Source organism: Salvelinus namaycush, chromosome 25, assembly GCF_016432855.1.
Source record: "Salvelinus namaycush isolate Seneca chromosome 25, SaNama_1.0, whole genome shotgun sequence".
In the NCBI taxonomy this organism is placed as follows: Eukaryota; Metazoa; Chordata; class Actinopteri; order Salmoniformes; family Salmonidae; genus Salvelinus; species Salvelinus namaycush.
In genome coordinates, this window is record NC_052331.1 from 25,961,233 (window position 1) to 26,033,321 (window position 72,089).

Here is a 72,089-nt window from a genome sequence, read left to right on the forward strand (position 1 = left end):
AAGTTGTGGCAAAATGGCTTAAGGACAACAAAGTCAAGGTATTGGAGTGGCCATCACAAATCTCTGACCTTAATCCTATAGAAAATTTGTGGGCAGAACTGATCAAGTGTGTGCGAGCAAGGAGGCCTACAAACCTGACTCAGTTACACCAGTTCTGTCAGGAGGAATGGGCCAAAATTCACCCAACTTATTGTGGGAAGCTTGTGGAAGGCTACCTGAAATGTTTGACCCAAGTTAAACAATTTAAAGGCAATGCTACCAAATACTAATTGAGTGTATGTAAACTTCTGACCCACTGGGAATGTGATGAAATAAAAGCTGAAATAAATCACTCTCTACTATTATTCTGACATTTCACATTCTTAAAATAAAGTGGTGATCCTAAGGTGTATGTTGACTTCCAACTTCAACTGTTAGTATATTTAAAACGGAATACTTTTAGACTTTCAATCAAGTAGTATTTTACTGGGTGACTTTCACTTGAGTCATTTTCTGGTAAGGTATATTTACTTTTACTCAAGTGTGACAATTGGATACTTTTTACACCACTGGATGCTTGAGTTGTGTGGCAGCTACACTGCCACTGCAGCCAGGGAGGGGAACAAGGGCATTCCACAGGATACAGTGGTGCTGAACATTGCTACCAGGAGTTGGAGGCACAGCGTTCTATTAAGCGGGTTTGAGGGAACTGCGCTCCAATGCAGGTTGGGAGAATTCCCAATAGTTTAAATTAGTTTAGGTTGAAAGTGTTAAGAAAATGTCTACATTGTGAAAGAGGTCTGACCTCAATGGGTCTTCCTGGTTGATTTTTTTTATTTTTAAATAGTTCCATCACATAAAATGTTAATCCCAGGTATATTCACTGATTTATGTGAAGAGGTAAATCGTGTACAGATTGACCTCTCCTTATCCGAGCCTGAATGAAGTCAGGCACCAGCAGGCAGCACTGCAATTGAAAAAGACTGATTTTCTATGCGTCTATTATTAATGTGTCTGTTAGGTAGTCCATTCCCAAGGTAATCACATACCGGTAGATAGAGGACTCAGGTTCACTATACAATGTAGCTACAACGGATGGAACGTTCTCCTTTTGGGATTTGAGCTCGTCAACACAGCGCGCTCTACAGGTGATTGGTGCTAGCCGCCGGCCAATCAGGATGCGTCTTTTGTTGCAAAGTTGTTAACCCCCAACAAGACAGTTATCTTCTCCTATTCGTTAGCCAGCTAGTTTCGATAGCTAGCTAATCTTCTTTAAAATTACCCTTATAATTTCCTGATTTAAACAACGGATTAGTTCGGCGGAGGCTTTACGATACTAAAATCAGTTTAAAAAAATAGTATTTTCATAACTCCATTGAATTTGTTTGACGATACCGTTTGCTACGTTTCACTTATGCCGTCTGGCCATTTGGGGATTCAATCTCATGATCATCAGAAATGTTATCACCCATCCTGGAGTAAATGTAATGGTACGTTTTTCTGATATCTTTGACTTCATCAATTTACTGATCGAAACTGTCTCGTGAAAATCGGTTTGTTTGCAAGATGGTTAGCTAGACAGTTACAGTTATTACAATTCAATCGAATGGCAAGTTGGCTTGCTGATTGACGTGACATCGGTGGTTGGCTAACGTTACAGCCGCGAGACAGCTTCATTGTTAGCTAGCTAGTTAGCTGACGTCATTGTTTTTGTCTAGCTAAGTAAAACTGTTTTATTGTTTGGCTTGCGATAGTGTTGTAACTTGTCATTGGCTTTCAAAGGTTGTTCTGAGGTGCGAAATGCAAAACAAACTGTTTTTTATATTGTGTGGAAAAAGGGCCAGAGCCAGCTAACGTTACGGTCATTTCCAGAAAGGGTCATACTAAAATCTGATGTATAAACTGTGCAATACCGTTGTAAATTGGCTAATACGTTTTATAACCACTAACGTTAATTTGAATGTCACGTTATAGCTAACTAGTTTACGTTAATTATATTTGATAGCTAAACACTGCCAGCCAAACTACCAGTGATCTAAAAAGGAACTGCACACATTCAGATTTAGGGTGTGTTTGTAAATTCAATCTGCAGTGCCAGAATGCGCTCTAGGCGTTCGTAAATTCAGATTGTCCGTTCGTAAATTCAGAGCGTTCAGAGTGCACACACTGGAAGGTCAGACTGAGGAGTCGGGTTGATCCGAGCGTTCTGACCTCACAACAGCAGTCAAGCACCCAAGTTAGTTGGCTAGCTACTTCCAGACACAAATGAGAACATCTCACCCTAGCAGTGCTGGTTAGGCTGTTTTTATCAGTGGAGGTTGCTGAGGGGATGACAGCTCACAATCATGGCTGGAATGGAGTCAATGGAGTGGGATCAACCACATGGAAACCATGTCTTTGTGTTTGATACAATTCCATTGACTCTATTCCAGCCATTATGAGCTATCCTCCCCTCAGCAGCCTCCTGGTTTTTGTTACCCAGAGTGTTGGTGACTAATTGTGCTGCTGACAATTTAATAATGTGTTTTTGCCTATTTTTATTGTCACCTGCCGTATTTAACAGGTGTTGAGCATTCGTAAATTCCTTAGTTATTCTGAGCTCTGGCACACTCGTCTGAAATCGGAGTAGATAGCCAGAATAAATTTACGAACGCACCATTAGTACTTGAAATTCGACTGAAGGAATCTGTGATGACTAATGCCAAGTTGTTTGGAATGATGGTAATTAACATAATACACCTGTGGAGTGGCTTGATCAAACTACTCCTGGCCCCTGCATGTCAGAGACTAAACGCTATACTTGTCCTGGGCCTGTATTAAAGGATGTCGGAGAAGGAGTGATGATTTTAGGATCAGTTTAGCCTTTTAGATCATGATAATAAGATGACATGGACGGGGGGGCTGATTCTTGATCAGCACTCCTACTCTGATGCACAATTTGATTTAAGTTGCTCTTTGCAATTGGAATTGCTGTCCCAGTCCTGTCCTACCAACATGATGACCCCTATAATTACAAACACTCAAAGAAATGATAACTGCTATGTTTTTTTTATTCCCATTCAGATCCCAATAATGCTGTCTTTTGTAATGGATTACCCTGGGTGGAATCTACAACTCTTGGACCCTGGCTAGACCCGATGTCTGCCATTACTATAGGTAAGCCCAGATAATGTTTTTATAATATGGGCTTTAGCACCAGATGCCTCTGCTTGCCATTAAGGAGTTATAGGGTTAAGGCCCAGTGACAGACTAGCATACTTTCCAGCGGTAAGCTGTGATCATGACTCTCAGTTCCATTAAATTACACATGAGTCATTTGGATGAAGGCATCTTCTGTACAAGGGAGTTTTGTTAAGAGCGGCGACGCTCAGTCTGAACATTAACACGTATGCGGTACAGTTTTGGAAGCATAAGGACCTTATCTTTCACATCAGAGAAATACATTTCACAAAACAAAAGGTTAAATTTATACACACTGTTTAATAATATATATTTTTAAAATCTCCCCCTTCGATATTGTCTCATTGCTGCAGCTCCCCAATGGGCTCTGGAGGTGAAGGTCGAGTCATGCATCCCCTGAAACATGACCCGCCAAACTGCGCTTCTTAACAACACCGGCATCCGGCCCGCCACAAGTAGTTGCTAGAGCGCGATGAGCCAAGTAAAGCCCCACCTGGCCAAACCCTCCCCTAATCCAGACGACGCTGAGCCAATTGTGTTCCGCCCTATCGGACTCCCGATCACGGCTGGTCGTGATACAGCCCGGGTTCGAACCCATGTCTGTAGTGACACCTCTATCACTGTGATGCAGTGCCTTAGACCGCTGCGCCACTCGGGAGGCCCCGATACACACCTTTTTTTATAGGGTTAAGATTCCCACACAGCCATATTTCCATGTTACAGCACTTGTTTACGGAAACAGATGGAAGACAGTGGACTAGGGCTAATTAGCTGTCTGCGTCTTCGGAGACGCAGTTTGTAAACGGAAGATGGACGCCATAAACGTGTTGTCACTGAAAAATACTGTTGGCTGCAACTGAGTTAAAACGGTGTATGTATTTTGCATTTGTGAAGTTATTTTGATATATGAAAGAGGGATTTATGTTTCTAGAATGATACCGTTATTAAGAATTGATTCACGTTAGATGGGAGTATTGGCTGTTTTGGCTTCTAGAGCCAAACAGAACATGTAAGGTCCTTGGACTAAGGAGTAAGGTTAGGCTCCTTTAGTCCAATATTGGGCTTACATTAAAGAAACTGGAGATGGGTCCATAGGGCAGGAGCCTCTCTAGCTTTGAAAAGGCTTACTTATTCAAGGACCAGAACCCTTTGTTTTGAGATTCTTCATTTTCCCAAATATTAAAATTACTGTGACCCACACAGTTCTGTTGGAGAGGGTCACTGTTCTAGGTTTGATCACAAGAGGGTGACATTTTTGAACTTTGAAAATACTTTTGGAAGCTTTTCAGTTTTTACCTTACTGGTAATTTAGTCACTATTTAGTGAATGATTAGCTTATTTTACATTTATAATATAGTTATTTAAAAAAAACTTGTTCATGCTTCATCTCAAGGGTTTTATTTTATTATACATGTTTTATAGGAACTAGGTGTTATCACTGCATCAGCAAGATACAGCAAACCCCCTCTAAATGTACAAATCACACGTAAAGCAGGAGAAGAATGTGCATGATGATACAACATGTACACTCTTTTACCTCATTTGCACACACTGTATATAGATTTTTTATATTGTGTTATTGACTGTACGTTTGTTTATCCCATGTGTAACTTTGTTGTTTTTGTCGCACTGCTTTGCTTTATCTTGTCCAGGTCGCAGTTGTAAATGAGAACTTGTTCTTAACTAGCCTATCTGGTTAAATAAAGGTTAAAATAATATATGTTACTGTGACAATTCAGAATTATTTAGTCACTGATGATGAATTGGCAAATGTAGGCTATTTAGTTTGCAATCAATTAGGGACATGCAGCGAAATATTCTGTAGTGTCAATGCCCCTTTGTTATTGCAATCCCAAATGTAACCTGAATCTTAGAGTTAACTAGTTCTCCAAATTGTTTTATTTACTTGTTTACTTTTGGGGCGCTGGGAGGGTGGAGGGGGCGCTTCGCCCCACCCCCACCGTCGCGCACGCGCTCGGAACCGTGTGGGAATGGCTGTTCGATGATCGGTGGGTTGGGCTGCTCTGTGCGAACGGAGCGTTATAAAGAGTTTTTAATGTCCGCCATGTTGGCCATGGCGTACTCAACCACCGATAGACAGCGAAGCCTCTGAAAAAATAGACCGAAAGAGAGCGACCAAGATCCGGGCCTTCCCGGCTCCGTTCGACGCCCTAAATATAGCTTTCAACCAGTCGAACCGTAGATTCCTGAAAAACAACAGAGTCACCCATGAAAGCGCAACTCGAGACCGTTGTGATTTTTTGGAGATCGGATAGATTTATGTTGCATCTCGAATTATAAAAAATGAGTAAATTGTCGTTTCGGGCACGGGCGCTGGACGCGTCCAAGCCACTACCCGTCTTCCGATGTGAGGATTTACCAGACCTGCACGAATATGCATCTATTAACCGGGCAGTGCCGCAGATGCCGACGGGGATGGAAAAAGAAGAGGAATCGGTATGTTTTATAGTTCGAAAATCTGAGAATAAACACGTAAACTTATTTTTATATTTTGAGAGGTGTTACTCTTTTTTTTTCTGCGCAAGTTTGCACAAAATGGCCGCCAATTGTATTTTCTAAAAGACGACGAAAATGTGGTGTAGATACCATGCTAATAATACATTAATACACTTTACAGATCACTACGAGTTATTATTTTTATATATTATACTATATTCTGGTTTTAACTGGTTGTTTTAGCGTGAGATGATTTTCAAAGTACAAAGGAATCACGTGACTTCCGTCAATCCGACATTTTGTTGTCAGTCTTTGGGATGGGCCTTGTGTTGGCGTAATGGCAAAGGACCGGTGCAAGGGGGAGCTAAATATCGGAAATTATATATGCCCTCCAAGTGTGTCAGTAGTATGATGGAGATACTGGGGGGGGGGTGCCTTGCGTGGATAGTCTGTCTTTTCATAAGTGTGCGCTCCAGATAGCCTATGCATTGACTCACAGGTTGATCTGTTGAATTATTATAAATTAGCGCGCCAACGAATGCATGAGAGCAATGGCTGCACAGTTTTCCTTTCTTTCAATAAGCATATGGTTGGCTATATACAATTTGTATTTTGCTGGGCACCTCTAGGTTCATATTTGGCTTCACGCTCATGGATTCAAGTCCCAGCAAGTGTTGGCTAGGCACGTGGCCTTGTTATGATGTGGACGTTTGTACCTGTCAATATGACATGTAGCCTCTGTTTTTGGTTTTCCGCTGTCATGTCTCATGGGCCGGTCTGTGTTTACATTTCAGTGCACTAACTTGTATAGCCAGCTTTGTAGTTGATTAGTTTCAAAAATAATATTGTATCCATATTTTATACATGCCATGCTTCAGTTGAAACCTGTTTCTAGTGATTGCCTACCTACACTGTTTGATGCTCTTAGGTAAGATTCTCCCACTCCCTGCAGACTAGTTGTCTAAAATACAATTTTTATTTCACCCTTTGTGTACTTTACTGTATTTATACTTAGGATATCGCATTTCAACTGAAGTTTTTTTTTTTTTTAATCGCTGGGGGACTACTTTAATTGCACATTTCGACTTGAATGTGTTGATTTATTTATGGCGGGACCAGGCCAGCACATGTCTTCTTGACATTCCTCTGTGACACAATGTATCTTAATGCTCTGAGGCTCACAGCAGAAGTCCCAGCAGCGGGACTCTTCACAAAGAAGTCTCCACTCCATTCTTATGTTGCATAATAGAGGCACATAACAATAGGAGTGGTCTGTTTATTTATGCAGTATACTGTGCACAATCACCCTGTCAAAGGGGAGCTGTCGGGCAACAGACAGCTTCTCAAGTGACTGGCATGGGAAATGAGATAAGCATGGTATCCACCTTATGTCACAAAGTTGTTTTTAATGGATGTTTTGGGTGGGGGAATCGATGTTCTAGCTTGCGCTATGATTATGCCTTAGTCCAATTGATTGCTCATTAGACTAATTTTTCAACCTGGCTGGTCAACTTTTAATAACTGAACTGTGTCAGTCCACACAGCCAGTGTTTGTTGGGTGAACTCCCTGTCACCAGGTCAATGTCTGAGACATGATGCAGAGGGAATTGGAGGGATGTGTTTTGTCTGAGTGCCAGTTTTGCTTGAACACACAGATGTTGGCAGGCAACCAGTTTCTCACTGCTATGACCGCATTCACCTGGAATGTGTTGTGTGATGGGCTAGCCTACCTGACCCAAATCTCCGCTGTGGTGAAGCTGAAATCAGGTGTAAAATGGTTTCACCACGAATGCGTGACTACCTATGAACTGTTATCCTTTGAGAGAGTCAGACGGTTTTTGTCTCTCAAATAGCACCCTACTCCCTATGTAGTGCACTTCTTTTGACCAAGGCCCATAGGGCTCTGGTCAGAAGTACTGCACTATATAGGGAAATGGCTGTACTTTGGGATTCAGCCACATACCATCTCCCCCTCATAGATGTGTTGAGCCTTGGTGAGATTAGCACAGGGGCTGTATTTATCAAGAGTATCAGAGTAGAAAGGCTGATTTGGGATTAGTTTTTCCTTGTAGATCACAATGAATAAGATTACATGGACTGAAAGGGACCTGCTCCTAGATCAGCACTCCTACCCTGAGACGCGCATTATATATGTCCCCAGATGGTTTCAGGAAACAATTTATAGAAGTAGTTGTGTAGACCACTTCTTAGTCTCACAGTAGTGGAGTTACATAACCAGTTCTTCTCTCCAGACATGCTCTGTGTGTATCCCAAATGGCACCCTATACAGTGACCTACTTTTCACCAGGTCCCATAGGGCTCTGGTGAAGAGTAATGCACGGTGTGTTTTGTTTTTTGGTACTCATCCAGAGTTTAACAGTAGTAAAGAGGCGGATGGTTCAGTCAGTTTATCCTCTGCTAGCCCATTGCCAACGCTAGGGAAGTAGCCTATACAAAGGGAGTGTTTTGATTAAATTTATTCCCTGGTACTTTTTAGCCAGTAGATTTTAACTTCTTATGGCTGCAGCCCGACACCGGTACACTTATGACAACAGCCAGCTCAAAGTGCAGGGCGCGAAATTCAAAAGATATATATTTTTAAATATTTAACTTTCACACATTAACAAGTCCAATACAGCATATGAAAGGTACACATCTTGTGAATCCAGCCAACATGTCCGATTTTTAAAATGTTTTACAGGGAAGACACAATATGTAAATCTATTAGCTAACCACGTTAGCAAAAGACACCACTTTTTTTACTCCACCAGTTTTTTACTCCATCAGTAGCTATCACAAATTCGTCCAAATAAAGATATAAATAGCCACTAACCAAGAAACAACTTCATCAGATGACAGTCTGATAACATATTTATTGTATAGCATATGTTTTGTTAGAAAAATGTGCATATTTCAGGTATAAATCATAGTTTACATTGCAGCTACAATCAGAAATTGCACCGAAAGCAGACAGAATAATTACAGACACCAACGCCAAATAACTAAATACTCATCATAAAACATTTCTGAAAAATACATAGTGTACAGCAATTGAAAGACAGGCATCTTGTGATTCCAGACAATATTTCCGATTTAGCAAGTGTTTTACAGCGAAAACACAATAGAGCGTTATATTAGCTTACCACAATAGCCAAAAACACAAGCAATTTCCCAGTAGCAAAAGTTAGCGATCGTAACAAACAAGCAAAAGATATATAATTTTTGACTAACCTTGATTTTCTTCATCAGATGACAGTCCTATAACATCAGGTTATACATACACTTATGTTTTGTTCGAAAATTTGCATATTTAGAGCTGAAATCAGTGGTTACACATTGTGCTAACTTAGCTACTTTTTCCACAACGTCTAAACAGCAACGATATTTTTCTGACACGTTTTCTGACACATATTCTGACCAAATAGCTATTCATAAACATAAGTAAAAAATACATGTTGTATAGGAAATGATAGAGCCATTAGTTCTTAATGAAATCGCAGTGTTAGAATTCTAAAAAATAACTTCATTACGACATCCAGCTTCGGTATAGCTGAGTACCCCAAAGTTGGGCGCCCACGACTAATTCACATGCACGACAGATATATGAATTAGCATCACAAAATGTTTCTTACTTTTGGTGATCTTCCATCAGAATGTTGTAGAAGGTGTCCTTTGTCAAGAACAGTCGTTGTTTGGATTTAGAACGTTCATTTTCCCTCTCGATTTAGCACGCGCACTTGCCAAGTGGCACGAATCTCTCCATGTCAACAAACGGAAGAGAACGGAACACGACAAAACTCCCGAAAATTTTTCAATAATCTGATGAAACTATATTGAAAAAACATACTTTACGATGATATGGTCACATGTATCAAATAAAATCATAGCCGGAGATATTAGTCGTCCATAACGACAGCTAAACAGAAGGCAAATCCATGTCCCCTTTCGCGCGCTCCAGAAAACAGAAAATGGACGGTCACGTCATACAAAGAGCTTTTATTCCACCTCAGACCAAGATAAACATGAAATTTCTTCTCTCACCGCCTCTTGACATCCAGGGGAAGGTGTATGAAGTGCACGTAGACTCTTACGTATCATGCCCATGTATAGGCAGGAAGTAGAACAGAGCATCGATTTCAGACTTTCCACTTCCTGGTCAGGAAGTTTGTGCCAAATGAGTTCTGTTTGACTCACAGATATAATTCAAACGGTTTTAGAAACTAGAGAGTGTTTTCTACCCAATAGTAATAATAATATGCATATTGTACGAGCAAGAATTGAGTACGAGGCCGTTTGAAATGGGCACCTTTTATCTGGCTACTCAATACTCCCCCTGCAGCCCAAACAGGTTAAAGTAGTGCTCACAAGCCAAAAGTGGTCCCTAACGCAACCCCTCTGAGTCAGAGTTGTGGGGGTTGCCTTAATCGACATTCATGTCATCAGCTCCCAGGGAGCAGTTGTTGTTGGTGGTTAACTGCCTTGCTCAAGGGCAAAACGTCAGATTTTTGGGTTACTGGGCCAACACACTTAACCACTAGGCTACCTACTACGTCAAATATGTGCACCACGTCATTGCTCTGCTTTGGTGGGTGCATCTTGCTAGCTGTCACTCATATGGCCAGGGGCTGAAGCTCATTGGTTGAACTCCAATTGTTAGGAGATTGGCACACATGGGGGAACATGGTGCAGCACAGCTTCCAGAAAAATGGTTGCTTTCAAACTAGGGATTTTGTGTTGGAGGTAAAACAGTAATTCTGATCAAAGATTATGCATATATGAACTACACATTGACAAATCCAGCCCAAAACAGAAGGTAAAATAATGCTTAGTAATCACCGATGTTTCGGACGTGTCCTTACGTTTGGCAGCAATTGTACTTTTTTCCCCCAAGGCTGCAGTTCTAGGCCGATATAAAACATCTTATAGAGGAGAATAATCAGCTTGTGAATGCAGTGTTTTAGCTTGCTCATGCTATGCTCACTGAGGAAAAAACCTCCTGCAAGGTTATGCAAGAGACAAAGTAAACGGCTGTGTCTGAAATGGTATCCTATTCCCTATATAGTGCACTACTTTTGACCAGAGCTCTGGTCAAGGCTTTGAATGAGTGCAATGGGAACTGAAAATACTGAAGCGTCTAGAAGCTGCGTAGCCTATATCGGAGCTGGCCTTTGGAGCAGATTCCAGAGTGCTGAAAATGAAAAATGTAATTGGTTGTCAACAGTAATTTTCTCAGCAATCCTTGGAGTAGGCTAACAGTCTCTTGATTCCTATGCAAACCACATCTATTGTAATGTAGAACAAACTTGCAGGGAAGTGCACTATTCTCAGCCCTTGGGAAGAGTAAGGTTGCATCACGATTCTCCACACTTTTCCCAAAGTGTGCACTCCCAGTCATGGATTTAATGTAGTACCAATTGGCTGGAGGAAGATACCATGACGGAGTGTGCAATTGCAGTCTTTGGTAGAAGGGTGGAGAATTGGGACATAGCCAAAGATTTCTGTAGTGTAGTGGGGACTTAAGGCATCAATTTAGCCTCTCTCTGTGTGTGCTGTAGCCAAGGCAAACCTGCAGGTGACTATGTCCATGTAGGATTACTAATATTCTGGGTTGGGCAGCAGAGATGGTGTTTGTTGCTTTGTATGGGAAGGGTTCTGTTCCTCTTCACCTACGCTACCGCCAACCCTTTGCAACAAGAGAGGAGTAGGTTTGGGCGGAATCTAGATTTTCATATCGTCATTCTCTCATCCCGGGATTTATGGTATTACCGGCATAGCACACACGGGTCACAAAAATGCAGGAGTAGACAGCCAAATCATGCTCATAAAGTTATATAAGTATAGCTAGTAGCTACCGAATGTTATTTTCGGTGAGTGGACATTTACAAGGGAAATTGTGCAAATAAACAAAGTTGTGACGCATGCATTTCTGAAGGAAGAGCATCATGTGTACACTGAGCAGATGGGAGAAGAACAGAGAAGGGAAAAAACTTGAGGAAGCACAGGGAAAAAATGGCAACTGTACAGAACTCATCCAGAGCTCTTTAACTTATGGCAGAAAGTGATTTATAAGATATCTGATGGCAAACATTAAGTAGTGAATTGCACAGGTGTGTGCAATCACCTCACGTGCGCCGCACAACAGACACTTGCTGATAGATATAGAACACTACGGGCTCACCAGCTCGCTTTCTCCTGTTGTGCTAATTACAAACACATGACTGGCTCAACTGTTCTGGGGAACCACAGTAAGCTTCATAATGTGATGGGTGAAATGAATGCTAACATATTGCACAAGTTGACTGCAGGTATTTAACTTAAGTAGCTACAAATGTTCAAAGTTATTGAAAGACAAAGTTTTGATGGTATTGAAAAACCGTCCCGTGGCTTTTTCCAAATACCCCGGTATACTGCTGCCCAAGCCTAGAGAGAAGCTCACTTTATTTAGCATATACAACTAGGGCTGTGATTGTCATGGAATGTTGAGGGTTATTGGTAATATTGTGGTGATTTGGTTGTTTTAAGAGGAAATACTGTGGTGATTGGTCAAATTTGCAAGCCCTCGTAATAGTGGTGGTGAGGAGTAGGAGCTCTGCCGTACCGTACCCTTTGTGTCCAGAAGTAATTTAGCCATTCATTGTAGTCATGCTCTGTAGAGTTGCTGTTTTCTTGTGTCAATTAACCCGTGACATTCCTGGATTACTCATTATATTAATGAAGTCTGATTTTAACCTTTCTAGGACACACGTTCCGCTAGCGGAACCCCTCGACAACATTCCGCTGAAAAGGCAGCGCGGGAATATCATAAATATTTTTTTAAATATGTAACTTTCACACATTAACAAGTCCAATACAGCAAATGAAAGATTAACAAGATGTTTATCTACCCATCATGTCCGATTTAAAAGAAAGAAAACACAACATATGATTATGTTAGATCACCGCCAGTCCAAAAAACACACAGCCATTTTCCCAGCCAAAAACTTCAAGAAGTTATATTACAGGTCGAATAAACTTGTCAAACTAAGTATAGAATCAATCTTTAGGATGTTATCATAAATATTCAATAACATTCCAACCGGAGAATTCCTTTGTGTTTATAGAAGTAATGGCTCTCTGCCAGACCACTGACTCAAACAGCTCCCATCCGGCTCAACATCACAGTAGACGCTTCATTCAACGTTCTACAGACTGTTGACATCTAGTGGAAGCCGTAGGAAGTGCAAACAGATCCATATCCCACTGCGATTTCAATAGGCGATGAGTTAAATCGACCAGCCTCAGAATTCCCACTTCCTGTTTGGATTGTTTCTCAAGTTTTTGCCTGCCATATGAGTTCTGTTATACTCACAGACATCATTCAAACAGTTTTAGAAACTTCAGAGTGTTTTCTATCCAATACGAATAATAATATGCATATATTAGCATCTGGGACTGAGTAGGAGGCAGTTCACTCTGGGCACGCTATTCGTCCAAAGTGAAAATGCTGCCCCCTATCCCTAAAAAGTGAATCAACAAATACAACATTACATTTTAAAACGTTAAGGGTACAAGACTGTATATATATATATATATATATCTGGCTAAATTGGCAAAATCACTACATATCCCATCAGGCCAAGCGGGGAGAGGCTGCCTGTTGTCACAGTTCCAAGTCAAAAACATTCAGCTAACATCCATGATATCCTTTGCCGCCGTAGTCTTACGACATATCTCAAACCAGTCATTACTATTCAACAAAATTAATAAAACAAATTAAGTTTCTTTCCAGTGAATTTCTGAGTTACATGATTGTAGAACTAGCAAAGGAGTTTTGAAGGTGAGGGTTTAGTATTTATGAAGTTTGGCAACTAGAGCTAGCGTAGTTCAACTAGTTTAGCCAGGCATAACAAGCTTGGGCTTAGTGTGCACCCATGCATACTAGGCTAATTCAGGAGACTGGTTGTACTTTTTATGCCCTGCTATCAGGAGCTGGTAGCAAAGTTTGATTAAACAATTCAGAGACTGAAACAAATAAATCAGATGACTAGTAGTTGAGTGCGACTCGATATACAATCCCAAAATCAGCTACAACTGTCAGTAAAACAATGCTTAAAATGATGTTTGAGTAAACCCTGAATACAGAAAATGAATGAAGTCTCTTCTGGACATGGTAAACACTACCTCCTCACCACTCTACACTGAGTATACCAAACATTAGGAACACCTTCCTAATATTGAGTTGCACCCTGCCCCTTTTCCCCTCGGAACAGCTTAAATTGGTCAGGGCATGGAATCTACTAGCTGTTGAAAGCGTTCCACAGCGATGCTGGCCCATGTTGACTCCAATGCTTCCGACAGTTGTCATGTTAGCTGGATGTCCTTTGGGTGGTGGACCATTCTTGATACACACTGGAAACTGTTGAGTGTGAAAACCCAGCAGCGTTGCAGTTCTTGACACAAACCGGTGCGCCTGTCACCTACTTCCATACACTGTTCAAAGGCACTTAAATCTTTTGTCTTGCCCATTCACCCTCTGGTTGTGTCTATACTTGACACTTACATGAGACTTCCACTATCAGAATATGAATATTGCATTGAAAAGACTGGTCTAGATGCACAAAAGTCGCTTTGTGGTCTGATTGTGTTCAGATCTGGCTGACCACTTCAAAAGGTGGTCAGGGATGCATTGCGTCCAGACTGAGGAGAAATCCGCACACAATCAGCTACCGAAAGCATATACAGTGGGCGACGTCATCAGCACTCCTCCCACAAGTCTCCAGAAATTATGCTAACCCATTTGCAAGTGTTGCTTGCTAAGTACAGAGGTTAGCTACAGTAGTTAGCTACTGCCATCAGTTGTTATCATCCACCGTTTTGTAAAATGCATTTGAATCTGGACACACTTTGGACACAGACACGTTTAAATGTCGGTGTAGATGCATGACATGTTTGAAATTCCATGATCAGAATAGTGTATGTGTCGAACTGCTTTGCTTTATCTTGGCCCGGTCGCAGTTGCAAATGAGAACTTGTTCTCAACTAGCCTACCTGGTTAAATATTTTTTATTTTATTTTTAAGAATACTTAAGCTGCATGAACTCTAGTCTAGACACGGCTGCTGAATGGCACACATAGACAATCCATGTCTCGATTGTCTCGAGGCTTAAAAACTGGTCTCCCCTTCAACTACACTGATTCTTGAAGTGGAATTAATAAGGGATCAGACCTGGTCAGTCTCATGGAAAGAGCAGGTGTTCTTAATGTTTTGTGTACTTAGTGTATATGTTGGGAATTGTTGATCAATCGTGGAATCCTGGAGGGGACTAACTATGGCTTCATCCCAAATGGCACTCTATTCCTTATAGTGCACTACTTTTGACCAGAGGCTCTGGCGCTGGTTGAAAGTATGGAATGGTGTGCCATTTGGTACACACACACTAGGCCCCTCAACTCTTGACCTTAAAACAAGTCCCACCTGTTTTTTTCCATTGTTCCCCTCTAATCAGGGACTGATGTAGACCTTGGACAACAGGTGGGTGCCATTTAATTATCAGGTAGGACACAACCAGCAGACTCCTGACCTCGTAGGGGTAAGATTTGAATACCCCTGCACTAGGCTATAAATTGTAATCCAGTCAGTGGTTAGGCCTATTTCCCATGGGTATGAATGCCATTATTTTCAAATTGGCACCAACTAACTCGGTCATAGAATACCTGCACAATTAAATATTTTGTGGTATGTTGCAGACAGCAATTTGTTTATGTATTATTTTGTTTCCATAATGTCCTTTCAAAGCGGTGACCAAGTTTAAACGAATCATTGTACCTGTGTAGATGAAGGAGATTTGACTGCTGCTGACAATGAAACACTTTTCTGGACTCTAGTTGGAAGTGAATGACATGTGTCCCAGATGGCACCCTGTTCATTATATAGCACACTACTTTTGACTATGGCCCAAGTATTCCATATGTAGTGCAGTACTAGTGCACTAAATAGGGAATTGGGTGCCATTTGGGATGCAGACAGTGAGACCGCAGAGCAAACTGAAGCTTGCCTAGGGACCCCAGAGCAGAGCTGTGGCGAGCGGCACAGTGAAACCATAATCGCACACTCCGGAGAGATTATGTACAAATCTGGGACCACGCTGTGCTGCTGCTGTCTTGACAGGCTGCCAATGGCACAATGCCCAGGTCTGAGAGCCAGAGGCCCGTTAGTTTTACTACTGTCAGACGAGTACCCCCCCCCCCCCCCCCCCCCCCCCGGCACTTTTCCTCAGGATGACACAAATCCAATTTAGGTTATGGTAATTCATCTTAAAAGAACATGCAACTCGAGGATGCAGCAGCGTTTCAAGTTTTACTGGTCGTAAACACGGGGTACGCATATTATACATTGTCCAACAAAATGCTTACTTGCAGGTTCCTTCTCGACAATGCAACCAGAATTAATAAATGATAAGAATACGTACATAAAGTACATTTTATAATGAGTATAACACAGGAAGGCACAATTTATAGTCCAATTTTACACGTGTATTGGGGATGGGGTTTAATGTATGAACTGAGCGGTATAATAAGTAGGCTTGGGCGGTTTACCGGGGTATTTCGATAAAGCCGCCCGCAATGCTTTTTCAATACTGTTGAAACTATTTCTAAAGTTGTTTTAATACATTTTAATATTTGTAACTACTTTTTAAGTACCTGCAGTCAACTTGTGCAATAAGTTAGGAAATAAAGTTCTTTGCATCTTCATTTCACCTGTCACATTATGAATTTTACGGTAGTCCAGTCACGTGGTGTTTGTTTACAAGCACACAACGATGAGAGACCGGGGCCTTGTGAGTCATTCACTGTTGTGCAGCATGCGCCAGGTGATCTAATTATATTATGGAATACACAAATGTTTGCCAGCTAGATATCTTAACTATTAACTGTCTAAAATGTACTAAATGCTCAGAAGTCGTGCATTTGGTAAGCTAATTTAGTAGCTAAGTGGTAAGCTTCTTCCCAAATCAAGCTTTCGCTTGGTAACAGCAGAGAATCCTCTCCTGGATCAAGAGCCTTGCTGGTTAATATTTGTTTTGTGCATACAGCAAACTGTGAGTATCATTTTTTTGTTACTTGTATAGTTTAGGCCAGAAACTGTACAAAATGTTCCCAATGACCTAGTTAAAGAAAAGGAGGACCGCATTCTCGAAGCTCAGATGCAATAATTGAGCTCCTAGTGTGCGGCTCTACTTTTTTCTTTTTCAAGTGTTATACTCCACTAGCCAGCACCTCGCCTAAATAGGTGTTTATTTCACCTCCAGCCCAACGCACTAGTTAGCATTTAATTAGCATTCTCTATGGGATTTGTTAGCATTGCTAACCTTCGGATTACAGGGCATCAGTGGGGTTTGAAAACAGCGGCCCTTGTGTTCAGTGCCTGTATTACTGCATATTCCGGTATGGCACAAGGTCGGTATGACAATCTGGATACTGTCTAAGCCAATATTTTCCTTGACAAAAAAACAGAGACTGATTTTATTTAAAAAAATTGCAGCCTTTTAACTTCTTATGGCTGCAGGGGCAGTATTGAGTAGCTTGGATGAAAGGTGCACAGAGGTGCCCATAGTAAACTGCCTGCTCCTCAGTCCCAGTTGCGAATATATGCATATTATTATTTGTATTTTGATAGAAAACACTCTGAAGTTTCTAAAACTGTTTGAATGATGTCTGTGAGTATAACAGAACTCATATGGCAGGCAAAAACCAGAGAAAAAATCCAAACAGGAAGTGGGAATTCTGAGGTTGGTCGATTTTTAACCAAGACCCTATTGAATACACAGTGGGATATGGATGAGTTTGCACTTCCTACGGCTTCCACTAGATGTCAACAGTCTGTAGAACCTTGTCTGATGCCTCTACTGTGAAGTGGGGCCGAAGGAGACAGGAATTAGTCAGGTCTGCCATGACCTGACCATGCACGTTCACATGAGGGGGCTCTGTTCCATCGCACGTCTGAAGTCGATGTAATTCTCCGGTTGGAACGTTACTGAAGATTTATGTTAACTTCTTATGGCTGCAAGCCCGAGGCCGGCCACAATATGACAACAGCCACTTCAAGTGCAGGGCGCGAAATTCAAAATATATATTTTTGAAATATTTAACTTTCACACATTAACAAGTCCAATACAGCAAATGAAAGGTACACATCTTGTGAATCCAGCCAACATGTCCGATTTAAAAAAAAATGTTTTACAGCGAAAACAGCACGTATATTTATGTTGGCTCACCACCAAATACAAAAAAGGACAGACATTTTTCACAGCACAGTTAGCATGCACAAAGCCAACCTAACTAACCAAGAACCAACCAAACTAACCAACAAACAACTTCATCAGATGACAGTCTTATAACATGTTATTCAATAAATCTATGTTTTGTTCGAAAAATGTGCATATTTCAGGTATAAATCATAGTTTACATTGCAGCTACAATCAGAAATTGCACCGAAAGCTGCCAGAATAATTACAGACACCAACGTCAAATACCTAAATACTCATCATAAAACATTTCTGAAAAATACATAGTGTACAGCAAATGAAAGACAGGCATCTTGTGAATCCAGCCAATATTTCCGATTTCTTAAGTGTTTTACAGCGAAAACACAATATAGCGTTATAGCTTACCACAATAGCCAGAAACACAAGCCATTCCCCAGTAGCAAAAGTTAGCGATCGTAACAAACCAGCAAAAGATATATAATTTTTGACTAACCTTGATAAGCTTCATCAAATGACAGTCCTATAACATCAGGTTATACATACACTTATGTTTTGTTCGAAAATGTGCATATTTAGAGCTGAAATCAGTGGCTATACATTGCAACGTCTATTGAAAAATTTCTTAGGAGCTAGCTACCTTTTTTATGTTTGGATCCCGCAACGCGATTGGCAGCTGGGGCTGCTACGATCTGTCCAGTGATCCTGACGACAAGGCCGGGGTCTAAGGAGTTGTTTGGCGTAGCATCTAGCCTAGATGTTATCAAGTTAGCTGGGTTTTCTTGAGGACTTGAACACAGCCCGTGACATGGTTAGCCATTGTGGCTGGGACCACGGATTGTCCTGGGCTTGTAGCTGTCTAGATCCCTGCTGTGTTGTTTTTCAATCTTCCCTGTGACCTGCCCTGTCTGGAACTGCTTGGAGTAAAAGCGTTACCTATGTTGCTACCATGACAAAGACCAAAGCCAGTGGGAGTATCATTTGAGGACAGTGGTGTGCCTCTATCACAGGTGAAGGATCTTTTAAACAGAGTTCTACAATAAGCCATTTTCTTGTTGTAACAACTGCAAGTGTTTTGTCCAAATACTGGTGGAGTCAGCTAATAAAATGGACGACCTGACCCGATTTCAGGACCTGAACAGTTTGCACTTCTCTCAGGGTCAGCTCGATGAGTTTAAACAGCAGAACGGCAAGATGACAGCAATCTGTAAGTCATTGAGAGAGGACATCAGTTGTGTATGTAAATCCATGATAAACTGATTTCTCTGTCCTTGTTATCTTGAGGGACAATCAAGGTGGAACAACATGAATGTGGAATAAATTGCAGAATCTCCACCAAACCTGGATGGAGTCTAGGGACAAAGTGAGGGAAATGATCTGGAAGAAACTGAAGATGGACCAAAGGAAGATTGATGTGGAAAACCCACCACTGGCCCAGGTGACAGGACCAGGCCAATGGTGGTCAAGTTCCTGAGGTTCAAGGACAAGGTAGTTGTTCTGGGAAGAGCCAAGAACTTGAGAGGAATGTATATCTTCCTCAACGAGGACTATCCAGAAGCTTTGCGCTGAAAGAGGAAAGAACTTATCCCAGCCATGAAAGCTGCCAGAGCGCGTGAGGACATTGCTTACATCTGTAATGACAGTCTCATTGTCCACCCTTCCTCCAAAAAGCCTGGAACAGAGAACCAAGCCTATGGGTTCGTACCGTCAACCCCACAGCGCACACACCAACTGATTTAATGGACTGCTGAATGTATATTTTGTTCTTTGTTTGCTCTTTTCCATAGCTTTCTGATAAGCTACTCAGGAAAAGGCTGAAATTAGCCCATATTAATATGTAACCTTCCAAATAATGTTCATGAAATCAATAACTTGCTAACATCAGAACATTCATATATTAGCGGTTTCTGAGACTCAGATTAATTTGATACAGCACTAGCAATACAAGGTTGTAATATCTACAGAAGAGACAGGAATGCTTATGGATGTGTTGCTGAATATATATTCAGAGCCATATCCCTGTAATGCTTAGGGGTTGAAGTGTTGTGGTTGAAGGTTCACTTCTAAATAATGTTTGAAATGCTTGATAGTTTGTGATGTAAACAGAGTTCTACTTTCTTGGGGCCTTGAATATTGACGGGTTTTCATCAAGTGGTCCGCTCAAGAGGAAGCTTCTCACTGTAATCGGTGCCCATAATCTACCACGGTGTTTACAAACACTACAGGAACAAGATCATCCACGTGTATTGATCACATTTTTACTAATACTGTAGAACCTTGTTCTAAAGCTGTATCTCTACCCATTGGATGCCGATTTCGGGGCTATATCCAGCAAAGCAAAAGTTCCTATGTAAGAATGTTGTTCATTGACTACAGCTCAGTGTTTAACACTATAGTACCCTCCAAACTTGTCATTAAGCTCGAGACCCTGGGTCTCGACCCCACCCTGTGCAACTGGGTCCTGGACTTCCTGACGGGCTGCCCGCAGGTGGTGACGGTAGGAAACACTGGGGCCCCACAAGGGTGGGGTTACCAATAACGACAAGACGGTCTACAGGGAAGTGGTGAGGGCCTTCGGAGTGTGGTGTCAGGAAAGTAACCTCTCACTCAACATGAACAAAACAAAGGAAATGATCGTAGACTTCAGGAAACAGCAAAAGGAGCCCCCCCCATCCACTTCGACGGGGCAGTAGTGAAGGTGGAAAGCTTCAAGTTCCTTGGCGTTCACATCAGAGACAAACTGAAATGGTCCACCCACACAGACAGGGTGGTGAAGGAGAAAAGGCGCCTCTTCAACCTCAAGAGGCTGAAGAAATTTGGCTTGTTATCTCTCACAATCTTTTACAGATGCACAATTGAGAGCATCCTGTCGGGCTGTATCACCGCTTGGTATGGAAACTGCACCGCCCTCAACCGCAAGGCTCTCCAGAGGGTAGTGAGGTCTGCACAACGCATCACCGGGGGCAAACTACCTGCCCTCCAGGACACCTACACCACCCGATGTCACAGGAAGGGTTAGGGGCGGGGGGGGGGCGCCGCCAACCCAGACAGGAAGATCATGTCAGTGACTCGACCCACTCAAGTGATGCACCCCTCCTAGGGACGGCATGGAAGTGCGCCAGTGACTCAGCCGCTGTAATAGGGTTCGAGGCAGAGAATCCCAGTGGAGAGGGTTACCGGCCAGGCAGAGACAGCAAGGGCGGTGCGTTGCTCCAGTGCCTTTCCGTTCACTTTCACACTCCTGGGCCAGACTACACTCAATCATAGGACCTACTGAAGAGATGAGTCTTCAATAAAGACTGAAATGTTGAGACCTAGTCTGCGTCTCACATGGATGGGCAGACCATTCCATAAAAATGGAGCTCTGTAGGAGAAAGCCCTGCCTCCAGCTGTTTGCTTAGAAATTCTATGGACCGTAAGGAGGCATGCGGCTTGTTACCGTAGCGTATGTGTAGGTATGTACGGCAGGACCAAATCGGAAAGATCGGTAGGAGCAAGCCCATGTAATGCTTTGTAGGTTAGCAGTAAAACCTTGAAATCAGCCCTTGCCTTAACAGGAAGCCAGTGTAGGGAGGCTAGCACTGGAGTAATATGATCACTTTTTTTGGGGTTCTAGTCAAGATTCTAGCAGCCGTGTTTAGCACTAGCTGAAGTTAATTTATTTAGTGCTTTATCCGGGTAGCCGGAAAGTAGAGCATTGCTGTAGTCTAACCTAGAAGTGATAAAAGCATGGATTAATTTGTCTGCAATTTGACAACTTTTCTGTTTATTGCAATGTTACGTAGATGGAAAAAAGCTGTCCTTGAAACAGTCTTGATATGTTCGTCAAAAGAAATCATGGTCCAGAGTAACATTGCAAAAATCAGAAAGTAAGAGTAATTGTCAGATTCAACAGAAGATCTTTGTTTCTTGGGATCTAGAACAAGCATCTCTGTTTTGTCTGAGTTTAGAAGTAGTACATTTGCCGCCATCCACTTATGTCTGAAACACAGGCTTCCATGGAGGGCAATTTTGGGACTTCACCATGTTTCATCGAAATGTACAGCTGTGTCATCCGCATAGCAGTGAAAGTTAACATTATGTTCCCGAATGACATCACCAAGAGATAAAATGTATAGTGAAAACAATAGTGGTCCTAAAACGGAGCCTTGAACACCGACATTTACAGTTGATTTTTTAGAGGACAAACCATCCACAGAGACTAACTGATATCTTTCCGACAGATGAGAGCTGAACTTGTCCGTCTAGACCAATTTGGGTTTCCAATGGCGATCGATGGTATCAAAAGCAGCACTAAGGTCTAGGAGCAGTGCTATGATGGGGTCTAAAACCAGACTGAAGCGTTTCGTATACGTTGTTTTTCTTCAGGAAGGCAGTGAGTTGCTGCGCAACAGATTGTTCCCAAAAATTTGAGAGGAATGGGAGATTCCGATTTTAGTTTTTTTCTATTTTCCGGGTCAATGTTTGGCTTTTTCAAGAGGCTTTATTACTGCCACTTTTAGTTTGAAGGTTGAGGCCATGATTATTTTCATAATTCTGTCGAGATAGAGTACTAACACTTGAGTGTCTCCCTAGGTCCTGGCAGAGTTGTGCAGACTCAGGACAACTGAGCTTTGGAGGAATACGCAGATTTAAAGAGGAGTCCGTAATTTGATTATGGGGTTTTGTGTGTCACTGGCCTACACACACTCAATTTAATCTATTTTAAATTCAGGTTGTAGCATTTTGAAAAAGTGAAGGGGTGTGAATACTTTCAGAAGGCACTGTAGGTCTACTGATTTTAATCAGTGTTGACAGTGGAGTAGTCAACTGCTGCTTTCTGTGTAGAAAAGCCCATGTTTAATGCAGACTTCTTTCTTCAGTCAATTCTGTGTTGCAGATTGCTGAGAAAATTCCTCTTAAAAGGACGCTTGAAGCCTGTGGAAGTTGGCAGACTCGTACAGGATTCTTTAAAGTCCAAGTGCAGTCAATGTATTGTCCTGTGGTTTATCATATTGTACAACTGATCAAATTTTTGTACACTTAGTGCTCGTTCAATCAGTTATTTCCTGATAGTTGCTGGTAGGGGTGTAATGGTTCACCAAACCCACGGTTCGGTTCGTATTGGGTTTTTGGGGTCATGTTTTTGCCACAGATGTCAAGTTTTTTTTTTATGGGAGCGTGCAATTCGCATGCTGACTGCAGGTATGTCCACCAGAGTTGTTGTCAGAGAATTTTACGTTCATTTCTCTACAATAAACTGCCTCCAATGTCGTTTTAGAGAATTTGACAGTACTTCCAACTTGCCTCACAACCGCAGACCATATGTGACCACGCCAGCCCAGGACCTCCACATCTGGCTTTTTGACCTGCGGGATCGTCTGAGACCAGCCACCGGGACAGTTGATGAAACTGTCAGAAACCATCTCGGTAGCTCATCTGCGTGCTTGTTGTCCTCACCAGGCTCTTGACCTGACTGAAGTTCGGCATTGTGTCCGACTTCAGTGGGCAAATGCTTACCTTCGATGACCACTGGCACGCTGGAGAACTGTGCTCTTCACAGGCGAATCATGGTTTCAACTGTAACGGTCAGATAGCAGACTGTGTGGGCAAGCAGTTTGTTGACGTCAACATTGTGAACAGAGTGCCGTGGGGTTATGGCACGGACAACGTACACAATTGCATTTTATCGATGGCAATTTGAATGCAGAAATACCGTGACACTGAGGCCCATTGTCGTGCCATTCATCCTCCGCCATCACCTCATGTTTTAGCGTGATAATGCACAGCCCAAGGTCGCAAGAATCTGTACACAATTCCGGGAAGCTGAAAATATCCCAGTTCTTCCATAGCCTGCATACTCACCAGACATGTCACCCATTGAGTATGTTAGATGGTCTGTACTACAGTGTTCCAATTCCCGCCAATATCCAGCAACTTTGAAGAGTGGGACAACATGCCACAATCAACAGCCTGAAGAACTTCATGTGAAGGAGATGCACAAGGCAAATGGTGGTCACACCAGATACTGACTGGTTTTCTTGTCCACGCCCCTACTTTAAAAAAAAAAAAGCTATCTGTGACCGACAATGCATATCTGTATTCCCAGTCATGTAAAATCCATAGATTAGGGCCAAAGAATTGACTGATTTCCTTATGAACTGTAACTCAGTAAAATCTTTGCAATTGTTGCTTCTTTATATTTTTGTAAATTGTAATTAACAACTTTGGCTTGCTTATATAGGCTAGAGCAGGTACTACCTTTTTGCTGAAATGGGTGCGAGAGGGATGTTTCGAACGTGGCTCGCACTTTCATGACGTGCTGAAACCCCCTATTCTCAACCACCGAGAATGGGCCGATAAACACCTATCGCGCTTGTAATTTTTTTGGCACGGTCAGAATCGACTGCGAAAAGCTGCTTGAATGCTGAGGAGACGAAGTTGTCTCTCTGCGTTTCTGTCTTGCTTCGGTGGTAGGAATAGTGGGGTGATTTCGGTGTCAACATGTTTGAGGTGTTGGCAGCTGCATAGGCTATTGAACAGTGGTGACGTACTGTTAACGTTTCATCCATAACTCTCTGTCCATCGCCGTTGAAATCTACTGGGAAGCCAAAATGTTCCCAAACTAGAGATTTAAACAGGGGAGGAGAATCGTTCTGGTTTATCAACCCCACCACTCACCATATTGAGATAAAAATGGCTGCATTAGGCTTTTAAGAATGAATCTGGATCAGTGAAATAAATGGCAAACTGCAATTCAAAGACCAGAGTTGCAAACACTTGTTGATATTCTGATCTTTGTGGCAATTGATATCTGGCATTGAAATACTTTAATCTCTAGAGAAGACGTGTTAAAGGTCATATGAGCCAAGACCCCCCCCCCCCAATACTCAACTGGTGGACCAAATCTGGACCCAGAACGTGGTCAGTATGGACCGCAGGTTGGGTTTCGACCCCTGGTGTCATATAAACACACATAAGACATGGAAGAATGTGTAGAATTGCAGAAAAATCGCTTTTAAAACGTCAAATATATATATACTCCATGTTAAATGTGTAGAATTGTGGGAAATTTGCTTTAACCTCTAACGAGTCTCCCTCCCGGATCCAGGATCCTACTCATCAAAAAAGCTGACTAGCATAGCCTAGCCTAACGCGACAGGGTTATTAAACTGCAAAATGTTCTCTGTGCCAAGAAGAGGGGTGTGAACTGTTTTTTGGGTGGGGTGCATGGGTTGTGAGGTGGGCATTTACTACGCCGTTTTAATTACATTATCCATCTGGATCTTTGCCACTTAGGAAATTTGTGTGGCTGGACCTTCTCAAATAGTACTTGAGTACCCCTGGCCTATACGATATCCAAAAACAAATAGCAATACACTAAATTCATACATTTTCTGTTTTCAATTGTAAACATAATACCACACATTTTTCCAAAGTAGTCAATAATGTTGCTGTGCATTTCCAATGAAATCAAGGCATTAGAATATACCAAAGGGCTTACGCTGGTTTTTGTAAACTTCTCTGGGAAATGTGGGACGCTAACGTCCCACTTGGCCAAAAGCCAGTAAAAATACAGAGTGCCAAATTCAAATAAATTACTATTAAAAATCCAACTTTCATGAAATCACACATGAAATACACCAAATTAAAGCTACACTTGTTGTGAATCCAGCCAACATGTCTGATTTCAAAAAGGATTTACGGTGAAAGCACACAACGATTATGTTAGGTCAGTACATAGCCACAGAAAAACAGAGCCATTCTTCCAGCCAAAGAGAGGAGTAACAAAAAGCAGAAATAGAGAGAAAATTAATCACTAAACTTTGATCTTCATCAGATGACACTCATAGGACTTCATGTTACACAATACATGTATGTTTTGTTCGGTAAAGTTCATATTTATATCCAAAAATCTGAGTTTAGGCGGGACGCTACTGTCTCACTTGGCCAAAAGCCAGAGAAAATGCAGAGTGCCATATTCAAATAAATTATTATAAAAATCAAACTTTCATTAAATCACACATGAAAGATACCAAATTAAAGCTACACTGGTTGTGAATCCAGCCAACATGTCAGAATTCAAATAGGCTTTTCGGCGAAAGCAAACGATGCTATTATCTGAGGCTAGCACCATAGTAAACAAAGAGAAGCATATTTCAACCCTGCAGGCGCGACTCAAAACGCAGAAATAAAAATATAATTCATGCCTTACCTTTGACGAGCTTCTGTTGTTGGCACGCCAATATGTCCCATAAACATCACAAATGGTCATTTTTGTTCGATTAATTCCGTCGATTTGGCGCGTTTGATCCAGAAAAACACCTGTTCCAACTTGAGCAACGTGACTACAAAGTATCGCAAAGGTTACCTGTAAACTTTGCCAAAACATTTCAAACTACTTTTGTAATACAACTTTAGGTATTTTTTTACGTAAATAATCGATCAAATTGAAGACGGGATGATCTGTGTTCAATACAGGATTATAACAAACTGTAGCTAGCTTTCTGGTCACGCGCCTCAAACAGTACACAAGTGACCCTCGTTGAAGATGGCCGTACTTCATTACACAAAGGAAAAACCCTCAACCAATTTTTAAAGACTGTTGACGACCAGTGGAAGCGGTAGGAACTGCAAGAAGGTCAATTAGAAACCTGGATTCCCAAAGAAAATCCATTGAAAAGAGTGACCTCAAAAAAAATTAAACTGAATGGTTTGTCCTCAGCTAAAAAAGTTCTGTTGTACTCAGACATGATTCAAACAGTTTTAGAAACTTTAGTGTTTTCTGTCCAAATCTACTAATAATATGCATATCTTATCTTCTAGGGATGAGTAGCTGGCAGTTGAATTTAGGTATGCTTTTATTCCAAACGTGAAAATGCTGCCCCCTATCTTAGAGAAGTTAAGCAAAATGCGCCTGCGCGGGTCTAATGCTGCATACAGAGCACTCGGCTCACTCACCCTCCACGCACTGTAGGCTACAATACCCTGAGTTTCATTTTCATTGAATCATACATGGTTGTTTTTCTGGCCTAAAATACATTAGTTCATAAGGTCAGAATATTGTGTGTGTGTGTGTAGCCTACAGAAGTTTGGTCAGTTCTACCATTAATGCAAAAATATTCGGATCAGGTAAAAAGCAGACATTGGTAAGAGACCAGTCTTTGTGGAATCTAGCGCCGACTACATTGATTCGCCCAAGGTCAATACTTCAGAAATGTTTAGTTATGAAATGCCCACCTTGTACCTGTTTGTCCTCTGTAGTTGCTTGCACATCTTTGTTTTCTGAAATCCATACTTTTTCAATAATTATTCATCAAATACCAGTACCGACTGTTTCCTTGTTGAGATTCAATTGGCGCATTTGCTCGGCGTTGCCATCTTAGAGCAACAGCAATGAGCAAACAGTCGGTGGTTGCCTGGCGGGCTACTTTTTCTATTTGGCTGACTACTCAATGTGCTTGTGGAAAACATTGCAATGGGATTATTATTATTATTTTTTAATTACTTTAAATAATTTTTATTGGCGAAAAGCTGGCTTTTACCGGCTAATGGAAACCCTGTTCCACTGGTGGTTTGTAGTGATTTGAGATGACAGTCATTATTTGTTGCTGTAAAGTGCATAATCTGCCAGGTGCCTGGTCCAAACTATCCCCCAGACTTTGAAACCGAAGAATAGGAATTTTTTGTTACGAAACTGGTATGAGTTAACTTCTCTAGGGTAAGGGGCCAGCATTCGGAATTTTGGATGAAAAGCATGCCCAAATTAAACTGCCTGCTTCTCGGACCCAGAAGATATGATATGCATATAACTGGTAGATTTGGATAGAAAAAACTCTAAAGTTTCCAAAACTGTTAATATAGTGTCTGTGAGTATAACAGAACTGATTTGGCAGGCGAAAACCTGAGAATAATCCATTCGTGAAGTAGTTTTTTTTTGTAGTTTTCTATTCAATGCCATTACAGTATCCATTGACTTAGGACTCAAATTGCAGTTCCAATGCCTTCTACTAGATGTCAACAGTCTTTAGAAATTGTTTCAGGCTTGTATTCTGAAAAATAAGGAAGTAAGAGCAGTCTGAATGAGTGGACCCTAAAGTGTCACAGCGCTTTTTCATGAGCGCGACCGAGAGAGTGCCTTTCTTGTTTACCTTTCATATTGACGTTATTGTCCGGTTGAAATATTATCGATTATTTAGGCTAAAAACAACCTGAGGATTGAATATAAACATCGTTTGACATGATTCTATGAACTTTACGGATACAATTTGGATTTTTGTCTGCCTGTTTTGACTGTGTTTGAGCCTGTGGATTACTGAAGAAAATGCGCGAACAAAACTGAGGTTTTTGGATATAAAGATACTTTATTGAACAAAAGGAACATTTATTGAGTAAATGAATGTCTGCTGAGTGCAACCATATGAAGATCATCAAAGGTAAGGGATTCATTTTATCTCTTTCTGAATTGTGTAACTGTTCTACTTGGCTGGTTACTGTTTGTAATGATTTGTCTGCTGGGCTATCTTCTCAAATAATCGTACGGTATGCTTTCGCCGTAAAGCATTTTTAAAATCTGACACCGTGGTTGGATTCACAAGAAGTTGATCTTTAAACCTATGTAAAATATGTTTTGTTTTCTGAATTTTTATAATGAGTATTTCTGTATTTGAATTTGGCGGCCAGCAGTTTCACTGGCTGTTGAAGAGGTGGGACGCTAACGTCTCACGTACCCAAGAGAGGTTAAGCCTACATATTGCCTTGGATATAAAGTGTACTTGGGTTTTGCACCTGGGGAATAGCATAGTAAATCGGTGACTGACAACCATTCCAGCACTTTTACCCTGGCCTTGCCAAGTCCTGCTGTTTTATTTTCCATTTTCCAGTCCTTTGTTTGAGAGTACTAGTTAAACCATCACCTAAAAACTCTGAAGGTGATTGTTTCTATCAGTAATGATTTGACCCTTGGTTTGTTCCTAGCCTCAAGGATAAGATGGCAGTCTGTCACAGTGCTTGAGATTCACTCTGACTTATGTACTCCACTCTAGGCGTCAATTTCCTCAAGTTCCAGCTGACCCTGTCAATTTACCTATTAAAGGGGTCTGACTTGATTGTTAAATCCTGGGCAGAGGTATGTTCATTCATTTGACCTCTACTCCTCTCTGTGGTCCTGTGTGGCACAGTTGATAGAGCATGGTGACTGCAATACCAGGATCGAGGGTTTGTTTCCCGCTGGGACCACCCATATGAAAATGTTTGCACGCATGATTGTAAATCGCTTCAGATAAAAAGCGTCTGCTGAATGTGTTGATTATTATTAAGATCTCTTTCTCTAGGAACACCATCTCCAGAGGGCCATGTCGGCTCAGTCGGTGTATGGAGAGAAACACAATATGGTCATCCCCGTCCCGGAGGCAGACGGCAACATCGCCTACTACGAGTCCCTCTACCCCGGGGAGTTCAAGATGCCAAAGCAGCTTATTCACATACAGCGTGAGTAGTGGACCTGGCTGCAAGGCTCTAGTACCCTATACTACCGCTCAATCCCAAATCGACCCAAACACCTTCCCTATGCACTTTGGGAAATCTGACAGGATTTGATTGATATAAGTAATATGATGAATCTTCCACCTAGCTGATCAGAACTGTTTCCATATTGATTGCAGCTGGCAGACCCTCTTAGACCTCCAAGTCCCTAGGACGTTGGGTCTAGGTGTCCATTTGGGATTTGGTCGTACCTCCTCAGCTTGGTTTATGGAGAGGTGTTGATAACATCTGTGTATGTGGGTTATCTGTTGCTAGGCAATGGACTGATGAGTAGTTTTTATGCCCTGATATCAGGAGCTGGTGGCAGTTTCATGAACCAATTCATATTGAAGGAGAGCCAATCTATATACAATCTCGAAGTCAACTGTCAATAGTAAAATGTTGTTTGAGTGAACCTGAATCCAGAAAATGAAAGGTCAAGTTGCTTCTGTCGACTCCTCCTCCCCACCACTCTATGGCAAGCAGTTTTGTTGGTAGTAGTTGGGACTTGTAAGGCATAATTCTCAAGCGTTGTGGGATCTAGCCTTAGTAGTAATTTAGTAGGCCTAATCCTCTCGTACATGAATCATACTATTTGTTATTGCTCAAGATAAGAGCTCAGCTAAATGTTATATCCTGGGCTTTTGTCATTATTGTCCGATGTGAGATGGGCCTGGGAAATGCCAGGGAACTCTCAATATAATCAAGATACTTAGGTGCCGATTCGATAATGTGCTTTGATGTTCCCAACATATTGCTCACCAGATGTTCCAAACATATTGCTCACCATATGTCTGCTGCAGAGAGGAAAGACTAAAACTAGTTTTGATCAGTCAGGGAAATAAGTTCTGAAAAGTTGTTGTTGCTACCTACAGTAGCAAAACAATTGTTAGAGTCAAATATCTATATCCTCCCAAAATAATATTGGAATGTAACTTAATTTTTTCACCACAACTTTTTCTGTGTCATTATAGCTAGGCAATTGCGTTAATTCACGTTACCTTGTTAGTAGAAGCTGCCGAAAACGCAATCTAACATGATTGGAATTGAATTGATTTAAATGAAGGTGTGTTTGTTTTGGATTCAGGGTTGTCATCCGTTTTGGGCTTTGAAAGCTCAATTTAAATGCAGTTGCCAAGATGCTGCCATGAAGTTTCTCTGGCTCGATTTGCTGAACCGACCAAATGTAAATGAATTACTTTACCCCAATCAATACAACCATTGCTTTAGTCAGAATTGAAATACTAGTAGCTTGAAACATAAGTCAGAATTATGTCAAACTGGGAAGATGGACTAGAAGGTCTCCCGTATCCCGTAATAGGAAAGGGGAGCATCCAGCTCTTTTGAACTGTTGGAATGGAATTGCATTGGCTTAAGCACCAGGCTACTGTGATGCTACTACGTTAGCATGTGTGCTCAGTGGTAACAGGAGAGCTACACTGGGGCGTCATGGACGCTTAGCTTTTGCAGGCGTGGGCAGATCTTATGAGTTCTCCAGTGTGAGCCGCATGCCAAATTGTTGAAAATAGAACCAGAGTGTAAATTTACTAGGTTGCTGTAGACATCAATTGTTTCATTAACAATCAATCAACCATATTAGCAAACATATTTAATTTCAAACTTCACATTTCTCTAGTATAGACTATGTATCGTCATGAACAATATCAGCAAAGTACCTGTGAAAATGATCGGTATGGTCTGTCTAACTTTAGATTCGTCATCCCAGCTCTACTCCATTCTCATGTCTGAAGTTCTCACCTCTCCCTCTCTCACCTGTAGCTTTCACCCTGGACACGGAGCAGCCGGACTATGACCTGGACACAGAAGACGAGGTGTTTGTGAACAAGCTAAAGAAGAAGATGGAGATCACCTTCCTGCAGTTTGAGGAGATGGTCGACCGTCTGGAGAAAGGCAGTGGGCAGCAGGTAAGTCTTGGAATCTGCATCCCAAATGGCACGCTATTCCCTACATATAGTGTACTACTTTTGACGGGAGCCCTAAGTGCCTTGGTCAAAAATAGTGCACTACACAGGGAAACGGGTGCCATTTGATGAGAGAAAAGGGAGTAGCCTACAATGGGCAGTCATAGCATCAGACTAGCATCCTGTCCGGGGGGTGTACTGTCTTGCACACCAAGCTGTGTCATGCTACAGAAACCAGAAATTGTTACTCTACAATCAGGGGATCAGACCAGAGACCCTGCTGCCTACCAAATGTGACCCCCTGCTCCTCCCTCACCTCTTCCCCCGATCAGGCGGTGAGCCTGCAGGAGGCCAAGCTGCTGTTGAAGGAGGATGACGAGCTGATCAAGGAAGTGTTTGACTATTGGACCAGGAAGAGGAAAAACGGCAAGCACAGCACGCTGCACCCCACTGTGAAGCAGGAGAAGAGGGACGGCTCCAGCACCTCAGACCCCTACGTGGCCTTTCGCAGGAGGACAGAGAAGATGCAGACCAGAAAGGTAGGATCCCACCTCTAGACCAGGGCAAATAACATTTTATTTGTCACATGCGCCAAATACAACAGGTGTAGACCTTACTGTGAAATGTTTACTTACAAGCCCTAACCAACAATGCAGTTAAAAAAATATATTATAATATAGATATCAAATAATTAAAGAGCAGCAGTAAAATAACAATAGCGAGGCTATATACAGGGGGTACCGGTACAGAGTCAATGTGTGGTGGCAGTGGTTAGTCGAGGTAATATGTACATGTGTAGGTAGAGTTATTAAAGTGACTATGCATAGATAATAACAGAGTAGCAGCACTGTAAGAGAGAGGGGGGGGCAGCAATGCAAATAGTCTGGGTAGCCATTTGATGAAATGTTCAGGAGTCTTATGGCTTGGGGGTAGAAGCCTCTTGGACCTAGAATTGCTGCTCCGTTACCGCTTGCCGTGCGGTAGCAGAGAGAACAGTCTATGACTAGGGTGGCTGGAGTCTGACAATTTATGGCCTTCCTCTGACACCGCCTGGTATAGTGGTCCTGGATGGCAGAAAGCTTGGCCCCAGTGATTTACTGGGCCGTTCGCACACTACCCTCTGTAGTGCCTTGCGGTCAGAGGCCGAGCAGTTGCCATACCAGGCAGTGATGCAACCAGACAGGATGCTCTCGATGGTGCAGCTGTAGGACCCTTTGACGATCTGATGACCCATACCAAATCTTTTCAGTCTCCTGAGGGGGAATAGGTTTTGTCGTGCTCTCTTCACGAATGTCTTGGTGTGTTTGGACCATGATAGTTTGTTGGTGATGTGGACACCAAGGATCTTGAAGCTCTCAACCTGCTCCACTACAGCCCCGTCGACGAGAATGGGGGCGTGCTCGGTCCTCCTTTTCCTGTAGTCCACAATCATCTCCTTTGTCTTGATCACATTGAGGGAGAGGTTGTTATCCTGGCACCGCACGGCCAGGTCTCTGACAATATTATAAGGGGTAGTTGACACGATTTCCGTACACAGATAAAGCCTAGTCCTGGTCAATAGAAATTCCTGTTGAGCATAGTTTTTAGTTTAGGACTAGGCTGGAAACTGACCACAAGTGTGTGTGTACCACTACGCATTTCAACTAATTATAGGCTTACCCTAGGTTATTGACAGCAGATTAGTCAATTAATGGTGAAATTGCCCCTTCAGAACCGTAAGAACGAGGAGGCTGGGTATGAGAAGATGCTGAAACTGCGGCGGGACCTGAGCCGTGCCGTCACCATCCTGGAGATGATCAAGAGGAGGGAGAAGAGCAAGAGAGAGCTGCTGCACCTCACCCTGGAGATCGTAGAGAAGAGGTGGGTACTACTCATAGATGTAATGTAGTTTAAGTCATGTTGCTAGGATGACAGTCATCTTAGTCTGGACAACTTTTATTCTGGAAACTGAATAAATGTGGAAAAATATTGTATACAACAATGCATTTGTCGATATCTGCTTGGGTATATATGTTTGCTAGCTATCTAGCCAGCTTGTCAACCATTAATTAGGCCTATAGGATCTCTGTTACTACTGTAGTGGAATGGTTGGGATCTGTTTAAGAGACTAGATTTGGTCTTCTGTTGCAAAACAGTGTTTTGATTGTCTGGTGATTTGATTGAGATCCAGTTGAGTTATTCAAATGGTTGATTATAACTTGACTTTGACCGTTGCCCTTCCAGGAACGTTATGTCAGACTTCGGTGGTGAAATCATGGCTGAAGTGCTGGCTCAGCGAGCTCTGGCCAAGCCTGCCCATATTATTCCCCTGGCGCCGCTGACCAACAGCAACCAGTACAGACATCAGGACCACATGGACCTCAAGGAGTACAAGTCCAAGGTGTGTGTGTGTGTGAGTTAGAGAGAGAAAAAAGAGGTTGATCTCTCATTGGCCCGTATTCACATAGTGTCTCGTAATAGGAGTGCTGCTGATCTAGGGTCAGTTTTGCCTTTTGGATCACAATGGAGAAAGTGACCTGATCCTAGATCAGCATCTCTACTCAGAGATACTTTATGAGTACGGGCCAATGACTCAAAGGTTTTTTCCTGCTTCCCCCCCAAAAAAAATTGCTAGCAAGTGAGTGACGGATTGAAATGTCTGTCCTTCCCTTCTAGCCGGAGAAGACTGAGGTTGTCAGGCAGAAGAGGAAGTATGAGAGGAAGCCTAAAGTCTTACCCCTGTCAGCTGCTGCCCCTCACTACTCTGGCCCCTCTGTGTTCAACGCTAAGGACGTCCACCAGTATGACTTCCCCAGCTCAGATGATGAGCTGCACTCCCAGGTAGGCAGAGCGGTTAGACATGGGTCTAGGGGTCCATTTGGGACACAAACCCAACGTCCTATGCACTTGGAGATCTGAGAGGATTTGATTAGTATAAGCAATATGGTGAGACTTCCACCTAGCCTATCAGAGGGCAAGATGGAGCTATGACCATATTATTGTCATCAAGTGCTTAGGGTGGGATTGGGCCTTGGACATCTGTGGGGGAAACTTCTTTATTTGGTCATAATGTCATTTTGGTGACCTGTGACTGCTCTCCCTCTCTCTAGATGCACTCAGGCTCCTCAGAAGCTGAGGAGGAGAATGACCCAGATGGTTCCTTTTCATTCCGAAGGAAAGTAGGCTGTCAATATTATGCTGTGAGTATAAATGACTCCATCTGATAACTTTATTGTACATTTACACAATTAATTTTGTACCCAATATCTGTACATTATACACTATATGACAAAAAGCTCGTTGAACATCTCATTCCAAAATCATGGGCATTAATATGGAGTTGGTCCCCCCCCCTTTACTGCTGTAACAGCCTCCACTCTTCTGGGAAGGCTTTACACTAGATGTTGGAACTAGGGATGCACGATATATCGGTGAACAAATCAGAATCGGGCGATATTAGCTAAAAATGCCAACATCGTTCTGGTGTCTAGTTTAACGCGGATGTTAAAAACCGATGTCAAAGCTACCGTGCATACCTATATAACGTAGGTACATGACGTAATAACGCCACGTAAAAGTTTGCACTACACGTGCAACACAGCATTCCTAACCTAGCCCACACAATGTCTGCTGTGTGGGTTGAGCAGTCATTTGAAAGAGTAAGAACATATTAGCAAGACAACTCAGACGAAATCCAGTAAAGCCAAGATAATGAAGTTCATTGCCCTTGACAATCAACCGTTCTCTGTCGTGGGTGATGTTGGCTTTCGCAGACTGGTCGAGCACCGGTGCACACCGGTGCTCAACGCGGTATTGTAAACACATCGTTCGTGGCTGGTGTTTGCAGACTTTTTTTGTACAGCTTTGGCAGTGCTACTGTATCTTTTTTGACGAGCAATCGGCATTCCATAGAAATCCTGGTTGAGAATGAAACGACTGAACGAAACAGCACAGCAAGTAAGTGAAAGTAATACGTATATTGATTATGTTTTACTGGTAATGGGGGCATGTGTAAATGCCAACAAAATAACTTTTTGGTGTGTGTAACCTTTATTTAACTAGGCAAGTCAGTTAAGAACAAATTCTTATTTACAATGACGGCCTGGACGATGCTGGGCCAATTGTGCGCTGCCGTATGGGACTCCCAATCACAGCCTGGATTCGAACCAGTGTCTGTCAAGCCTTTTACACTGAGATGCAGTTCCTTAGTCCGCTGTGTGTGTGTGTGTAACTATTTAACTGTACTAGAATGCTTAAAAGGCCGCAAACATTTTAAATATCTGTTATCGGTATAATTGTTTTTGGCGTGAAAAATATCGGATATCGCTATCGGCCAAAAATGTCATATCGGTGCATCACTAGTTGGAACATTGCTGCAGGGACTTGTTTCCATTCAGTCATAAGAGCATTACTGAGGTCGGACACTACTGATGGGCAATAGGCCTGGCTCGCAGTCAGCATTCCAATTCATCACAAAGGTGTTCGATGGGGTTGAGGTCAGGGCTCTGTGCAGTCCAGTCAAGTTCTTCCACACCGATCTCGGCAAACCATTTCTGTATGGACCTCACTTTGTGCACGGGGGCATTGTCATTCTGAAACAGGAAACGTCCTTCCCCAAGTTGGAAGCACAGAATCATCTAGAATGTCATTGTATGCTGTAGCGTTAAGATTTCCCTTCACTAGAACTAAGTGGCCTAGCCCGAACCATAAACAGCCCCAGACCATTATTCCTTATGTGGCATACCACTTCGCGGCTGAGCCGTTGTTTCTCCTAGACGTTTCCACTTCACAATAACAGCACTTACAGTTGACCGGGACAGCTCTAGCAGGGCAGACATTTGATGAACTGACTTGTTGGAAAGGTGGCATCCTATGACGGAGCAACGTTAAGTCACTGAGCTCTTCAGTTAGGCCATTCTACTGGCAATATTTGTATATGGAGGTTACATGGCTGTCTGCTTGATTTTATTCAACTGTCAACAACGGGTGTTGACAAATCGAGTCAACTGATTTGTAGGGGTGTCCACATACTTTTGTGTGTATATGTGTTTAATTCAAAACAAAATGCAGGAAATTGAACACACACGTAATCATATTGTCCCTGTGGCATTCTGTCATGGCCATGTATTGTAACTTGCATTATAAATAATATATGACATTTAGCAGATGCTTTTATCCAAGACTTGTTAGTCATGAGTGCATCATGTTTTTACGTGTGGGTGGTCCCGGGAATCGAGCCCACTATCTTGGCGTTATAAGCGCCATGCTCTACTGAGCTAGAGACCATGTCTAAAACTTGTCTAATGGCTCCTCCTGTGTCTGTCTCACTAGTCTCGGTTGGACCACGGCGGCAGCTGGCCGTGGGTCAGTCCGTCAGAGGGAGGTCTGGGAGACCCTCGTTACCGCTACTGCCTCACCACCCTCACCGTGCCACCACGCTGCCTTGGCATGGCACGACGCCGCCTGGGACGGGGGGGCAGGTAGGTTACAAGGGGCAATCTGGGATTCAAACGGAGTGTTGCCCCCGCCACTGTTTTGGTAAACAGCTGAGTGATGGGGGCAGGACAAATATAACCACTCTCCAATTCATATTAAGATCTGTTGATCTGTTGAGATCAATTTAATAGTTTTCTGGGACCAATGGCATGAATGCCTTGCTAACAGAAGGACTTAACCCTGTTCTCTCTCCCTCAGGGTTTTGCTGGACAGGGCGCACACAGACTTTGACAATGTATTTCATGGGCTGGACTCGGAAATGCTTGACCTGCCTGCCCACTCTCCAGTCACAGACAAGTTTGCTAGTACCTCACAAACAAATACCTCGGACAGAACCTCTTCTTATTCTTCCTCTTCTGCGGACCTCAGTCGGATACTGTTGAACATTAAGTCGAGCCGATGGAGGCACTTTAGGCCCCGGACACTATCACTACACGACGAGGACAACACAGTCACAGATCCTTTGTTCAGGAGGCTGGGCAGGGGCCAGAGTCGCATCACCTCTACCCTGTCTGGCACCACTGGCACCCTGAGAGGAGCTGGCCCCACGGCCCCCACAGCTGGTGAGTAGGGCCTGAGGTTATAGGTTTATCTGCATGCGCACGCACGCCGTTCCATAGACGAGCACACAGTCCACGACTATATACACACACCATTCCATAGACAAGCACACAGTCCACGTCTATACACACACACACACACACACACACACAGTCCACGTCTATACACACACACACACACACACACACACACAGTCCATGTCTATACACACACACACACACACACACACACACACACACACACACACAGTCCACGTCTATACACACACACACACACACACACACACACACACAGTCCACGTCTATACACACACACACACACACACAGTCCACGTCTATACACACACACACACATAATGGGCAATATCGTTACCCATTATAAAGGTCACACCTTTTACTGGCAACAGGATGTACCCCCACTCTGAATATTCCACTGATTAACTCAGTGTACTTTCACAAAGTGCAATGGCACTGGGACAAAACCCATTTCAATACCCTGAACTAACACACTGGAACCACAGTATGTATCGTCGGATAAGGGCAACACATCAGACAATATAAACGACTGCGCCGCACCAGTATCTAAGGATTTTAACCGGACGCTGAGACGCTTCGTCATTCGCTAGGGACACCAACCCCTCAAATGAACGGTTCATAACTGCGGTCGGGGACTGACACTTTCAAACTACAGTTATCCTGAGGCACCTGTTTAGTTTCAGACCTCACAACCGTACGAGTTAGACCAACACCTGTTGGCGGCTTGGCACGAAGAGGCATCCCTTGTTTGCGTTTTAGCAGGAAGCAATCGTTAATCATATGTTCCACCTTATGGCAATAGAAACAGGGACGCTCATTTTTCTGGCGTGCTTGATGTACTGCTGGCCGACTAGTACTAAAAGTAGGCAATTCAGTGGCTCTACTCTCAGTATGAGCCGAAAACACGCTCTTGTGCGTCAACACAAACAGCGTCTGCCAACACAGACGCTTCTGACAGGGGAGATATTTTCTGTTCGTTTAGGTAAACTACAATGCGTTCGGGTAAGCAATTTTTAAACTCTTCCAACAAGATTAACTCACGGAGAGAGTTGAAATCAGTTACCTTGCTAGCAGCATGCCATTTATCAAACAGATTTCCCTTGTCTCTAGCAAATTCCACATAAGTCTTACTAGATGACTTTCTATGAGACCTAAATCTCTGTCGGTATGCCTCAGGCACAAGCTCATAGGCGTGAAAAACAGTAGCTTTGATCACCTCATAATTCAAACTGTCTTCAAGAGGTAGAGCTGACAAAACACCTGTTATCTGACATGTGGCATGTCCGACAGCGTGCGCACACACCACACACCACACACCACACACCACACACCACACACCACACACCACACACCACACACCACACACACGTCTATATACACACACACAGTCCACGTCTATATACACACACACAGTCCACGTCTATATACACACGCGCACACACACACAGTCCACGTCTATACACACACACACACACACACACACACACACACACACACACACACAGTCCACGTCTATATACACACACACACACACACACACACACACACAGTCCACGTCTATATACACACACACACACACACACACACACACACACAGTCCACGTCTATACACACACACACACACAGTCCACGTCTATATACACACACACACACACACAGTCCACGTCTATATACACACACACACACACACAGTCCACGTCTATATACACACACACACACAGTCCACGTCTATATACACACGCACACACACACAGGCACGTCTACACACGCACACACACACAGGCACGTCTACACACGCGCGCACACACACAGTCCACGTCTATATACACACACAGTCCACGTCTATATACACACACACACACACACACACACACACACACACACACACACACACACAGTCCACGTCTACACACACACACACACACACACACACACACACACACACAGTCCACGTCTACACACACACACACACACAGTCCACGTCTACACACACACACACACACACACAGTCCACGTCTACACACACACACACACAGTCCACGTCTACACACACACACACACAGTCCACGTCTACACACACACACAGTCCACGTCTACACACACACACACACACACACACAGTCCACGTCTACACACACACACACACACACACACACACACAGTCCACGTCTACACACACACACACACACACACACAGTCCACGTCTACACACACACACACACACACACACAGTCCACGTCTACACACACACACACACACACACAGTCCACGTCTACACACACACACACACACACACACACTCAGTCCACGTCTACACACACACACACACACACACAGTCCACGTCTACACACACACACACACACACAGTCCACGTCTACACACACACACACACACACAGTCCACGTCTACACACACACACACACACAGTCCACGTCTACACACACACACACACACAGTCCACGTCTATACACACACACACACACACACACAGTCCACGTCTACACACACACACACACACAGTCCACGTCTACACACACACACACACACACACACAGTCCACGTCTACACACACACACACACACAGTCCACGTCTACACACACACACACACACACAGTCCACGTCTACACACACACACACACACAGTCCACGTCTACACACACACACACACACACACACAGTCCACGTCTACACACACACACACACACAGTCCACGTCTACACACACACACACACACACAGTCCACGTCTACACACACACACACACACACACACACACAGTCCACGTCTACACACACACACACACACACACACACAGTCCACGTCTACACACACACACACACACACACACAGTCCACGTCTACACACACACACACACACACACAGTCCACGTCTACACACACACACACACACACACACAGTCCACGTCTACACACACACACACACACACACACACAGTCCACGTCTACACACACAACACACACACACACACACAGTCCACGTCTACACACACACACACACACACACACACACAGTCCACGTCTACACACACACACACACACACACACACACAGTCCACGTCTACACACACAACACACACACACACAGTCCACGTCTACACACACACACACACACACACAGTCCACGTCTACACACACACACACACACACACACAGTCCACGTCTACACACACACACACACACAGTCCACGTCTACACACACACACACACACACACACACACACACACACACACACACAGTCCACGTCTACACACACACACACACAGTCCACGTCTACACACACACACACACACACACACACACACAGTCCACGTCTACACACACACACACACACACACACACACACACACACAGTCCACGTCTACACACACACACACACACACAGTCCACGTCTACACACACACACACACACACACACAGTCCACGTCTACACACACACACACACACACAGTCCACGTCTACACACACACACACACACACACAGTCCACGTCTACACACACACACACACACACACACACACACACAGTCCACGTCTACACACACACACACACACACACACACACACACAGTCCACGTCTACACACACACACACACACACACACACACACAGTCCACGTCTACACACACACACACACACACACACACACAGTCCACGTCTACACACACACACACACACACAGTCCACGTCTACACACACACACACACACACACACAGTCCACGTCTACACACACACACACACACACACACACACACACACACACACACACACACACAGTCCACGTCTACACACACACACACACACACACACAGTCCACGTCTACACACACACACACACACACACACACACAGTCCACGTCTACACACACACACACACACACACACAGTCCACGTCTACACACACACACACACACACACACACAGTCCACGTCTACACACACACACACACACACACACAGTCCACGTCTACACACACACACACACACACACACACAGTCCACGTCTACACACACACACACACACACACACAGTCCACGTCTACACACACACACACAGTCCACGTCTACACACACACACACACACACACACACACACAGTCCACGTCTATACACACACACACACAGTCCACGTCTACACACACACACACACACACACACACACACAGTCCACGTCTACACACACACACACAGTCCAAGTCTACACACACACACACACACACACACACAGTCCACGTCTACACACACACACACACACACACAGTCCACGTCTACACACACACACACACACACACACACACAGTCCACGTCTACACACACACACACACACACAGTCCACGTCTACACACACACACAGTCCACGTCTACACACACACAACACACACACACAGTCCACGTCTACACACACACACACACACACACAGTCCACGTCTACACACACACACACACACACAGTCCACGTCTACACACACACACACACACACAGTCCACGTCTACACACACACACACACACACAGTCCACGTCTACACACACACACACACACACAGTCCACGTCTACACACACACACACACACACACACACAGTCCACGTCTACACACACACACACACACACACAGTCCACGTCTACACACACACACACACACAGTCCACGTCTACACACACACACAGTCCACGTCTACACACACACACACACACACACACACACACACACACACAGTCCACGTCTACACACACACACACACACACAGTCCACGTCTACACACACACACACACACACAGTCCACGTCTACACACACACACACACAGTCCACGTCTACACACACACACACACACACACACACACACAGTCCACGTCTACACACACACACACACACAGTCCACGTCTACACACACACACACACACACACACACAGTCCACGTCTACACACACACACACACACACACACACACACACACAGTCCACGTCTACACACACACACACACACAATCCACGTCTACACACACACACACACACACACACACAGTCCACGTCTACACACACACACACACACACACACACAGTCCACGTCTACACACACACACACACACACACACACACACAGTCCACGTCTACACACACACACACACACACAGTCCACGTCTACACACACCTACACACACACACACACACACACAGTCCACGTCTACACACACACACACACACACAGTCCACGTCTACACACACACACACACACACACACACAGTCCACGTCTACACACACACACACACACACACACAGTCCACGTCTACACACACACACACACAGTCCACATCTACACACACACACACACACAGTCCACGTCTACACACACACACACACACACACACACACACACACACAGTCCACGTCTACACACACACACACACACACACACACACACACAGTCCACGTCTACACACACACACACAGTCCACGTCTAGACACACACACACACACACACAGTCCACGTCTAGACACACACACACACACACACAGTCCACGTCTAGACACACACACACACACACAGTCCACGTCTACACACACACACACAGTCCACGTCTACACACACACACACACACACACAGTCCACGTCTACACACACACACACACACACACACACACACACAGTCCACGTCTAGACACACACACACACACACAGTCCACGTCTACACACACACACACACACACAGTCCACGTCTACACACACACACACACACACAGTCCACGTCTACACACACACACACACACACACAGTCCACGTCTACACACACACACACAGTCCACGTCTACACACACACACACAGTCCACGTCTACACACACACACACACACACACACAGTCCACGTCTACACACACACACACACACACACAGTCCACGTCTACACACACACACACACACACACACACAGTCCACGTCACACACACACACACACACACAGTCCACGTCACACACACACACACACACACACACACAGTCCACGTCTACACACACACACACACAGTCCACGTCTACACACACACACACAGTCCACGTCTACACACACACACACACACAGTCCACGTCTACACACACACACACACACACACAGTCCACGTCTACACACACACACAGTCCACGTCTACACACACACACACACACAGTCCACGTCTACACACACACACACAGTCCACGTCTACACACACACACACACACACACACACACACACAGTCCACGTCTACACACACACACACAGTCCACGTCTACACACACACACACACACACACAGTCCACGTCACACACACACACACACACACACACAGTCCACGTCTACACACACACACACACACACACAGTCCACGTCTACACACACACACACAGTCCACGTCTACACACACACACACACAGTCCACGTCTACACACACACACACACACACACAGTCCACGTCTACACACACACACACAGTCCACGTCTACACACACACACACACACAGTCCACGTCTACACACACACACACACACACACAGTCCACGTCTACACACACACACACACACACAGTCCACGTCTACACACACACACACACACACAGTCCACGTCTACACACACACACACACACAGTCCACGTCTACACACACACACACACAGTCCACGTCTACACACACACACACACAGTCCACGTCTACACACACACACACAGTCCACGTCTACACACACACACACACACAGTCCACGTCTACACACACACACACACACACACAGTCCACGTCTACACACACACACACAGTCCACGTCTACACACACACACACACACACACACACACACAGTCCACGTCTACACACACACACACACAGTCCACGTCTACACACACACACACAGTCCACGTCTACACACACACACACACAGTCCACGTCTACACACACACACACACAGTCCACGTCTACACACACACACACACAGTCCACGTCTACACACACACACACACAGTCCACGTCTACACACACACACACACAGTCCACGTCTACACACACACACACAGTCCACGTCTACACACAACACACACACAGTCCACGTCTACACACACACACACACACACAGTCCACGTCTACACACACACACACACACACAGTCCACGTCTACACACACACACACACACACACAGTCCACGTCTACACACACACACACACACACAGTCCACGTCTACACACACACACACACACACACAGTCCACGTCTACACACACAGTCCACGTCTACACACACACACACACAGTCCACGTCTACACACAGTACTAGCTCAAGTCACTGAATCATGTTTTTTTTTTAACTAGCTATATAAAAAAAGGAGCGACCCTGACTTTGGTAGGTGTTTTAGAAAGGCAATTGGGAAAGTCTAGAAGCATGAAATTATTGAAGTCATTGTGTTGGATTGATTCTTTCCCTGCCACCCCTGCTTTTTTGCTGCTGATGGTCTACTTCCCGAATGGCAACCTATTCTCTATATAGTGCACTAGGACCCATAGGGTCTGGTCAAAAGTAGTCCACTATATAGGGGGACATTTGGGACACACCCTTAGTTGACCACAGTAATAGATTGTCTCTTGTTCCTTTCGTGGTAGGGACAAGGTTATAATGAATGATCAATTTCCTTTCTTCATGACTGACATTTGAATGGCTGTGATGTTGGGCATTCATGTGGCATGGCCTTTCCCAGTCAATAAAACATGTGTGATCCAGGACCTCTTCCAGGCGGTGTCAGAAGAAGCCTATAAAAATTGCCATACTCCAGCCACCCAAGTCATAGACTGCTCTCTCTGCTACTGCATTGCAAGCGGTATTTATTTTTTTATCTAACTAGGCAAGTCAGTTAAAAACAAATTCTTATTTACAATGACGAACCCGGACGATGCTCGGCCAATTGTGCGCCACCCTATGGGACTCGCAATTGCCTTTAGCCAGCAGCATACCACCCTGCATACCACTACTGGCTTGCTTCTGAAGCTAAGCAGGGTTGGTCCTGGTCAGTCCCTGGATGGGAGACCAGATGCTGCTGGAAGTGGTGTTGGAGGGCCAGTAGGAGGCACTCTTTCCTCTGGTCTAAAAAATATCCCAATGCCCCAGGGCAGTGATTGGGGACACTGCCCTGTGTAGGGTGCCGTCTTTCGGATGGGACGTTAAACGGGTGTCCTGACTCTCTGAGGTCATTAAAGATCCCATGGCACTTATCGTAAGAGTAGGGGTGTTAACCCCGGTGTCCTGGCTAAATTCCCAATCTGGCCCTCAAACCATCATGGTCACCTAATAATCCCCAGTTTACAATTGGCTCATTCATCCCCCTCCTCTCCCCTGTAACTATTCCCCAGGTCGTTGCTGCAAATGAGAACGTGTTCTCAGTCAACTTACCTGGTAAAATAACGGTAAATAATAATCACGGCCGGATGTGATGCAGCCTGGATTCGACCCAGGTACTGTAGTAACGCCTCTTGCACTGAGATGCAATGCCTTAGACCGGAGTGCCAATTTCAGGATCAAAATGCTCCTGATCAGCTTCTACACCCCCCCAAGCCATAAGACTGCTGAACAGCTGATCAAATGGCTAACCGGACTATTTGCACACGTGTATTGATGCCTCACACACTCACTTTCATACTTCACATAGGCTGCTGCTACTCTGTTTATTATCCATCCTGATTGCCTAGTCACTTTTACCCCTACCTACATGTATACTGAACAAAAATATGAATGCAGCATGTAAAGTGTTGATCACAAATGTTCTATATGCACAAAAAGCTTATTTCTTTCAAATATTGTAGACAAATTTGTTTATCCCTGTTAGTGAGCATTTCTCCTTTGCCAAGATTATCCATCCACCTGACAGGTATCAAGAAGCTGATTAAACAGCATGATCATTTTGTGATACAATGCCACAGACGTCTCAAGTTGAGGGAGCGTGCAATTGACATGCTGACTGCAGGAATGTCCACCAGAGCTGTTACCAGATAATTGAATGGTAATTTCTCTATCATAAGCCGTCTCAACGTCGTTTTAGAGAATTTGGCAGTACGTCCAACCGGCCTCCCAACCGCAGACCACGTGTAACCACGCCAGCCTAGGACCTCCACATCCGGCTTCACTTGTGGGATCGTCTGGGGTGGTGAGGAGGAAGGGCTTGGCTCCCCAGTGGGTGGGCCCAGTCATGTGAAATCCATAGATGCGGGCCTAATGAATTTTTCAATTGACTGATTTCCTTATGAACTGTAACTCAGTAAAATTGCTAATTGTTGCGTTTATTTTTGTTCATTATACATATTACCTCCACTACCTCGTACCCCTGCACATTGACTCGGTACCGGTACTCCTTGTGTTAGGTAGGTTGGCCTCCTGATCCTAACCCCATTGGCCATGGCTCCTCTAAGGGTCAGTGCTGAGAGGACAGAGCACATGCACTCACCATCCAGTCTCAGCTCTGAGATGAGGGGGTGCCTCAGTGGGAGTTAAAGCCAGGAGATGGTAGATGTCCAGAAAATACCACTGCTGAGATCTGATTGAATGACCTACAGCCAGGCCCTGTCTTCTGCCCTCTGTCCTTCCCCTAGTCCCTGGCTATCACGTCCCACACAAGCACCATCCCAAACTGCACCCTATTACCTAGTTAGTGTTTGTCTGGGCCTTGGTTAAAAGTAGTACACTATATGCAAAAGGTAACATTTTGGTTCCAACTGCGCAGCTCCCCCGGGACTGCCAGTCAGAAGAAATATCAGAGAAGCACGAGATTGAACTTCCTGGAGTTTTCCCCCTTGCCTGTGGAAATCTAACATAATAAAACAATCCCCATCAAAATCCATCTGTTTAAGCTAGAGATATTTTATTACATGGGCTGCGTCTCAATCACCACATCCGCCAATATCGCCCTTCCGCATAGAGTGATGTTTATCAGACCGTGAGACAATTGGTCTTCTCACAAAATGGTGTGTGGTGTCCAAACGGTTTGGCCTAAACCATTATGACCCCTATAGAAAGAGGACTCATGAATACGATGGTGTGCTCCTTTTTGCTCTTGGACGCCCACAAGATTTGTCTGAAGTCTGTACAGCCTTTTATGCCAATTTCTGTCTGTAGCAGCCTCAAGACTTGTCTGACGGTCCCGGTGCCATTTTGAAAAATGAATGGAAGTGTATATACAGGGATATTTTGTTACGTTACAGCCTTATTCTAAAATAGATTTGTTTTAAATCCTCAATCTACACACACTAACCTATAATGACAAAGCAAAAAAACTGATACCACATTTACATTAGTATTCAGACCCTTTACTCAGTACTTTGTTTAAGTACCTTTTGGCAGTGATTACAGCCTCAAGTCTTCTTGTGTATGACGCTACAAGTTTGGCACAGCTGTATTTGGAATTTCTCCCATTCTTCTCTGTAGATCCTCTCAAGCTCTGTCAGGTTGGATGGGGAGCGTCGCTGCACAGCTATTTTCAGGTCTCTCCAGAGATGTTCTATTGGGTTCAAGTCCGGGCTCTGGCTGGGCCACTCAAGGACATTCAGAGACTTGTCCCGAAGTCACTCCTGCATTGTCTTGGCTGTGTGCTTAGGGTCGTTGTCCTGCTGGAAGGTGAACCTTCACCTCAGTCTGACATCCTGTGCGCTCTGGATTTCATCAAGGATCTCTGTACTTTGCTCCGTTCAGCTTTACCTCGATCCTGATTAGTCTCCCAGTCCCTGCCGCTGAAGAACATCCCCACAGCATGATGCTGCCACCACCATGCTTCACCATAGGGATGGAATTGGCCAGGTGATGAGCGGTGCCAGGTTTCCTCCAGACATGACGCTTGGCATTCAGGCCAAAGAGTTCAATCTCGGTTTCATCAGACCAGAGAATCTTGTTTCTCATGGTCTGAGAGGCTGTCATGTGCCTTTTACAGAGGAGTTGCTTCTGTCTGGCCACACTACCATTAAGGCCTGATTGGTGGAGTGCTGCAGGGATTGTTGCATGGTTGTCCTTCTGGAAGGTTCTTCCATCTCCACAGAGGAACTCTGGAGCTCTGTCAGAGTGGCCATCGGGTTCTTGACCAAGGCCCTTCTCTCCTGATTGTTCAGTTTGGCCGGGCGACCAGCTCTAGGAAGAGTCTTGGTGGTTCCAAACTTCTTCCATTTAAGAATGGAGGCCTCTCTCTTCTTGGGGACCTTCAATGCTGCATGATGTTTTTGGTACCCTTCCCCAGATCTGTGCCTCGACACAATCCTGTCTTGGAGCTCTACAAATCCTTCGACCTTATTGCTTGGTTTTTGCTCTGACATACACTGTCAACTGTGGGACCTTATATAGACAGGTGTGTGTGCCTTTCCAAATCATGTCCCATCAATTGAATTTACCACAGTTGGACTCCAATCAAGTTGTAGAAACATCTCAAAGATGATCAATGGAAACAGGATGCACTTGAGCTAAATTGAGTCTCATAGCAAAGGGTTGTGTAGATTGAGTAAACTTTTTAAAATGTTTTATCCACTTTATTTTCTAAATGCACTGTACTTAAAAATATTGTTTCCTTATTTTTTTCATATATAGGACAGACACGTCAGAACAAACTTTAGATTTTGGGGGGAATATGTTATTCAATGCGTTTCTATTGGCTGACAGCTGTAATGCCAAATTCAATGTTTCATCCAATAATCTTTTGATACCTTAAGGGGTCTTAAAATTCAAAATCAAATATAAATAATCCTTGGTATGACCATCTTAAAACAATTCCTTATGTTAGTGGCTAATATTGCGTTGGTTCTAAGCTTTCAATGCAACATTCCAGAAACAAAAGGAACTGTGCAAAACTATGGAAGATATTTTGTTGTAGGCAGAACACATCGGAGTAGGATTCTATTGCATTGACAGTCATAACTCAGGCCCGTACTCTACACAGATCGGTGTAGAGTAACCAATCAGAGCTGCAGTTGGCCTATATGCAAATAGACCATTGCCATAATGCATCTGTGCCATTCACTTTGAACTGGACTGTTTACAGTATGAGTAGTCGTGAGTAGATGCAGCTCTTGCTTTCAAAACAAGCGCATGTAGCGACGTGGGCACATTTGTTCATATCCTTTACTAGGTAGGGAGTTAAAAGCCCAGTTATAGCTAATTTGTAGTCAGCAATGGGGCAGTGATTGCTTCTTACAAGAGTACAGAACATGTACATTTCTAGACCTATGTGAAAAGTGAGTTGGGTAGAGAGCTTTTTTTTGTTCTTAAACAGGCAGTGTTGTATTTTGAGACTAGCTTGAATAAGCTAAGTGGCCAATGGGCACAGGGTAGCATCATTTCTGATTTCTTTGTAATAATGGTATGGGAATACTAATGCATTTTATTTTGTGAAGTGGTTTCTTGCATCAAACAACACATTTTCAGTCACCACCTTGTCTGAAGGACAAGTGGATAAACCGGTTAATGTCAAGCCCTGCATGGTTTCATGGAATATAGGCCTACATTGAACACCACACATTGGCTGCTACTATAGGCTGAGTGATAGAACACCTATTTCCATGTTATGGGACGCATTCCCCATTTGTTTTTTTGATGGTAGGTTTACATTATGATCATCCACAGTAGCCTACTTGACCACTGTCTGAAACTCTAACTTAAAGCGGGTTCAGGGTCACAGTAAACGCACGCTGGAAGTTGCACAACGTTCAAGTTTGTGCTCAGCAGACCTGAAATTTGCACAGTGACAAAAAGGTTGGACGGAAAATTGGTTGCACCCCATATTGATGTGGCCGATCCGTATGACCGGTTCTTTTTTTTCTCTCTCTCTCTCTCTGTTTCTCCTGCAGCTTTCACCGCCCAACAATACCAGCAGCATCAGGAGCAGCTGGCCTTGATGCAGAAACAGCAGCTCGAGCAGATCCAACAGCAGCAACAAGCCAACAGCGCCTCCTCCACTGCCAACAGCACACAGGTTAGCCTGCTCTCTGACCTGGGCTGTTCAGTATTCGATTACTGATCTAGGAGGGACCTGATCCTAGATCTGCACTCCTACTCTTGAGATGCATGTTACATATAGCTCCTCTCGCTGTCCATCTCAGGTAGTCTCTTCAGTTTTGTGTTAATAAGTTCTTGTCCCCCTCTTCCAGGTTTTGGTCTCCAAGATGTTAGATTCTGCCAGTGCCCAGTTTGCTGCAACTGCCCTGGTGACCACAGACCAGCTGCTGGCCTTGAAGACTAAGGATGAGGAAGGGCCAGGCAGTGGGATCAACGGGGTCCTTTCACCTTCAGGTAACATTGACTGCACCAAAGTGTTTGTATTAAAAGAAGAGCTTGAAAGGAAAGAGAAACTCGCACATTGCTTTTGAGGGTGTTACTTTGGACTTTGAAAACTGACCAATGCCATAAGGCCGGTATGTAACCAATGTCAATCCGGTAAGGTTAGTGTGCAAGTTTGTCTTTTTCTTTCAACATATCATCAAATAATTCCCACGCACCTGCAACAAGTAATCTGACGTGCAAGTGCTTTTCCAATTAAAGGCAGAGTTTTCACAGAAGCAAACAAAAGGTTGGAACTGATCAGAGGATACTGCTTGTATAGCTTCAGCGAGTACCATTCAGACTTAATGATTTGTGTTCTGTTCTCCCTTTCAACAGGTGTCTACAAGGGCTTGCACCTCACTAGCACAGCATCTCTGTCGCCTGCTGCCCCCACCTCCACCCCTAGCCCTCTGACCACCACTACCCCCTCCTCCCCCTTCCTCTTGCCCAGCACTTTCAACAACGGCACCCCCCACACCAATGCTGCCAAGTCCACCGCCACTCAGGTCCTGATGGGGAACAACAGCCTCCGTCTGAGCATGTCCTCCCCCGGGGGTCCCGCTGGGGGGGCCCTCACCAAGCGCCACATACCCCAGACACTAAGCCACGCCCACGTCGCTGTGTCGTCATCTGCCTTAAAGCTGGCCGCCACCGCTAACTGTCAAATGCCCAAGGTCTCCACAAACACCCCGTCAATGGAAATGGTGCCAAGGTGAGGGAATGGATGTGTGTGCCTGTCACAAATGGCACCCTAATCCCTTCATAGTGCACTATTGACCAGGGCTCTGATAGAGCTGTAGTATACTACAGAGGGAATAGAGTTCATTTGGGACACAGTGTAGAGAAATTGACCAGTGTTCAGATCACCGTAGCTTAAACTGCTGCTTCAGGAATATTACCTACCGGTCCATTTGAGTCAATAATGAATGTAGATATTGTTGAACAGTCTCTGATTTTGATATGTTCATATTTTCTCTCCACCTGCATCCAGGGAAAATCAGGATCAAGACAAGCCAGCACTAAACAGCATATCGGACAACACAGTGGCCATGGAGGTCACGTAGCTTCCGAACACGGGCAGGACTAAGGGCTCAGCCGGGAACTCATTTAGGTGCTATGCATCGTAGAGTTGTGAATGCAAGGAAGGGGCAGTGGTATGCGCACACACAGCATGCAACACTGTCTCCATGGCAACTGTTGGGACTTAATTGCAATGCTTGTCTTTTTCTCTTTTTACTGTTAATAAGAAATATCAACGTCTGTAAATTATGAATATGGCAATTGTAAGTACAGTAGTGCATATTTGTAATACCCTACCACCCTTGTATATAACATTACTTGAATACAGACATTTTTCATTTGTGATGTTTTGCACTTGGGATTAAACATTTTCAAAAGACAAACTGCAAGTGGTGTGAGGAGTTGTACAACAGTGTGTCGTCACGTCAGTGCATGGTGTGGAACCTGCTGTTATCTATTTATTGTGCAGTGTTTAGATTTTTTTTTCAATTCGTTTTTGTTTAATTGTTATTTTTTTGTAAACTCTTCCCTCATTGGTTCCCGTGCTGTAGTCGATGTGTTTAGGTAGCTATGAACTTCTCTGTATTTTGTGTATTGTGAACATAACCAGGCGGTCCTCACTCACAGATTCCTGGTTGTTGGTTCATTGTATCATGTGGAAACAAATGGTGACATGCATTCATACAGAGTTGGTGGCTGTGGATTTAAGGCATCAGTTTGTCAGTCGGTGGGTAATCGGTTGCTTAAGAACTTCCATTTTTAATTGTTTTTGAGACAAGTAACAAAATGGGGATGATGTTTCTTCTCAGAAGTCACTGCTGTCTGACTTATCTAAGCACTAGTTTGTTTGGGTTAATGCTGCTTTTATGATTTAGCTCTGGTTGTCGGAAAACCTGTGTTTAAGATGCCTTCCCCAATTATTATTTTGTGAATTTTTTTTTTTTTGTATTCTCCTTACGTTTGTTTTTGATAATGATTGTATGCTCCTTAATGAAACTTCATTATTTTGTTACTTGTTGATGAAATATAAGGGAGAAGAATGCAGTAACTGTTTGACTACATGTATCATTCCAGTTTATACAGAACAAGGAAAAATGTATAAAAATACATTTCTTTGCTTTTAGAATAATTCTCCTGAAGGCTGCCAGGCCGAGGTAAACAACAAGTATCGGGTGCCTTCCTTTTGGAAATACAAGCTCTCTTCTGTGAAGAGTACGGTACTTAGCAAGGCTACTGGTTAGTTTTTGTACCACAATCTGAATGCCCATTCCAATGGCATAATTTATCCATGAGGTTTTTTCTTTGAGACCCTCTAAATGAAAGAAGAAAGAATCCTCCTGAATTCTCACAAATAAAACCCAGGGCATTGTTTGGACCAGCATGTCTTGTTTTTTGTCTCAAATTCACATTGTCCCATGTGTTCATGGTAGAGTGAAGTTACCCTAGACACTGATCTTGTTTCAGTTTTGCATTTTCCCCATGGTTAGGAAGCTGATTCTAGAGCTGTACCTAAGGGAACCCTCACCCCAGATCCTAGGAGAAGCTGGGTTGTATTCATTTTGCTACCAAAAACAAGGACAAGTTCTGGTGTTTTGGTCAGTTTTCTTCTGTTTGATATTTGAGTGCGACCCTGAGCTTAGTGGTGATGGGTTAATCTAAACTGAACAGTTTAATAGGGATTTGTTGAACTGGTGATAATGATGTCCCAAATGGCAACCCTATCTAGTAAACCATTTTTTACCAGGCCTCAAGTCGACTAGGTGAAAAATCTGTGCCCTTGAGCAAGGCACCTAACCCTAATTGCTCTTGTAAGTCACTCTGGATAAGAGCGTCTGCTAAATGACTAAAACCATTTTTCCCAAACTAGATCCTGGGGACCCAAAGGGCTGCACTTTTAGTTTTTTTCCCCTAGGACTACACAACTGATTCAAATCAAAGCTTGAGATCATTAATTGAAAAACAAGACGTGCAGCCATTGGGGTCCCCAGGACAGAGTTTGGGAAATGCTGGTTTAAAATGTAATAGGGCTCGGCTCTGGTCAGAAGTGGTGCAGTGTACAAAACATTAGGAACATCTTCCTAATATGGAGTTGCGCCCCCTTTTGCTCTCAGAACAGCTTCGATTTGTTGGGGCATGGACTCTACAAGGTGTCAAACGTTCCACAGGGATGATGGCCCATGTTGACACCAATGCTTCCCACAGTTGTGTCAAGTTGGCTGGATGTTCATTGGGTGGTGGACTTTATTTAACTTGGCAAGTCAGTTAAGAGAGAATTCTTATTTACAATGACGGCCTACCAAAAGGCCTCCTGCGGGGACTGGGATTAAAAACACATCACGACAATACTACATAGAGAGAGACTTAGACGACAACCTAGCAAGCAGCAACACATGGTAGCAGCACAAAACATGGTACAAACATTATTGGGCACAGACAACTGCACAAAGGGCAAGAAGGTAGAGACAATACATCACACAAAGCAGCCACAACTAAGAGATTGAGATGAAACTGTCGAGTTTTGATTGTTGCAGCTCGTTCCAGTCACTAGCTGAAGCGAACTGAAAAGAGGAGCGACCAAGGGACGTGTGTGCTTTGGGGACCTTTAACAGAATGTGACTGGCAGAACCGGTGTTGTATGTGGAGGATGAGGGCTGCAGTAGATATCTCAGGGGGGGAGTGAGGCCTAAGAGGGTTTTATAAATAAGCATCAACCAGTGTGTCTTGCAGCGGGTATACAGAGATGACCAGTTTACAGAGGAGTATAGAGTGCAGTGATGTGTCCTATAAGGAGCATTGGTGGCAAATCTGATGGCCGAATGGTAAAGAACATCTAGCCGCTCGAGAGCACCCTTACCTGCTGATCTGTAAACGATGTCTCCGTAATCTAGCATGTGTAGGATGGTCAGTTTGGCAGCTTGGGTGAAAGAGGAGCGATTACGATAGAGGAAACCAAGTCTTGATTTAACTTCAGCCTGCAGCTTTGATATGTGCTGAGAGAAGGACAGTGTATCGTCTAGCCATACTCCCAAGTACTTGTATGAGGTGACTACCTCTCAAGCTCTAAACCCTCAGAAGTAGTAATCACACCTGTGGGTAGAGTGGCATTCTTCTTACCAAACCACATGACCTTTGTTTTGGAGGAGTTCAGAACAAGGTTAAGGTTAGAGAAAGCTTGTTGTAGAGCATTTAACACAAAATCCAGGGAGGGGCCAGCTGAGTATAAGACTATCATCTGCATATAAATGGATGAGAGAGCTTCCTACTGCCTGAGCTATGTTGTTGATGTAAATTGAGAAGAGCATGGGGGTACTCCCTTGGTGACAGGCAGTGGCGGAGACAGCAGATTTTCGGACTTTATACGCTGCACTGTTTAAGGTAGTTGGCAAACCAGGCCAGAGACACCAATACTCCTTAGCCGGCCCACAAGAATGGAGTGGTCTACCGTATCAAAAGCTTTGGCCAAGTTAATAAAAATAGCAGCACAACATTGCTTAGAATCAGGGGCAATTGTGACATTGAGGATCTTTAAGGTTGCAATGACACATCCATAACCTAAGCAGAAACCAGATTGCATACCCGAGATAATACTCTAGACATCAAGGAAGCCAATCAGTTGATTATTGACAAGTTTTACCAACACTTGATTATCAGGGCAAAATAAAAATAGGCCTATAACAGTTAGGATCAGCTTGATCTCCCCCTTTAAATAAAGGACAAACTGTGGCTGCCTTCCAAGCAATGGGAACCTCCCCAGAAAGGAGAGAGGTTAAAAAGGTTGGAGATAGGCTTGGCGATGATAGGGGCAGCAACATTATAGAAGGGTCTAAACCAGATGTTTTTTGGGGTCAAGTTTAAGGAGCTCCTTTAGCACCTCAGACTCTGACTGATTGCAGGGTGAAACTTTGTAGCGGGGCACGAGAAAAAGGGAGAAGCATCGGGAATAGTCGCATAAGAAAGGGTGGGAGATGAGGAAATGTTGGACGGGCAAGGAGGCATGGCTGAGTCAAAAAGGAATCCTGACTTAATGAAGTGGTGATTAAAGAGCTCAGCCATATGCTTCTTGTCAGTAACCACCACATCATCAACATTAAGGGATATGGGCATCTGTGAGGAGGCGGGTTTATTCTTCAGGTCTTTAACCGTTTTCCAGAACTTCTTGGGGTTAGACCCACAGAGGGAACTGCTCCTTAAAGTAACTAACTTTGGCCTTCCGGATAGCCTGAGTGCACTTATTTCTCATTTGCCTGAACGATAGCCAGTCAGCCTGAGTATGCGTGTGCCGAGCCTTTCGCCAAATGAAATTATTGAGGTGGAGTAACTCTGTAAGATCACGGTCGAACTAGGAGCTGAACCTGTTTTTAATTCTCATTTTCTTTACGGGGACGTTTGTTAGACAATTTTTTATATTTTCAGTGGTATTGTTACCAAATTCTTGATACACACAGGAAACTGTTGAACTACAGTGTTGCAGTTCTTGACACACTCAAACTGGTGCGCCTGGCACTTACTACCATTCCCTGTTCAAAGGCACTTAAATATTTTGTCTTGCCCATTCACTCTCTGAACGGCACACACACAATCCATGTCTCAATTGTCTTGAGGCTTGAAAATCCTTTAACCTGTTGCCTCCCCTTCATCTACACTGATTGAAGTGAATTTAACAAGTGACATTAATAAGGGATCAAACATTCACCTGGTCAGTCTGTCATGGAAATAGGTGTTCCTAATGTTTTGTACACTTAGTGAATAGGGTGCTATTTGGGATGCATACCACGAATGAGCAATGTTCAATCAGTGAAAATATACGTATATACACACACCAATATGACACTGGTACATAATTATACACACACCAATATGACACTGGTACATAATTATTCACACAAATGCCTAAAGTATACAATGCAGTCGGAAAAGTATTTAGACCCCTTGACTTTTTCCACATTTTGTTACATTAGCCTTATTCTAGAATTGATTAAATTGTTTTTTTCTTCTTCAATCTACACACAATACCCCATAATGACAAAGCAAAAACTGTTTTTTTATTATTTTTTCCATGACTATTCAGACCCTTTACTCGGTACTTTGTTGAAACACCTTTGGCAGCGATTACATCCTCAAGTCTTCTTGGGTATGATGCTACAAGCGTGGCACATCTGTATTTGGGGAGTTTCTCCCATTCTCTGCAGATCCTCTCATGTTCTGTCAAGTTGGATGGGGACAATCTCTGCACAGCTATTTTCAGGTCTCTCCAGAGATGTTCGATTGGGTTCAAGTCTGAGCTCTGGCTGGGCCACTCAAGGACATTCAGAGACTTGTCCTGAAGCTACTCCTACATTGTCTTGGCTGTGTGCTTAGGGTCATTGTCCTGTTGGAAGGTGAACCTTTGCCCGTCTGAGGTCCTGATCGCTCTGAAGCAGGTTTTCATCACGGATTGCTCTGTACTTTGCTCCGTTCATCTTGCCCTCAATACTGACTAGTCTCCCAGTCCCTGCTGCTGAAAAACATCCCCACAGCATGATGCTGCAACCCCTGTGCTTCACCGTAGGGATGGTGCCAGGTTTCCTCCAGACGTGAAGCTTGGCATTCAGGCCAAAGAGTTCAGTCTTGGTTTCATCAGACCCGTGAATCTGGTTTGTCATGGTCCAAGAGTCCTTTAGGTACCTTTTGGCTAACTCCAAGTGGGCTGTCATGTGCCTTTTACTGAGGAGTGGCCTCCGTCTGGCCACTCTACCATAAAGGCCTGATTGGATTAGTGCTGCAGAGATGGTTGTCCTTCTGGAAGGTTCTCCCATCTCCACAGAGGAACTGGAGCTCTGTCAGAGTGACCATCAGGTTCCTGGTCACCTCCCTGACCAAGGCCCTTCTCCCCCGATTGCTCCGTTTGGCCGGGCGGTCAGCTCTAGGAAGAGTTTTGATGATTCCAAACTTCTTCCATGTAATAATGATGGAGGCCACCCTGTTCTTGGGGTCTTCAAAGCTGCAGAAATTTTTGGTACCCTTACCCAGATTTGTGCCTCGACAAAATCCTGTCTCGGAGTTCTATGGATAATTCCTTCAACCTCATGGCTTGGTGTTTGCTCTGACGTGCACCGTCAACTGTGGGACCTTATATAGACAACTGTGTGTCTTTCCAAATCATGTCAAATCAATTGAATTTACCACAGTTGGACTCCAATCAAGTTGTAGAAACATCTCTAAGATGATCAATGGAAACAGGATGCACCTGAGCTAAATTGAGTCTCATAGCAAAGGGTTGTGTAGATTGAGTACACTTTTAAAAATGTTTTATCCACTTTAGAATAAGGCTGTAACATAACAAAATGTGGAAAAAGTAAAGGTATGAATATTTTCTAAATGCACTGTACATAAAAATATTCTTTCCTGATTTTTCTTGTATTTTTCATATTTAGGACAGACACGTCAGAACAAACTTTAGATTTTTGAGGGAATATGTTATTCAATGCGTTTCTATTGGCTGACAGCGGTAATGGTCAATGGAAATTGGGTGAATCTGAGGTCAATTTCGAGTCTCATAGCAAAGGGTCTGAATACTTATTTACATAAGGTATCTGTTTCTTATTGGCAAACGTAAAAATTAAAGATAAACTGATTTCTCATTATGGAGTATTATGTGTAGATGCATTTTAGAATAAGGCTGTAACGTAACAAAATGTGGAAAAAGTCAAAGGGTATGAATACTTTCCGAATGCACTGTATATGGCTGTGTTTAGACAGGCAGCCCAATTCTGAAATTCTTTTCAGTAATTGGTCTTTTGACTAATCAGAAAAATATCAGATGTGAAAAGATCTGACGTGATTGGTCAACAGACCAATGAGTGGAAAAAACATCAAAATTGGGCTGCCTGTGTGAATGCAGCCAATGACGAGGGTGTGTGTTGGATTGATGTTTCGTGTTCTAGCCCGTGTGTGCGTGAGACAAAACATGGGCTGCGTTTACATAGTCAGCCCAATTCTGATATTTTTTTTACATATTTTTTTTTTTACACAGATCAGCTCCAATGTGATTGGTGAAAATACCAATTAGTGGAACAAAGATCAGAATTGGGCTGCCTGTGTAAACGCGGGTATTTCCCATAGCTTGAACACAAAGCTACCAGAGACTAAATATGGTTAGTTTTGCAGCAAAGCTTGGTTATCTGACAGTGGTGATGACAGGGCCAGCCAGAGGCTAAACAGTAAACACTGTTCTCAATGGCATGTCACTGGCCTTCAGTCAGACTCAGCAGCAGACGCGAGGTTCTCAGTCTGCGTTTACACAGGCAGCCCAATTCTGTTATTCTGCCCAACTATTGGCAAAAGAGCTGATCTGATGGGTCAAAAGTGAGAAAAAAAATGAAAAAAAGATCAGAATTGGGCTGCCTGTGTAAAGACGGCCTCAGAGTCCGTCTCTCCGGCTGTTCTCTCGCTCTCAAAAAAAAAAGAAGTCTGGTCTCAGCAATGACTGATCCCCATCTCTAAGTCCAGACAACTGACAATGATGATCAGATGGAGATTCAATTAAAAAGAGTCTGTAACAGAGTAAGAAAATATATCCTGTTTAATTTGTGAAGTTTGCCTAAATTAGTTTCATAATTATTGAATTCATTTTCCAATGTCATGGTTTCATTGATTCCTATTGACACTGTTCCATTCACGGGTACTTGACTGACATCATGTGGTTAGTTGACAGTGTTGCACCTTAGCTTCTCAATTACTGTTGCTCGGCATCTTGAGATTTTCATACTGTTGGAATGAATGGAGTGCGAAATAAATCATTGAAGTCAATTTACATTACAGTCGGTGTTATGTTGTCTGTCATCCCAGAATAAATAATTTTCATGAGCTCCACTATTGTTCAGGGATGCAAACTAGTCACCTTTCGGCGAAATTCGCCGTTTTGAATCCAAAATAGGTGAGCAACGTGATTCGTGTAGATCCGATGAGAAAAGTTTGTGGGGGGGTTGGATGACTACTGGATGTAAAGCGAACGAGTGATGCGAGTTTGGAGCAATACATCCAGTAGGCTGTGTCCAACGCTCAGCCAATCGTTTACATAACAACAGAATGCAGCGCAGCACTCGACTGAAGAGACAACCAATGTACAAGTTACAGCATCAGCGCGCACTCTGGAAAGGCTGCTATCCAGTTACAGCAGCGCGTCCCCTGAACGATAACGAAGAGGTAACGTTAGGTGAGAAGCCTGACCACCGAGAGCGGGGTGAGAAGGTGATGAAGAGTACTTCATGAGTTGTAACCGAAAAACTACCAGCATTTGGGAAGTTTTTGAGGCGAGGGAGAAAGTGTGGTGGAACAAGTAACGTTATTAGCATTGTTAAGTATCTTGCTAGCTGTATTGAATTCCCCGTTAGCCAATCAGATAAATGTTGAGCAACATTAGCCAATTGATCTGATAAAATAGAGTTTATGATGTGAAAATTAGCTTGCTAATAAAGTCAGACAGCGAACGTTAGTTAGCTAACGTTACAAAGTCAGATGAGCTAACATTAGTAACCTAACCAATTGGCTCTAGTATTAACTGGTATACGACTCCTTGCCGTTCCTCAAGTTAACGCCTTAGTTGCTTACTGGACCCTGGCAATCTGTGTGAAATGTTAACTAGCTAACCACTATCTGTTAACTAATGTTTTCCTTCTACAGTATGTGGTTAATTTTCAGAATGAGAGAATAAGGTGAAAATGATGCGTTGCTTGTGCATTCAGGGGTCAAGTGTAGCTGGAGCTGGGCCTGGCTTAAACTGGATGCCACTATAGAGGTGAAGGGAACACCACACACTTTACCGCTTTCTCACTTTTGCTGGCACATTGTAGAACAGATGTCCACAGGCAGAAAGTGTACAATGTAATAATGTGCAGTGTAGCCCAAATATATTGTTTTTGTTGTGTTGAACTTGACAGTAACACGTGTGAGTGAGGGGGGGTTCAATTTTTTTTTAACTCAGTGAATGTTTTTTTGCACACGTGTAGCCTTGTGCACTTGATCGATGTCTATAATGGCCACTATATACACTCTCAAGCAGTCAGTAAACAATACACTGAAAAATAGAAAACACATTGTTCAAAACATACAATTCTCAGGGAGAAGTACATTTTTAATCTAAAAAAATATTCATATTTTTCCATCATTGTCTTTTGATGAACGAAAACATGTTCTATCATAGTAGCTCAAAATTGATCAGAAATTACTACTCTGCTTTGCTCTTTGCAATTTAGTTTTTTGTTCTTCCTCCTCCTTGTACCCCTATTTTTACAGTACTGTACCCTGCATCTCACAAACGTGTCCTTTGTCTCTGTGATACTGTAATTCTTCTTCTTTGTCTCTGTGATACTGTAATTCTTGTTCTTTGTCTCTGTGATACTGTAATTCTTGTTCTTTGTCTCTGTGATACTGTAATTCTTGTTCTTTGTCTCTGTGAGACTGTAATTCTTGTTCTTTGTCTCTGTGATACTGTAATTCTTGTTCTTTGTCTCTGTGATACTGTAATTCTTGTTCTTTGTCTCTGTGATACTGTAATTCTTGTCCTTTGTCTCTGTGATACTGTAATTCTTGTTCTTTGTTGATATGAACCTGCAACCAGTCAAAATCTATTGAGCAGTCAGTACTGTTAATAAATGGAAAGCACAATGTTCAGGGCCATACAATTTGTCCATTGTACAGTATACAGCCTACAATGCACTGTACTACAGTATACAATACTAAAAGGGACAAAAATCAAAGGAGTAAACATGTGATCAATGTGCTTCTTCTTGTCTTTGGGCTGGGTCAGGCCAGAGCACTTCGTCGACATCGGGTTGCACTCTAAGTCCTGCTTCCCTCATTGTCAGTCCATGGACAAGAACATGGTCTATAACTGTTGCTTGAATTTCATCAGATATTTCCACTCTTTGTCTTCCTCTTCGTCCTCGTCCTCCTCTTCCTTGCCCTCCCCCTCTTCATCGCCCTCCCCCTCTTCGTCGCCCACCTCGCATACGTCCTCGTCCTCTCACATTGGATAGAAGAAACATTCTCAGACTTTCTCCTTCCCACCTTCAACAACCTGTTTGTTCTCTGAACTGGCTTATATTGGTTGTGTCGCATCATTTGAAACAGGTTAAATCAATTTTGAGTGGTTGTGTTCAATCAATGACATGTGTTCTCTATTTGTATTTGATTGTTGCCACTTGTGTTTACCAGTATGGATGACATGTGCATTAGAGTGCAGAATGTGAATGTGTTTAGAGTTTTGCTGAAAAGTCTAAGTGAGATCTGCAAATTGTGTTCTACCATGTGAAATGGTTTAAGGTATTGACAACAGACTGCATAATTAGCTAAATGAGTCCAGGCAACTGAGAACTTTGTTCAGCCAATGGGTTTTAGTGTTTTAGCAATTGAGAAAAACTGTAATGGCGGTTTTTGAGCAGTGGCTTCTTCCTTGCGGAGCGGCCTTTCAGGTTATGTCGATATAGGACTCGTTTTACTGTGGATATAGATACGTTTGTACCCGTTTCCTCCAGCATCTTCACGCGTCTCCTTCCTGAGCAGTATGACGGCTGTGTGGTCTCATGGTGTTTATACTTGCGTACTATTGTTTGTACAGATGAACGTGGTACCTTCAGGCGTTGGAAATTTCTCCCAAGGATGAACCAGACTTGTGGAGGTCTACAAATTTTTTTCAGAAGTCTTGGCTGATTTCTTTTGATTTTTCCATGATGTCTAGCAGAGGCACTAAGTTTGAAGGTAGGCCTTGAAATACATCCACAGGTACACCTCCAATTGACTCAAATGATGTCAATTAGCCTCTCAGAAGCTTCTACAGCCATGACAATTTTCTGGAATTTTCCAAGCTGTTTAAAGGCACAGTCAATTTAGTGTATGTAAACTTCTGAACCACTGGAATTGTGATAGTGAAATAATCTGTCTGTAAACGATTGTTGGAAATTACTTGTGTCATGCACAAAGTAGATGCCCTAACCGACTTGTCAAAACTATAGTTAACCAAAAATGTGTGGAGTGGTTGAAAAACGAGTTTTAATGACTCCAACCTATGGGTATGTAAACTTCCGACTTCAACTGTATAAAGAGAGAAATGTTATAATTGATACTGCTGCTCTTGCGTTTCACGAGAGTGGCGCAAGTAGCTTGTCATCAAAGCTGCAACAGGCTCAGTGTGTGGCAAAAGTTAGGAGATATCTAATAAATGGAAGTTGGAATTAAAATGATTGAATTAAAAGTATACGTTACAACGACCAAGAGCCAACAGCTAGGTTGCCAGTTAGCTAATATTTTGAAAGGAGTTGTTTCAAATAAGGGCTGTGTTTCGTGTAGGCTACCCTGGTGTGCCGTTTTGATCATCGTGTAAATCTCTCGGACAAGGTGACTTTTGTCAATATATTTGTCTATTTACTCTGATTCGAAAATGCAAATGAGCATCAAAGTAGACATCATGCAACACTACAAATCCCTGCAAGCTCCTGCACGTCATCTGTAGCTGACACCAACAGGTTAGTGTCAATTTAAAACTTGCACAGAATTGTCAATTTAAGAAATGTAGCCAATTTATTCACTGCAACATTTAGCTAACAGTTAATCCACATATTCTTACCGGTTTCTTCCAGATCATGACATGTTGTAGTTCTTTATGATAGCCACATTAGCAGTTAATTAGCATTTCATTTTCGGGGGTAAATACAGGCGAATATATTACCAATAGTCATCTTGTCCTAGAGAGATTTACACTTATCAAAACGTCACACCAGGTTAAGTTTACACGAAACAGCCCTTGAATTGTTTCTAAAATCCCCTGAGGAAAAAATGTATGGTGGAAAAACTATTGGAACTATTTCCCTGTTTGACCGTTAGGTTTTATGGATAATATGACTCATACAGTGGTACTCTATGGCTGCCATAGCTAGGTTATTTATCATCAATATGATTACGTAGTACCTGTCTTGACTGCATCAAACCGGGATGCAGGTTAATCGAGGCATGTGCTTTCTCGACCTACACAGAAATGTTTCCATAAAATCCCCTTGGACCGCTAGGTTTGATGGGTATTATGACACCTCCACTGCATCCAACAAGTAAGCTTAATTATTGACGAACCACGTTAATGACAGTATCGATTTAGGTTTTAAGTATCAAGGTGTCTCTTTCGGTTAGAAGCATTTGCTTTTTTAACTGCATTTATTATTTTGGATTTGTGTGCACATGAAACTGTTTTTACCAAGTAACATAAGGAGACAAAATGTTACACTGCATTTCTGAGATCGCTATATTTAAAAATAAACTCGTGACACAGCTAGATCCAGAATTCTTACATGGTTCAAGTTCAATGTCTAATTTAACTGATTAATATGACAACTTATACTACCAGAAAAGACAAAAGTAAATGTTTTATGTCATACGATTTTGGACAAACCGTCAAGACACCGACCATGATAAAGGGTTAAATCAACTTGTGAATTTTATTGAATATAGCTATGACCCTCCTTAACTTAATGAAATGACATAAAAAAAAAAAATGGATTATCAATGACTTAACAGCTGTAACAAGATATCCAGTGTTGGAATTCCTCCGTTGTACCCTAGTTTATATATATTTTAAAAACACTTCCTCCTGGGCTTCGTTGCCATAGAAACGCTAGCTTCAAGACACAATTCTACTCAAACTGGTCATAGCTAATAGGGATCCAGCTTGTCAAATTTACATCAAAAGTTGATCTTTTTTTTGCATTTTAGCTAACCCTAACTCTTTTCTTAACCTTAACCTAATTCTCCTAACCTGCTGCCTTAGGACCGTTGTGACGGTCACTCTTTGTCTGTGATGGAATGTACAGGTGTTATACATACATGTACAGACTCATTCAAAAAGACACCCACAAGAATCTATATAATCCCCATAACTATGAATGAAACGGAATTAACACATACAAATGATCATTTTTATACCAATCAAACTTGTATTTTCCTGACAAGGCCAAATTACAAATAAATAAGGAACGAGACACTTGTCACAAGGCCAGTAACCCACACAAAAGGAGAATGATAGACCCCAAAAACTGGTCAATAACAAAGAGGTATTACACCTGTACAACTGGTATATTTTCATAAGCTTTGATCATATTAACCCTTCCCCTCCCAACATATGTACAGTACAAGAAACAATAGGAGTAGTCAAATTCATCTGTACACCACACTGATGTACCAAAGGATGCCAAAGTAGTTTGGATGACGTCACTACTAGGACACGTTATGTGTATCCTCAGAGACAAACACTCAGACAAAGCACTTTGTATATTCCTATGAACCATGTAGGAATCTTCTGACCCGTGTAACAAGGCAACCCACCAATTGTAGGCTGGTATGGGATAGCAGAGCAGCGGACTGGATCGACTGGTTGGGAGTTGAATACAATGAACCAATGAAATGTCCAGAGAAAGAAATATCAGGAAATGTAAGAAGGGAACTAGCCTGCATCTGGGTTTCCCATTCGTAAACAGTAGCAGTATTTTAGACTACTCTCAAAACAGGGGAGTGTTTGAATGCTGATATATTCCAAGCGATATCAAACCTCTGAGAAGGGGACTTTCTTTGACTGTGTTCATCAAGTTCATACTATCAGTGGATTTGTGAGTGTACCAGAGCTGTGTTCTCACAGATAAGAATAAATCATTCAAATTCACCAGACTAAACTGTCTTTAGACTTCACAATATTATTTGCCCAAAATTGTTGACAAATCAAGTGATGAAATGTTTAATTGGAACAGCTGAAGACTCCAGTTGGGACTAAGGATAACCACTAGTGTTATAGACCCTTGTTAAAAAAAACTACAATCCCAAATACAAGAAATGTAAGTCAATACATTTCAAAATGTACGGCCGTTGACAAAATATTGAATACCCAAGTTGTTCCTATTCTAGGCTGTACATTGCACAAATCAAACACACTAATTCATTTGCAGACAACAGATACAATATGGCATATACATATGACCCAAAGATATTTTATGTTTTTGATCTTCCTGAAATTAAATCCATAGAAAGGTCCTTTTGGGGAAGGATGTCTGGCATACCTTTGAAATGTGTATCCAAAATAACTTGACAAATACCTAATCAAAGTTGGGAAATGTTGGCCTTATCGATAAAACTATAAATGTAAATATATTCACGAGGAATCATGTAACCCAAATCATATTCTGTTCACCTGCAGTACCTTTTCCTTCATTATTAGCTAAAAGTTTCCATCCAATTGGTGACAGATTTTCATGCAAATATTCTAAAATCTGCATAAAAAGATGTTGTACAGTTTCCCACTAGTGGACAAAAGGCTGTGCGTGATGACATAGTGCACATAAAAAATACAAAAAATTCCATCGCATTTTAAACTACTGATGGTTTTGTCACAAAAAAATTGTGTTATATGGTGAATGCGCACACTGGGCTTGGCACTTGCGCTCTAAACAACAGCTTGCAGATAAAGTGCGGGTATAGCCTACACATGAGATTATTAGGGACAAAAGAGTGAGATTATTTTTATTTGTCGAATGGCAGCCAGTCATCGATAATCAAGTCACAAGAATAAGATGCTCAATATTTATTGGAAAGGAGCATCAAGCTCATCACTGTGGACTTTCACCACCCTGTGAAGTTCATCATAACTTATTTCATCTGTAGCATAATAAACTGCATGCTTTTCCGAGTCGTAGTGGGAGGACCACACAACATTCCATTGCACGACTAAGTTTACTTTGACATGATGGTTATTATATCAATATTTGCGCATAAAGGCGTTTCCACCGCCATAATTCGTTTTAGACACAAAAAGTTCCCACACAAGGCTTATTTAGTTGTGTCAACATTTGGAAAGTTAACCGACAAATTTCCTGTTTCCATCAGGCCTGTCGTGACATTTTTTATCTGACATGTACTTTACTCGCATAAGAAGCTCGGATGGAAACCTGATTAGTGTCTTTTTCTTTTACATTCACAACATTTAAGGCCAAAATATTAGTCTTCACTACAGAGTTCCCAATATAATTGGGTATCGTCATCGGCACAGTACTTTCACAATCCAGAAAAATTGGTATTTAGTCATAGTGCCAATAAATTTGATTAAATTTAAGATGATTGAATTCAGATTACATCTCTGTTGGCACTAATATCACTCCATAGACTACACTATTACTTGTATAACAATGTTTACTGTCTGCCCATCTGTCTGTCTGGAAAGACAGGCCCGCACCCACACATTCATACACTGTGGAGGGGCTCTCTCTGCATTTTTCCATTAGATCATTTAGTTTTAGAATTTGTGTTTCGTATAAGTATTGCACATTTCAATCAATCATAGTAACAGAGCTGTAACATAGAAATAGGAGGATGTATTACTGTAATATCAGAAGGGTCCGATGGAGTAGACAGTGCTAGTGTATGACACACACAGTCTTCCAAATAGCTATCAAAGAGACAAACAACTACAGATCTGGACTACGATTCATTGGTTGGTTCTCTTGGAGACATGCTTGAGTTACATTGGTCATCATCATTTTCAGGAGTAACATGGCAGGTTTGAGCCAATTTTACGTGGTTTTGTGGTTTACGGAGCCAGATAGTTCATGTGATATGGTTTATGGAGCTACAGACCTGGTTTAGCAGCATACAGTGTAGGTAGGTACCATTGTTTTACTGGAGAAAACGTTGAAAGGTAACAGACTGACACAGGTCATGTGAGTGGGCATCCAGAACAAGGGGAACTTGGAACAAGCTCAGGGCAGTGAGTACACACACGAACAAACCCAAACATCAGCACACGCACAAACCACACACACTCCTAGCTGTACGTTTGGACATTATTATATATACACTACTGTTCAAAGGTTTGGGGTCACTTAGAAGGCCAGCATCCCGGAGTCGCCTCTTCACTGTTGACGTTGAGACTGGTGTTTTGCAGGTACTATTTAATGAAGCTGCCAGTTGAGGACTTGTGAGGCGTCTGTTTCTCAAACTAGACTTTCTAATGTACTTGTCCTCTTGCTCAGTTGTGCACCGTGGCCTCCCACTCCTCTTTCTATTCTGGTTAGGGCCAGTTTGCACTGTTCTGTGACGGGAGTAGTACACCGCGTTGTATGAGATCTTCAGTTTCTTGGCAATTTCTCAGAACAAAAATAGACTGACGAGTTTCAGAAGAAAGTTCTTTATCTCTGGCCATTTTGAGCCTGTAATCGAACCCACAAATGCTGATGCTCCAGATACTCAACTAGTTTAGTCTAAAGAAGCCCAATATTATTGCTTCTTTTAAATCAGAACAACAGTTTTCAGCTGTGCTAACGTAATTGCATAAGGGTTTTCTAATGATCAATTAGCCTTTTAAAATGATAAACTTGGATTAGCTAACAACGTGCCGCTAGAACACAGGAGTGATGGTTGCTGATAATGGGCCTCTGTACGCCTATGTAGATATTCCATTTAAAAAATCTGCCGTTTCCAGCTACAATAGTCATTTACAACATTAACAATGACTACACTGGAAAATTATGTGGCTATATTTAAGCAACATCTCAAGACATCAGTCAGGAAGTTAAAGCTTGGTCGCAAATGGGTCTTCCAAATGGACAATGACCCCAAGCATACTTCCAAAGTTGTGGCAAAATGGCTTAACGACAACAAAGTCAAGGTATTGGAGTGGCCATCACAAAGCCCTGACCTCAAACCTCAATAGAAAGTTTGTGGGCAGAACTGAAAAGCGTGTACGAGCAAGGAGGCCTACAAACCTGACTCAGTTACACCAGCTCTGTCAGGAGGAATGGGCCAACATTCACCCAACTTATTGTGGGAAGCTTGTGGAAGGCTACCCAAAACATTTGACCCAAAATAAACAATTTAAAAAGGCAATGCTACCAAATACTAATTGAGTATGTAAACTTCTGACCCACTGGGAATGTGATGAAATAAATCAATCAATCAATCGTTCTCTCTACTATTATTCTGACATTTCACATTCTTAAAATAGTGGTGATCCTAACTGACCTAAGACAGGGAATTTTTACTAGGATTAAATGTCAGAAATTGTTAACTTAGTTCAAATGTATTTGGCTAAGGTGTATGTAAACTTCCGACTTCAACTGTATGCATGTATACACACACGCACACACTGGTTAAGTGATAGAAATGAATAAGAGCCTCAGTAGGATTGACAGCCCATGATGACAAGTTGCCCTTAGGCACAGATCAAGGATCAGCTTATCCTCTCCACAACCTAACCTCAACCATAGGGGAGACAAGAAAAACTTAGATCAGCTTTGGGGGCAACTTCATCCTACTTCCCTGTAGCCACCCTGGACACTTCACCATCATTACTAACCTGGTCCCAGATCAGTTCTTCTTGCTCTGGTTAACTCATGACATCCCAATAATAGTCAGAGGATCTTGGATCAGACTACATTATTTATAGAGTTGGGGAGAAGTGAACTACATGTAGTTTAACTAGTAATTTAACTGCATTTTGCAGTAGTTTAGTGGGGAACTAAATTCGAATGTAGGTAGTGTTTTCAGTAGTTCATCATTTTTTTGCCATGTAGTGGTGTAGCTAACTACTGGAACTAGGCTACATCATTTATTTATTTTCACAAATGTAGTATGGCGGAAGTAGAAAATAATTTCCTTTCTTTTTCAGCATCAGATCTGCCTAATTATCCCTTGAAACAGTTTTTGTTTTTAATAGGCTAATTTACACATTCTGTTAACATCTGACTCGAGTGATCTGTCTTGCAATTTGTAGTCACTGACATTTCAGATTTAGATATGCTAACTTTTTACTAAGTAGTTTGGATGTAGTGAACTACTTCAGTTAAGTAGAATATAGTTTAAGGGTAGCTTTAGTGTATCATAACTTCTTCCAGTATGAAGTAATTGGTAACTTGGTAAACTATATTTTCAGAGTAGTTTCCCCAACACTGATTATTTATGACAAACAGGTTCTACGAGCCAACCCAGGCACATCAGCCCATAGCCAGCCACAGAGGAACAGAGCCAGAAGGAGATTACATCACTAACACACAGTAAAAGAGTGACAGGACTTCATCTAGTCAAATCACTAAACACGTACTCTTCCATAGAATAGAACCAATAGAGAAATAGAATAGAACCAGGAGAAAAAACAATATAAATGAGAAACAAACCGTTCAGAAAAATAAGAAAAGCAAATTAAGAACACGAGTTGCTTTAAAAAGAATCTTTCATGGCTTCGCAACACTGATTTCTCTCAGACACAAGATGTTCATTGAATGGGCTTCGGAAGCGAATGAAGACAAACCGTATACGTTAAAGAACCGTAATGAAACATGAACAGAACAACAAATATCACTACATCCAAAAAAACACACAAGAAAAGAGATCCCTGTATAGACTCAAACCTGAATATGGGACATTTAAACCGAAGGGCCTCCTTTTTCAGGGTCATATTCATTGGTGTTTACTGTTGCAAAACATTTTGCAACGGAAAACAAGTGTTTCTTATTGGACACGTTTAGGTAGTCGTCCCTGTTTCAGGTAGTTTTCTTCCGTTTGGTGCCTAATGAACACGACTCAGGCCACAGTAACACAACAACAAACCAGTCTCCCATCAGGTGTCTGGACTACACACACATGCCAAAGGGGGGGGGGGGGGCATGGACATAGTGCCAAAGCAGTCTTTTGTACAAACTTGTCATTTCCTGTGCGTCCGCCGGGAATGTCAACGATGCCACCGTCATCATAGCAACACAGACCCAGAAAAAGCTTTGAAGAGAAGCAACGGATGTCGCTCCAACTGGCTTGGCCTCTCCGTCTTTGTTGGGGGTCTGGATTGACTGACAGTAATTTTCCAGAGTTATTTTCCGTTTGATTGTAACTAGTCGGAAGGGAAGTCAAGAGGTTGAAGTACAATGGGTCGTTCCTTCTCTCTGTGTGTGTGTGTGTTTAACTTGCCGCCGTACATCCTCTCCAGTCTCCATGTCATCTTGGTAGTGTTTTTTAGATTCCTTGCATATGTCTTTACCTGTGTGTGTCTTAGAGAGAGTGTGTGTGTTACTTGCCACCGTACATCCTTTCGATATCATCCTGGTAATGTGATTTGAGCTCCTTGCGTTTGAGTTTGAATGCGTCCGTAACCAGGCCAGTCTCTGGGGTCCAGGGCTCTGCACTAAGACGGATCTTCTTAGGGATCTCAAAGCGCTCAAGTTTGGCTGTGGGAAACAACACTGGACTTTAGAGACGTCATGACCATGAAGATGGGTGAGGGTTAGGAGGAGAAACAATACTCTTGATACAACCAGAAACCCCTTTCCTCCCTCCATCAGTCTCCCCTTTCTCCATTTCCTCTTCCCTCCCTCCCCAGTCTTCCCTAACTAACGCTTACTTTCCTCCATCCCTTCCCACCCCTCTATCCTACCTGACAGTGCAGCCTCTGTGATGATGCGGAGGACGTCTCTTTCCATGTCAGGGTTGTTACAGATCTCCTCCCAGCTGCCCCGTAACCCTCTCTGCTCCGCCAGCACTGTCAGCTGCTTTTGATTGGGCACCACAAAGCCAATCACATATGACTGGTCACTAAGAGAGGAGAGAAGTAGCATTAATTTTGTTAAGCCAATACAGTAGATCTGTATTTCCTTTTTATATTATTAGAATAACAAGAATACTATGAGTTAATAAAGGTAGAGATTGAGAGAAAGATGAGTCAGAATAGGATAGAGCAGTGGTTCCCAACCTAGGGGTCGCCAAAGTGTCCTGGGGGAATAGCAGGGCCTCATTGATTTGAAGGGGGGGGCTTCACTTTGAATGGGAATTACAATATTACAACATATTTGGTAAGGAAATAACATAAAATATGGGCAAGACTTGATTGAGGATTATTACCATGTAATAGCATACCCAACAATAGATATGTTAAACTACGTAGAATTACAGGAACCTGGTGGTGCATTTAACACATCTCATTGAAATAGGGGTCCATGGGGGGAAAAGGTTGGGAACCCCCAGGATATAGGATGGAGAGAAAGAGAGAACATGGATGGCACAGACAGGGTGATGGAAAGAGTTGACAAAGACAGATAATAAGGGGATAGCAAATAAGTCTGACAACACAGCAGACTGGCAAACACAGTAAATTGAGAAATCACGTAACTAAACAAAAATAAATTATATAAAGAATGATAGTAAAAAGCTCTGGAGTACTTTAAATTAAATTCTAGGCAAAAAAGCAAACTCAGCTCCATCCTTCATTGAGGCAGATGGCTTGTTCATAAAACCCTTTGATATTGCTAACCACATTAACTTTTGTTGACAAGATTAGCAAACTTAATTTGACAGGCAAACAACAAATGCTGAGCCTTCATATTCACACATAATGGACCAAATAATGAAAGACTAGC

The 72,089-nt window shown here is 43.0% G+C and overlaps 2 protein-coding genes across 3 annotated transcripts in view; one reads left to right on the forward strand and one right to left on the reverse strand.

The window, feature by feature from the left end:
• The first annotated feature begins 1,184 nt into the window (after positions 1-1,184).
• Positions 1,185-53,062, forward strand: LOC120020402 (enhancer of polycomb homolog 1-like). Of its 2 annotated transcripts, XM_038964032.1 has the most exons (15): positions 1,185-1,469; positions 3,043-3,135; positions 29,171-29,327; positions 31,140-31,285; positions 31,615-31,821; positions 32,994-33,142; positions 33,506-33,662; positions 33,938-34,102; positions 34,372-34,461; positions 36,593-36,741; positions 36,956-37,320; positions 50,193-50,317; positions 50,493-50,634; positions 51,001-51,376; positions 51,656-53,062. In XM_038964032.1, the coding sequence occupies exons 3-15, from the start codon at positions 29,192-29,194 to the stop codon at positions 51,726-51,728; spliced, it is 2,280 nt and encodes a 759-aa protein (XP_038819960.1). In that variant the 5' UTR covers positions 1,185-1,469; positions 3,043-3,135; positions 29,171-29,191; the 3' UTR covers positions 51,729-53,062. The 2 variants fall into 2 exon arrangements, with proteins under 2 accessions (XP_038819960.1, XP_038819959.1); XM_038964031.1 differs by lacking the exons at positions 1,185-1,469; positions 3,043-3,135 and adding an exon at positions 5,168-5,616.
• A 15,723-nt stretch (positions 53,063-68,785) lies between these two features.
• The window catches only part of LOC120020043 (long-chain-fatty-acid--CoA ligase 3-like), a 17,871-nt gene continuing 14,567 nt past the window's right edge, over positions 68,786-72,089 (reverse strand). Inside the window, exons 14-15 of the mRNA XM_038963476.1 lie at positions 71,111-71,268; positions 68,786-70,904 (exon numbers count right to left, since the gene is read on the reverse strand). Coding sequence (XP_038819404.1) covers positions 70,747-70,904; positions 71,111-71,268 — 316 coding nt within the window. The 3' untranslated portion in view covers positions 68,786-70,746. The remainder of the gene's footprint in view (positions 70,905-71,110; positions 71,269-72,089) is intronic.

Coding starts and splice junctions, on each gene's coding strand:
- LOC120020402 (XM_038964031.1), top strand. CDS start 5,464: ATGAGTAAATTGTCGTTTCGGGCACGGGCGCTGGACGCGTCCAAGCCA. Junction 34,103..34,371: donor ATGATGAGCTGCACTCCCAG/GTAGGCAGAGCG, acceptor CCCTCTCTCTAG/ATGCACTCAGGCTCCTCAGA. Junction 50,635..51,000: donor CGGGGTCCTTTCACCTTCAG/GTAACATTGACT, acceptor CCCTTTCAACAG/GTGTCTACAAGGGCTTGCAC.